At 35.5% G+C, this 63322-nt stretch overlaps 3 protein-coding genes and 2 long non-coding RNA genes across 8 annotated transcripts; 3 read left to right on the top strand and 2 right to left on the bottom strand.

The window, feature by feature from the left end:
• Nucleotides 1-8841: 8841 nt before the first annotated feature.
• Nucleotides 8842-25643, top strand: LOC116164190 (cohesin subunit SA-1-like). The gene is made up of 19 exons (XM_031478331.1): nt 8842-9324; nt 9382-9488; nt 10493-10681; nt 10897-11101; nt 11155-11287; nt 11336-11471; nt 11521-11702; nt 15536-15704; nt 15969-16170; nt 17482-17642; nt 17690-17890; nt 17947-18075; nt 18186-18377; nt 22891-23059; nt 23116-23225; nt 23277-23432; nt 23485-23651; nt 23766-23872; nt 25397-25643. Exons 1-19 carry the CDS (start codon nt 9000-9002, stop codon nt 25522-25524), a joined length of 3168 nt encoding a protein of 1055 aa, XP_031334191.1. The 5' UTR covers nt 8842-8999; the 3' UTR covers nt 25525-25643.
• A 1669-nt stretch (nt 25644-27312) lies between these two features.
• On the bottom strand, nt 27313-27490 carry LOC116165159. The gene is made up of 2 exons (XR_004144091.1): nt 27453-27490; nt 27313-27405 (listed from the first exon to the last, which is right to left on the bottom strand). It is a non-coding gene; the product is annotated as an uncharacterized LOC116165159 (long non-coding RNA).
• A 4343-nt stretch (nt 27491-31833) lies between these two features.
• On the top strand, nt 31834-46036 carry LOC116163731 (angiotensin-converting enzyme-like). 2 transcript variants are annotated; one of them, XM_031477822.1, is made up of 11 exons: nt 31834-32119; nt 36952-37142; nt 37187-37336; nt 37383-37443; nt 37526-37666; nt 37713-37898; nt 44438-44532; nt 44588-44736; nt 44783-45241; nt 45290-45394; nt 45453-46036. In XM_031477822.1, exons 2-11 carry the CDS (start codon nt 36957-36959, stop codon nt 45871-45873), a joined length of 1953 nt encoding a protein of 650 aa, XP_031333682.1. In that variant the 5' UTR covers nt 31834-32119; nt 36952-36956; the 3' UTR covers nt 45874-46036. The 2 variants fall into 2 exon arrangements, with proteins under 2 accessions (XP_031333682.1, XP_031333683.1); XM_031477823.1 differs by lacking the exon at nt 31834-32119 and having other exon boundaries at nt 36934-37142.
• Nucleotides 46037-47627: 1591 nt separating this feature from the next.
• Nucleotides 47628-56953, bottom strand: LOC116163732. Its single transcript, XM_031477824.1, has 4 exons — nt 56524-56953; nt 54343-54471; nt 54174-54285; nt 47628-47825 (listed from the first exon to the last, which is right to left on the bottom strand). The coding sequence occupies exons 1-4, from the start codon at nt 56839-56841 to the stop codon at nt 47656-47658; spliced, it is 729 nt and encodes a 242-aa protein (XP_031333684.1). The 5' UTR covers nt 56842-56953; the 3' UTR covers nt 47628-47655.
• A 3824-nt stretch (nt 56954-60777) lies between these two features.
• Nucleotides 60778-63179, top strand: LOC116162632. 3 transcript variants are annotated; one of them, XR_004143572.1, is made up of 4 exons: nt 60778-60793; nt 61147-61384; nt 61668-61851; nt 62087-63179. It is a non-coding gene; the product is annotated as an uncharacterized LOC116162632 (long non-coding RNA). The 3 variants fall into 3 exon arrangements; XR_004143571.1 differs by lacking the exon at nt 60778-60793 and adding an exon at nt 60803-61094; XR_004143570.1 differs by lacking the exon at nt 60778-60793 and having other exon boundaries at nt 60809-61384.
• Nucleotides 63180-63322: the final 143 nt, after the last annotated feature.

Below are 63322 nucleotides of genomic sequence, written 5' to 3'. Positions count from 1 at the left end.
TTGAAAACTGGCAACACCTTCCTAGTGAAATGAATCCAGCTGATTTACCAAGTCGAGGATGCAATGTTGGACAATTGATTCAATCACAGTGGTGGAAAGGACCAGATTGGTTACGTTGTTCAATTGATCAATGGCCAAAATCCAACATTGAACATGTGCCAGAAGTGGACTCTGAAAGAAATCAACAAACTATCACTAATATTTTTATTGCATTAGAAAACCGAGTACCTTATGAAACCTGCACGAAATATTTTACTTCATTTGTACGAAGCAAAAGAATGATCGCAATGTTTTTTCGATTCACGTATAATGCCAGAAAGAAGAATATAAACAACAGAATTAAAGGCCCATTGAGTATCGCAGAATTGAGGAATGCCGAGAAATTTTATATAGGTACATACAAAAAACAAGTCTCACTACGGATCATATTAAGAACTTGGATATTATTGAAGAGAACGATTTATTGTACGTCGAAACCAGAGTTCTAAACAATCCAAATCTTAACACCGTCAATCGAGTCTTGTTATTACCTGGAGATAATTTTCTTGTTCGTCAATTGATTTGGGATGAGCATGATAAAAATCAACATGTTGGCATTTCCACAATTGTGACATTGTTAAGACAAAAATTTTGGATTCCGAAAGTTTTACAAAATGTCAAAAAGGTCATCAAAAGATGTATTATTTGCCGCAGATATACGGCCAAACCTGCTATACCTCCGATCGCTAATTTACCTGCTGCACGAACGCAACCAGGAGCTCCATTTGCCGTCACAGGAGTTGACAACTTTGGACCTTTATATACAAAAGACAATGGTAAACTGTGGGTTACATTATTTACGTGTGCTGTTTATAGAGCAATACATCTTGAACTTGTTCATGACATATCTACTGAAACTTTCATTAGATGTTTTCGACGTTTTGTTGCACGACGCGGCCGACCATTAAAAATGTATTCAGATAATGGAACAAATTTTATTGGAACTATCAATATACTGAATGCTTTTGAAGATCACTTAGAGAAAATTCCGAAAATTAAATGGATTCGGAACCCACCAGCAGCAAGTTGGTACGGTGGATTCTTCGAGCGAATGGTTCGGTGTTGCAAAGATAATTTAAGAAAAACTCTGGGAAAGGCAAGAGTTACAACAGATGAGTTGTCTACCATTTTATGTGAAGTAGAAGCACTTGTAAACTCTCGTCCTTTAACTTACATCAGCGAAGATCCTTGTTAAAATAAATAATAATGCCCAAAAGACAACGTACATTCTTTATTTGCACAAATGCGTTCAATTCAATTCAATGACGACCTTCATCTTATAACATTTTCAAGCAACTACAAAAAGAACAGAAATTCCGTTTTACAAAATAGTACACACAGCGACATCTCGCTATCAGTTAAAGGAACCATAACACAGAAAACATTAGGAACATAAAAGTATATTTTACTTGATTTACTTAACACGCCTCCTTACTTTTATGCTCCAAACAAAAATATAAATACAGAGAAAAGAAAATATTACTGTAAATTTAACATATTCCTTAAATAAATGAATTTTTCCTTACACAACGCTTTGGTAAGAATATCTGCCAAATTGTCATCAGATTTAATTTTAATTACATCTACTACTTTAGCCAAATAATTCTCATGGACAAAATGATACTGTATTTCAATATGTTTAGCATTCTTGGTATAATTACCACATTTAGTTATTGCTACAGCACCAGAGTTGTCCTCATAAACTCGAACTGGGTTATTTAAAGTAAGTTTAAATGTTTCTAAAATTTTCTTTACAATAAGAATTTCAGAGATAGCTTCAGATAATGCAACATACTCAGCTGCTGTTGATGATTTAGTGACAGAATTTTGTTTACGTGATTTCCAATATATGACATTTTCATACAATCTAATAACATAACCGGTTGTAGATTTTCTATCATTCGTGTCACCTGCCCAGTCTGAATCTACGAAACAATCAATAAGGTTACAGTTTACACCCTTCTTAGTATAAATTAAATTTAAGTTTCTTGTTTGATACAGATACTTAAGAATTCTTAGAGCATATTTAAAATGAGTTTCTTCACAACAGTTCTGAAATCTACTTAAATAATTAACACTGAAAGATATGTCTGGTCTAGTAGCAGTGCTAACATACAGAAGTGCACCTATAATATTTCTATATTTAAGATTAACATTTAAATTATCAGTCTTTTGTAATTTTAAATTTACCTCCATTGGTGTAGAAAAGGTTTTGTTACAGTTTATAATATTATATCTTTCAGCTAATGATTCTATGTATGATTTTTGACTTAACAGCATATTGGACTGTTCATCATATCTAATCTCAATACCAATATAATTATTAATTTTGCCAAGATCTTTCATATTAAAACGTAAAGACAATTTAGCTTTTAAGTTGAAAATACTGGTTTCATCATTACTACAAATCAAAAGATCATCCACAAAAAGTAATACATAAATGGTTTCATTTTCACTTATTTTATAATACAAACAATAGTCACATTTATTTCTAATAAAATTTAGACTGCTCATATACTGGTGGAAGCATTCATACCATAAACGAGGACTTTCTTTTAGGCCATACAAAGCTTTATACAATTTAAAAACTCTATTTGAACCATCATCATATCCTTCTGCTTGTTTGACATACACATCAGTTGAAATACTCCCATTCAAAAAAGCTGTCTCTACATCCATCTGCTCTATAAAGAAATCATTTTGATGACAATAAGCTAACAAAATTTTAAGTGTCTGAGCTTTAAAAACAGGCGAATAAGTATCACCTATATTGTCCTTCTGTTGAAAACCTCTAGCAACCAAGCGCGCTTTAAAAGTTCCATCCATTTTCTTTTTATACACCCATTTAACATCTATAACTGGTCTGTCTTTGGGTCTTTCAATTAATTTCCACGTTTTATTCTTATTTAGATTTTGAAATTCTACGTCCATGGCTTCCTTCCAATTTTTAGCATCTGTTGATGATATAGCTTCTTCAAAATTTAAAGGAGTCATAGCATTACAGTAATTCACATAAACAGTTTGGTAAACATACTGTTCATCTTTGTTTGGTTTTGGCTTTCTTTCCGATTTTCTTAATGGTGTACTAATTTCTGGATCCATGCGCTTTTGATTCAAATCATCAATAACTTGACTATCCTCACCTTCACCTACATCTTCTTGCTCTTCTTTACTATGAGGAATAATCTCATTGAAATTATTAGATTCTTGAGGCTCATTAAAACCAATACAAACTGTATCATCTTCTATTATGTCCACATGTCGAGCTACAATTACCTTATTACCTATTAATACTCTGTATCCAACATCTGAATATCCAACAAGTATACCACACTCAGCCTTTTTATCCCATTTGGAATGTCTTTTTACTTCAGGAACCCTTACAAAAATTTTACTCCCATATATTCTTAGATATTTAGCGTCTGGTTTCTTTCTAAAAAAGATTTCATAAGGTGTTAATCTCTCTATAGTATTTGCTAAGACACGGTTTTTCAAGAACGCAGCTGTTTTAACAGCTTCAGGCCAGTAGCACCTATTAATTTTTGCCTCTGCCATTAAACACCTTGCCATATCCATAATACTTCTATTGAGCCTTTCTGCTGTACCATTTAGTTCATGTACATAAGCTGGACAAGGATCGATACTAATACCTCTTTCTCGTAAAAAAGTCAAACATTTGGAATTAATATATTCTTTACCATTATCACACCTAACCTTTTTAACCTTTTTATTAGATATGTTTTCCACCTGATTAATATATTCTGACAAACACTCAAAAACTTGATCCTTACTCTTAATACAGAAAACCTTAATCAATTTACTATAATCGTCTACGATAGTTAAGAAATATTTTTCACCATTGCTCCCAACAGTACTATGAGGTCCATTTAAATCAGTATGAATTATTTCAAGTATGTCATTTGCTTTTGATCTAGTGTTTTGGAAGGGTAAGTTATGCATCTTATTTTCAATACAAATTGCACATCTCATAAAATTATTTTCAAGATTTTCAGGCAGATTCTCAACCAAATTACTTTTACAAAGCTTACTCAATGAATTAAAGTTGATATGGCCTAATGTTCTATGCCATTTTTCTTTAAGCAACATTTTATTTTCAGTTTCAACTTTGTTCTTAATAATTACATTAGCATTGATTTCCTTTTGAACTAAAAAACACTTTATGTAATACAGATTATTACGTTTTTTGGCTATTCCAATTATCTCGTCTTGTTTATTATAAATTTTGCTAACATCAGCTTCGGATATAATTTTGTTATTTTTAGTAATTTTACTGTAACTTAAGAGATTATTATTCATTTCTTCTACAAAGAAAACATTTTTAATTGTTACAGTTGAGACTTTATCATATACAAAGAAATTACACAAAACAGTAGCTATCTTGGTTGCCTGTAGTGTTCGACCATCTCCAAGTTTAACATTATTAGGAGTTTTTAAGATAATACATTCAGAAAAATATTTGTCATTATTGATTATGTGGTCTGTACACCCACTGTCAAGCACCCAAGTAACTTCATTACCATTATAAACTTCATTACAAATTTCACTACTTACAGTTTCACCGTCATTTACATTTACCATAAAAACACTGCTGTTTGGGTTGTGTTGAGCTGATTGACCCTCGGATTGAAAATGCCCCCTGCCTCGCCTACCTTGAAAACGCCTGCCTCGGAAATTACCACGGTTAATACCTGGCCCATAGGTACCCTGATTGCTTTGGGACTGGTCACGTGACGTATTGTAACTTGATCCTGCTCTGCCTCTGCAATACTTCTGTATATGGCCGAAATTTCCACAAGAATAACATCGTTGTTCCCGATATGTTGGCTTAGAATGACTAGATGCCATAAAAACATTTGACCTTCCTTCGGCAGTGGTAGTCGATCGCTGACCATTCTCCAACGACTTCAGCTTAATTTTTTGCTTTAAGAATTCACATGTTCTATCTGTTTCGGGAAGTACATCTATAAGGTCTCCAATATAACTGTACGAGCTCGGCAACGCCTTCAACATATAATTCAACTTTTCACTTTCTTTCACGATAGCTCCCGCAGCTTTCAAATCATTTATCCCCTTTTCAAAGGAATCGAAAAAGGAATTTACGTCGGAGTAATTGTCCAGTTTAATATTCTCGATTGCACTTCGATGCACAATCTGAAGTGCTGTTGACTGTCGGTTGTACATCTCGTCAAACTTTAGCAATATTTTACGAGCTGAATCCAGATCGGACACATATTCTAACTGCTTGTTAGAAATGGCGCTGTATATATAATTCATAGCCTTAATTTCCATATAATTCCAATCTTCGGCTTTATCTGCATCAGTCTTATCACGAATAACTACTTCTTTACATTTTTTAAATTCCAAAAACTTACATAAACGTATCTTCCAGTTTGCATAATCCACACCATCAAATATGGGTATAACAACGTCGTCGTATTTCATGAGTGGCATCGTAAAAAAGTTTTCCTTTAGAACGTAACAATGAAACGTAAATTTTTCACCAAGATCACTTTACTTTTTCTTAAATCTTCAAACCACGCTCTGCTACCATGTTAAAATAAATAATAATGCCCAAAAGACAACGTACATTCTTTATTTGCACAAATGCGTTCAATTCAATTCAATGACGACCTTCATCTTATAACATTTTCAAGCAACTACAAAAAGAACAGAAATTCCGTTTTACAAAATAGTACACACAGCGACATCTCGCTATCAGTTAAAGGAACCATAACACAGAAAACATTAGGAACATAAAAGTATATTTTACTTGATTTACTTAACAATCCTTATGATTTATGTCCAATTACACCCGATTTATTTTTGCATGAATTACGAAATCAGGAACTTCCCGAATTTCAAAATTTGGCCGGGAGAGCGGCTTATTTGTGTGAATTACGCCAGGAATTTAAGAAGCGTTTCATCGAAGAATATTTAACTTTACTATTAAAGAAGAGTCGCAAAACTACACGACCTTTACAAGTAGGTGAATTAGTTTAGTATTATGTGAAGATTCGAATAAGAAACGCCAGAATTGGCCTATCGCACGTATAGTGGAAGTATTTATAAGTAAAGATGGTGTGATTCGTACAGCAAAGTTAAAATGCCAAAACGGTTTTATAATTAGGGCTGTTCAAAAACTATATCCTCTAGAATTAAATATAGATGTTCCTAAAAATGACCCAAAACCCGAGTTTAATCGTAATACGAACAATGAATCATCAAAAATAGATGGTTTAGTTGTAACCAGTAAAGGTAGAGTTATTCGACCTCCCATTAGATATGCGGAATAAGTTTATTTAGTAACATAATTTTAGTTTTAATTTCATTCTAAAATTGTATTTATAATGTTTGATTATCTTTTCCGGGGAAGAATCTTTTCTGGGGGAGAATGTTACAAATCATTACCTATACCTGATTATAATTTTAGTTGGCATAGTAACAATAATAAAGAAAAAGTATTGTCAATTTAATGTTTTGAAGGAAAATAAAAATATTAATTTAATCCTTCTTATTAACATTCTTATATTCTATCACTATCTTGCTACCATGTTGAAACTATTAGAGCAATAAACTGAAAACGTGTATATTGTATAATTATGACAGATGAACTAAATATTTTATCGTATCATAGTTACAATAAATTGAATAGGTAACTATATTTATTTCAACACTATATACAGTGCTATTTTACGGTCAAAGCCATTCAAACATTTATAGTTTATTTTACTTTGTTATGGACAATAATAGTTATTTGTGTACCAAGGCCGTAAAAGTGATCTTTTTTGTCCGAAGCTGTTGTTTGTGGCCGAGGCGGCAGCCGAGGCCGCAATTCAGATGAGGCCTAACAAATCACTTTTGGCCAAGGTGCACACAACATTTTTTAGGCGATCATCAAAAAAGAATTCAAAAATTTGCTCATAAACATATTTTTCCTGAAAATCATAGTTATCTTAGACAATTAAAAACAAAGTATTTCCTGTCGTATGTAATAAATTATAATTAGCATCTTTGCGTGTGTTTTGTGCGTATCAAAATGGGTGATAGCGACAGTTCAGATACCTCAAATGAAATTTTGGAAGCTGCAAGCGTTGCGACCCTAAGTCATATATGATATAAGAGCAGGCGTTTGAGAGTAAAAGTACAATCGCAACTTCCTTCGTTGCACAAGATTTTAATAATGTCAAATGCAATACGTCCTTCGTAACTGTGGCTTCCAAGACCTTATAGTTAATATGCTGTACAATTATTAGAAACCTGATTACCTACTTTGATGGTATGTATAGGTAGCTACTTGTGTTCTCGGTTAATTGCTGGTGATTCTTCGTATAATACTTAATGTAAGCAATAACATCTTTCTCATGTTTTAGTTCTACACTTCAAAAAGGTCTGCAAGCAGCAAAGATTGAAACGTCAAACTATAATTTTAAATGTGAACATTGTGATTATGCAGAATAGTGTGAAACATTCCTGCAAGTCCGAAAATGAAAAACGCGCACGTGGATGGCCGAATCCTTGATGGGGCTAGACCAGATAGACGCTTTGTATCAAACAGATTACTGTTTCTCACACATCAGTTTCAAATAAGTACCGTTTGACAGATGTGTACAATAAAGTAGTTTGACAGAAGCGTACAATAAAGTGAAACTTTATGGCCGCAAAAGCGACCACAAAATCAAGGTTTTTATGATGATAGCCTAAAATAGTTATTTGTGTACCAAGGCCGTAAAAGTGATCTTTTTTGGCCGAAGCTGCTGTTTGTGGCCGAGGCGATAGCCGATGAGGCCGCAATTCAGATGAGGCCTAACAAATCACTTTTGGCCAAGGTGCACACAACATTTTTTAGGCGATCATCAAAAAAGAATTCAAAAATTTGCCTATAAACATATTTTTTCTGAAAATCATAGTTATCTTAGACAATTAAAAACAAAGCATTTCCTGTCATATGTAATAAATTATAATTAGCATCTTTGCGTGTGTTTTGTGCGTATCAAAATGGGTGATAGCGACAGTTCAGATACGTACCCAAAATGAAATTTTGGAAGCTGCAAGCGTTGCGACCCTATGTCATATATGATATAAGAGCAGGCGTTTGAGAGTAAAAGTACAATCGCAACTTCCTCCGTTGCACAAGATTTTAATAATGTCAATAGGTCCTTCGTAACTGTGGCTTCCAAGACCTTATAGTTAACATGCTGTACAATTATTAGAAACCTGATTACCTACTTTGATGGTAGGTATAGGTAGCTACTTGTGTTTTCGGTTAATTGCTGGTGATTCTTCGTATAATAATGTAAGCAATAACATCTTCCTCATGTTTTGGTTCTACACTTCAAAAAGGTCTGCAAGCAGCAAAGATTGAAACGTCAAACTATAATTTTAAATGTGAACATTGTGATTATGTAAAATGGTGTGAAACATTCCTACAAGTCCGAAAATGAAAAAAACGCACGTGGATGGCCCAATCCTTGATGGGGCGAGGATAGACGCTTTGTATCAAACAGATTACTGTTTCTCAAACATCAGTTTCAAATAAGTACAGTTTGACAGATATGTACAATAAAGTAAAGTTTGACAGAAGCGTACAATAAAGTGAAACTTTATGGCCGCAAAAGCGACCATAAAATCAACGTTTTTGTGATGATAGCCTAAAAAAGTATTGAATTAAATCAGTCATCTTTTTTGTTTAAAGAATTAACTAGTAGGATAAATGGTTGCGCTGTATAATATTTGAACTGTATATCTATAGTTTCACGTAAATTATCAACCTATGGCATTCGTTCCCTCCAAACTGTAAATTCCTGAGATCGGGTACGGATTTCGAACAAACTCAAATCTGCTGAATGTGCGTTTCTGCAGTATAGAAGTCGTGTTTAAATCATAATTTTTGTGAAATCGCGGAATTGAAGTAGTATAGTGTGTAGAAAAAATAAAGTAGCATGTCTGAACGGGCCAACTTAAGCCCTGTCGCGTCCCAATCATTGCATTCCTTTCAAAAAACTTGCAGCACCCCTAAGAAAAATGGAGTAGACGTCAGTAAATACCTGGATTTTGAAGATTTATCAGAGGTAGAAAGGGCGAGTGATGATGGTGTTACTGTTAGAGAAAGGAAACGCAAAATCACCACGACACAATTGGCTTTACCAACAGTTAATGAAAGCGTACGATTGTCAACTCGTTTAATGCCTTTTGTCCGAAATGAAAGTGCAAATACCAGCAGTACTTCAAATGTATTAGGGCTCTCTGAATCAGAAAGTGAACGTAGTAAGTACCTCAAGCAATAATTACCTATTGATTTATCTCGTTTCCATTTTCATACAGATATTAAAACACGGAAGGTGATTCGTAAGGGTGAGGATTGGGTGCTATTTAAGCCACGTAATCATCAATCACTTTTTGGCTCTATTATCACAAATTCTAACGGAGAGGTATGTAAATTAGTACTTTTTTTTTCATTTGGTTTTATACTGCAATGAAAGGTAATCAAGTTTATTTTTAAACAAAAATAGTGGGCCATAAAACAATAACTGTCTTGAAACTGAAATCCAAGTTAGTTGTAGAGTAAAACCGAGGCTTGACATTGTACTGCTAAACATTTGCAACTGGGATTTACTGGGAGGCTGTGGGGTCGTATCCTGCTGCTGATTTTTCTGTCTGGGATGTACTAGGGAGTTTTCCTCAGATATACATAGCTTCACATAATGCTAAGCATTATATGCAGGAATCTAGGAGGAAAATTTTGGAGTAGCATCGTTTCTTGTCTCCATTCCTTCCAATCGTAGCCCTGACCTGATTAAATTTTGTTCCATCTACAATTCTTGTCTTTTGCTTTGTCCTTAATTCCAATTCTTGAGAAAATTCTTTATCTTTTAGGTCAACTGTCTCCATGGGATTCTTGGTCTGCCCTGCTTCATTTTTTAGATTGCCTCTTTCAATGCTACAATTTTACTGTCCTGCATTCTCTCTGAGACCTAACCATTGCAATCTTCTTTTTTTTAATTACCTCCAGGGTCGTTTAATTGTTCAAACCTTGCTTTCCCTCTTTATGCTATATTTCCATTGCTTCCCTTCTTATTATTTTTCCTACCCTTAATATAAAAAATTATAAATTTTTTGCTGGTTTACTCGCAGTATCATGTCTAAGGCAGATAATCATCTTCTTGGTTATGCTTTTGAGAATATCTTGGGTTTCTAAGCACGATGGTATCAGAGTATATGCCACTATTTTGTAACTTTTGTATCAGGTGTTCCCTATTTACTGAACTGACTCAATAATTTTTTCCAGAACAACATGAGCGTTGATATAAAGGGTCGCCTTGGCAGAGTTCATTTTTTACCCTAAATATTAAAAATTAAACAACTGAAATTCTGAATTAACTATCAACAGGAGGTACCTATAATTATGGTCAAGAATGATTTGTATATTTTTTAGGAGGAGGCGATAAAATGGGTGCAACTTTACCATAAACAACCAGATAAAGCAATTGTTACCATTATCCAATTTATACTGGATGCCTGTGGATATGAAGAATTTAGCCTTACTGAAAAATTTCAGATGGACCATGCAAATTATGTCGAACTATTGAACCATTTACAGCACCACCCACCACAGTTACAGTTGGTTAGTTTTGTGAATTTCATTACTATCATATCATATACCGCAATATACCTGTTCTTGTTTAACTGTCTTGTTAGTTTATTGAATGGAACAGATTGGATGCTGCAGTATTTGACTGATCACTATTAGGTACTGCTTGACCTGTTAGGAGGGTCGTCCCGCAAAAATGCTACTACCTATGTCATTTTATTAGAATTAATGTAACTGTATGATTTCAGAAAACTGGAAAGTATCTGTTTAACACCCGCAGTGGGTGGGGTAAGTTTGCGCAAGAGTCCATATTTCAATTTGTGCAAACGTTAATAGGAATGATACACCAACACGATATCTTATATGGCAAGGATTTTGCTCATGTCTTTGCCGTTATTTTATCCATCAGCAAAAGCGTTAATAGAGCGTTGCGTCATGTTGGCGTTGTTTTAAGTAAGAAGGTGTTCAGGATGTGGCACGAATTAAAGTTGGTATATTATTTACAGCGATTAAAATTTATACTACCATACTAACACTCTGTACACAACTGGAAAAAAAGAATATTAACCATCGGAGGAAAGATAAAAACATCTTGCTTCAGTTGTTATTGCTTCTTCAAGATTGTATCGAGGCTAACTGGTAATTTTTTCAAGCACAGTTTTGCTTTAGTCTTAAATTTATTTTTAGCCATTTAAACGATGTACAGTTAAATGCCATGAAAATTACCTTCCTTCATGAGATGTGCTCTTGGTTTCAAATAGATCCAACACTATTTGACTCGACAAAGTATTTTAATCGTTTAATGTGGCTTGTCCAGGATACTGTAAGCGGGATTGGTGTGAGAGAGAACTGTATTTACATTTTTGTTTCAGGCAAAACAGGTCCGTATTGCCGCTCTAAAAATTTGCCGTGAATTGATTACAAACGACTGTTTCTCTGAACATATGGCTAATTTATACCACACAATGTGTGGGGTTGTAGCAAATAGAGTTTACGACATCGACTATTCAGTTGCAGTCTCAGCTGTACAGATATTAACTACTATATTAGATAGGTAAGTAAGGAATTTTTCCAATGTCATCTATCGATGAATGTGGTTCGGTGGTATCGGTCAGATCTCCTATTGTCTTTGTTGGTGGGTGAGTGGGAAAGGGAGCGGTTTTAAATAATCCAAAAAACGGATGTGTTGCGTGCCAGTTTTTAATGGTACAGAACATCATCTGATTTATCATGCTTTGGAGGGCATGTAAAGCTGACGATCCCGACAGTCATACCACTAACGTTGTTAGGTCACGCAGATGGCTGTTGATGCGATCCGAAACGTTGGTAACCAAGGAGTGCCACCCATATTATAAAACATTGTGTGGTAATAAAAACGACATTTTTATTGCTCCTATAAGCTTTGTGGTTGTCAGTTTGATTCTCAAATTTGACATATAATTCCTTTCCGGTACTGTGTCAGTTAGTGGTATTCCTAGTCATCTTATACATTTTGTTTGTCCATATACTTAGAGCAGGGGTCGGCAACCTGCTGCTCGCGAGCCGCATGCGGCTCTTTTGATATAAAGTTGCGGCTCTCCGTATTTATCTAAAGAAATTAATTCATTTTTTCGAAATTCGCCTTTTTAATTAATCTACACTTGCAGCAAATAATTATCTAATTTGTGACACTTGTTTACTTTCTGGTATTCTTTTGTTTTTTTATAATAGCAGCCTAATCCGATGTATAAACACGTAATTAATTAATGAGTAGGTACTTTTGTGAAAATATTGACTTAACATAAAAACTGTGGGGTTTTAGCACAGGGCACCCCTTATAAACATTGAAGAGAACACAAAAAACAATCGAATAGCGAAATAAAATAGTGGTAGTTCCATTTGAAAAAGAATAGTTATTGCACTTTGAACAAATGACATTGAAACAAGTAAAAATATGCATATGTTCTGTTTAAAAAGATCAGTTATTTATTGAAATCGTAAAAATGGGATACCCTGTACATTCAAAAATAATTTCTGTAGATCCGCAACCACCAATATTTTTTACCAGGTATCAGCTATGTAGGAAAAACCGACACACTGTTGCAGGACCCTGTATATAGCCAAATATTATAATATTGAATCAAAAATTTTTTGTGACTTTAAAAACTGGGAAATTTTGTAAATTGTAATTTTTGGCTCTTCCGTTTTAATAGGTTACCAACCCCTGACTTAGAGCAATAATAAATACACATTTTTATTCATTGAATTACGATATTGATCATGTGCCATGTCCAGTTGGAGAAAACGAAAAGAAGTATATTTTAGTTCGCCTGTTTTCAAACTTTGTTGAAGATCTCTGTAAAGGTGAATAAAAATTATTGAGTAGTGTTTATGGTTATGCAATTATAAGGAGATGTGGTTACCTATATCTACTGAATGACAGATGGAGGTACAAAAAATACTGGAGCAAGCGGACAAACTTTCAGATGAAGAGTAGAAAGAACTTCTGCTTTTTAAACAGGACAGGCTACTGGATTTAAGGAAATCTTTACAGATAAAAATTCAAAAGGAAGGAAAGAAGGGACAAAAAGAAAGGGATCTGGCTCAGAACTTCAGAATGTGACACTGCAGTAGGTCCTGAGTCGGGTGCCAAGGCATGAGACGATAACATTTTTTGGTACGTCCGCCTGTTTGGTTTTATTAGAGGAACATACAACAAAAATTTCGATCAAATTGCTCTACAAATAAGAAATGTTCCTATTGCGCATACCTGGTTTTAAGAATCATTCTACTCGGCAGCAGCCTCTCATCCACATAGAATGTGTTCAGCCGTTTCATCTGCCAGTCCACAAAGACTGCATGTTCCCTCATCCACTGCGCCGATCTTATGTAGATGGTATTTGAGCAGTATACAGCCTGTGAACAGCCCTATAATGGACCATAGGTTTTTCCCGATGAGGGTTGAAGCTTCGTCCTGGGTCCTTGTTTGGCCAGTGTGCATAGACCTCCGCTTGAAGGACGGTGGCTTTTTGTCCCAGTGATTCCGAGATTCAACAGTTTGAGATGCCGACCCCTATCTCTGTTTTACCATCTTTTTGTTTTGAACCGTCTGTGTACAGGGTGTCCCATTAATAATGGCCACAGGCCATATTTATGCAACCGTTAATTGCATCGCTTCGGGAAAAAAATTTGGTTAACAAAAAGGGCCAAGATCGCTGGAAATTATGTTCAAGTTTCTAGCTTCGCCGCTAGAGGGCGTACGATGCATGGTTAAATAGAAAAATGACTTTTTTTCTAAAATATAGCCAACAAACATGCATAGCAATCTTGTACCAATTTTGCATCATTTTGATGCAGCACATATTGCTCTAGCTCATAAAATATGAGGGGTGAGAGAAGGGAATTGAATGTAACTTCGGATTAGGTTAACAGATTTTCACATAATACGTCTTGTTGGAAGGAGCCCTACTCGTGGAATCCGATTTTACATCAATAGAGTCTTTTTAGTAAATGTGATGAGTGGTAGAGGGCGCGATGTGACATTAACATAAACTTTGCAGGTTTTTTTGAAAATTTCAAATGGAACGATATAATTATTCGCACGAATACATTTAATGAAAGGATGCTACAGACTGTAATAAACTTTGACAGTTTTTTACGTGGTATTGTGTTTCTTTTGTTTCAAAATCAACTTGGATGAATATAAATGTTGCAATTAAAATTTGTGAATGTTCGTATTTTCCCCATATCGCTCTGCTTAGAAAACAGATACCAAAATGCTGTTTTCACTGATATTCTCATTTTTTCATCTTATTTGATATCATATAATAATTGTATCGTTCCATTTCAAATTTAAAAAAAAAAACTGCAAAGTTTATGTTAATGTCACATCGCGCCCTTTACCACTCATCACATTTACTGAAAGGACTATTCATGTAAAATCGGATTCCACGAGGAGGGCTCCTTCCAACAACACCTATTATGTGAAAATCTGTTAACCACATCCGAACTTACATTTCCTTAAAGCGAGTTCCCCTTCCCCCACCTATCATATTTTATGAGCTAGAGCAATATGTGCTGCATCAAATTGATGCAAAATTCATACGAGATTGCTATGCATGTATTTTTTATGCATGTTTGTTGGCTATATTTTAGAAAAAAAACATGAATCGTACGCCCTCTAGCGGCGAATCTAGAAACTTGAAAATAATTTCCAGCGATTTCTCTTGGCCCCTTTCGTTAACAAAATTTTTTTCCTGAAGCGGTGCAATTAACGGTTCCATAGATATGACATGTGACATTTATTAATGGGTCACCCTGTACATGTCTGCATAGCCATGCATGCTAGCAACCAACCTAGTTTGAAGATAGAATCTGAATTGAGGACGCATCCTTCCTCCTTCCAGGTCTCTAATGGCTTCAAGGATTCCCTCCTGAAGTGCTTTAAGCTCTTCTGCGGCGAGATTCACCTCCAGGTATCTGCCATGCGGTATCCCTACTTTTAACTTTCTATAGTCTGTTTATAGGTGGCAGAGGGATTGACCAGGTCCTGTGTACTTACCTGTAATCCTACTTTGTCACAAACATATGTGCAGAAAAAGAATTTGAAATATAAAAATAACCAATAGGTACCAAAAATGATTAGCAAAGTTGTCATCAGGTTGATGCACCTTGATTGATACAGTTTATTGAATTTTGCGCTTACAATTTTATTTTTTAACACATGAACCATTATCACGACTTGTTATTGCACGAAGCATTCTTTTCCCTTACTAGATTTCTGATCCCTTCCCTTTATCTATCAAAATTTCTTTTTAGTTTTATTACGTATAGGTATTTGAATGATGCTTGATGTGGTATTTTAGAGAAATCTTGAAATGTATGTTAGTTGATTCATTACTTTCATAGGTATGGTGAAATTTTACCTGAACAAATTCGTAATAAAGTAATATTACTGGTGTATGGGAAACATGGTTTATTAGCCAAAGCTGCAGGAGAATTTCTTATTAAAACTCTACTAGCAAAAGATACCGATATGGAATTCCTTAGAAAATTTACCCTGTTTGCATCTGTGAACGTAAGTATTTTACCAAATTATTGATAATGCATTAACTCGGATGTTTTGTATTTACATTAACGCTATTGTAATTATATAATATTGTGATACTATTGCTTGGTAAGTATATTCCTGTTTATTATCTACTGTTTTTTAATTGATATGTTCTGCAATATTTATAAAGGCTATTTTATTAAAAGGTAAAATTGTATAAGAAGAACATTGAATACTGCTTTTTATAAACGAACTTTTCCTAATAAAGATTGTACTATTATTATTTGTTAGAAACCACAATTGGTGCCTCTGCTTATCGATGCCACATTAGATTTTTGGCCAGTTATTTCTTATTGGCCTAAGATGATAGACTGGTTGTTATCTGACAAAAGTACAACTGAAATGGCTCCTATAGTAATCGAGATTATGTCAGACTCTGTACAGCAATGTGTTACTGGAAAATGTTCAATTAATCGTATGAAGCCTTGCACCAGTAAGTATACATTTCAAAGCGTCAATGAAGTCCCAAGTATCCGTATATAGAATTGTGGAATATAAGATATAACAGGTGTACGTACTGCGACAGCATTTTGGTTGAGTATCCACTGTATCTCGGCTGTTTTTAATGATAGAGACTTGCGGTTTTCGCGACCTTGTGCCACTTTTTTGTGAAACTTAATACCATAATCAATCTAGCTACATTTATTTCTTAGATACAGGGTGAATACGAAAAGTTTGACTTTTTGGGATATTATCATATCTTACTACCCATGTAAGCTACAAAATGGTAAAAATTGTTTATTTTAAATATTTTTACGTAGAATCCAGTGACGTAGGTAAAAAAATGTATGGAGATCCATTTCTGAGATTTGGTCCAATGTTCGTATTTTTTAAATGCAACACCCAATATTTTTTATATACATAATTGTATATTACACCATATTTTTCAGTTTTGATATGGCATGTTTCTACCGTCAGCCATTTTTATTGAGTGGTATCAGCTGCCATGGATACAACAAACAAAACAAAATCTCGTTAAACCTATGGCCTATTATTTAAAAACCGTAAAAAATAAGGTTCTTATTTTTGGTTCATGGCTTAAATTTAAAAAATATAGGTTGTGATATATCAACTTAATCAGGAAAAATAATGCAAAAATTTACGCTAATATATACAAAAATAACACCTTTGGGTCAAATCTCAGAAACGGTGGGCAAAAATTTTTTTTACTACGCCACTGGATTTTACATAAAAATATCTAAAACAAACAGTTTTTACCTTTTTTCTATCTACATGGGTATTAAGGTATGATAACATCCCAAAAAGTCTAACTTTGTACTGATTCTTAAAAGTTTCACAAAAAAGTGGCACAGGGTCGCGAAAACCGCAAGTCTCTATCTTTAAAAATGGCTGTGATACATTGGGACTCTCAATCAAAATGCGACACATGGTATAAAGTTTCACACCCTAAGTATCATTGACTAAACCTGGTTCATATAGTTGTCTGTTTGTCGGTTTCCGTTAGTCAATCAACAAATTTCAAACTCGTCAAATTTACTATTTATTGATTGGCTAACAGAGAGGGTTATACTGATAGCTATGAACCTTTCCATATTTCCCAACATTTAAATTTACTTTTCGATTTACTGTAGGTACTCTCATTTTGGACCGACACCATATTCTTAATCTCAATGTTATTCTCGCTCACTATTTTTTTTACTGCACTGTTTAGATACACTTATGTTCCACAGATCGGCCACTCTTAGGTCATCGATTTGAATTTGCTAATAGAGTATTGTTACAGATGAAACGAAAACAAACTCGCTGGTCATAACTAAAGTATTTATTACGAACATGTCATCACTATTAAGAAAATATAAGGAAGATTCAAAATGTGTCGAGCTGTTAGTAAACATTATACTGCTTATGCACTTTCAAGAAGTAGTATTAACGAACAGTTCTCATGTGAGTCTCGAAAAAACTTTTTCATCTCTGATATTTGATAATTTTAGGAGCTTGATGCCATACTCTTTGTGTTACGACCTGTTTTTGTCAAGGAAACCAATCGGGACACATTGGATGTAATAAGTAGATTTTTTTGTAAGCTGTGTGAAACAACTTTCAGTCAGAGACATCAATATATAAGTAAAATTAAAACTCTACAATTTGCTACTAAAGATGCATTAAGTAACTCTGTGAAGCAATTAAATAAGGTAGAATTTGCAACAATTATTGCAGTAGACAAGTTAAACGTTATAAAATGTTTTAGGACGAAGCAGAACCTTGGATGATCAGAATGTTGAGTTTAATCAAGCACTGCGATATGCAGGACGTTCTGGATTTTAAGTTCTTGTTCGATTCTGCCAAAACCATTGTAGAAAACCAGTTTCCTACCAAGGTATGTGAAAATATTTCAATCCCACTCCCATTTGATGAAAAATTGCCCTTCAATACATACTTAATTGAATTGGAAATATTAACTAAACGAGTATTAATTGTGAATCGTAGGTTATAGAAGATGCGTTAAAAGCTTGCCATCACTCCTTATGTTGGCAATTGACCAGTATAATTGAAATTGTATTCGAAGAGGATTCCGTTCTTATCGAAGAAAATATTCATAAAGTAAAAAACGATTTTAACGCTTATATTGATTATTGCGTAAAGATTTTGCAACATTTGTCGGATAATACGTACTCTGCTGTAAGTATTTTTGCGTACAGGGTGGTTCAAATTGGTGACTTATCATCTCCATAGCGGTGAGATATAAGGTTAAATGGGAGCAAAGTTGTCCCTTTGCCTTACTTAAAAAAAACCCTTTTGAAATATGAGATATATCCGGAAAACTGAAAATGTCAAATTTCGTTTTCATTTTTTCTTAGAAATTAGAATTACATTGGAATCTGAATCTGGTATCAGAATTTCCATAAACGCTAGATGTAGAAGCTACACGCTAAGGTAAATGACCCTGGGATCGTCACAGGCCTAGTTATCGTCAAAGCAATTAATTATCTTTAACTAGTATAGACGTGGTCACTCGCGACCGACGAAAGCGCATTTTCCCCCCACCGAATCAGTAACTTGGGAAGGAAGTGACTAATCCAAAAAATCTTGTGTTGTTCTGGTCTCCAGGCTGTGCTACACAGTAAAAGAAAGAAACCGCAAAGAAAAAGCTTAAACTGGAGGACTAGTAGTTGTACAGACAGATAAAATGCGGACAATAACTAGAGTGTCTTATTGGCAAGGAATAACTTTTACCACAGCCGTCTATACTTACAGGCCATGCTGAGAAGTTTGGCAACGTCCGAAAGGGCCGATAAAAATCTCAAAATGGCGTCTTGTTGCTCTTGAAAAATGGCATTTTTCCTCTTCTGTATTTCACCTTGGTGGTTTTAATACCGAAGAAAGATACTTAGGCAGCTTCCAATTGTACTGGGTGACCCAATAAGACTGTTCCTCGGCCATATCTCGGGAACCGTTCGTTGTATGACTTAGGGGTAAAAAAATTATTGGGTAACTCGGTCATGAAGAATCGCTGGAAAATATTTTCAAGTTCCAAAAACAGAGGGCGTAACTGCCATCTTATATTTTATAATTGCATTTTCTCTAAATTTCGCATAATAAACTAAAATTTTGTTTTCGCATTTTTAAAGAGAACCAGTTAATCTATCATTTTTGTAAAAACAAAAACTCAGTTATTTCAAAAACAAAGATGGTGTGGGGAGTTCAATTGTTTTTGCAATAACCTGCTTTAACTTTTTAACCGTTTGACCGATTTTAACAAATTTGGTATGGGCAATGAGAATCAACCAAAATATAGTTAATTTACTTGAATCCTTCTCCGCCAGGGAGCTAGTTTTGACACTATGATCCAAAATCCTAAAAAATCAAATGGGATGATGTCTTTTTCTTTATGAAAAATGATCAAAGTCCTCGTGTGAGATCGAAGGGACTTCAGCGCATTTTTGTGTGGCAGATCAGTGTTTTATTAGCCAATATTGACTCCACGTGAATGATAAGATCTTGCCGAAAGCTACCACGTTCACTTTGTCGGTACCATTTTCTCACTTACCGTGCACTCGCAATTCGCGTTTGAAGTTTTGACTCCACCATTATTAAAATCCTTTGGGGGTTACCATATTCCCTTTGTCGAGACCCACTTCTGATCACCCGCAACAATTCGGATTTGAAGTTTCGACTCCACCATCAGTAAGATCTCGTCGGGGTTTACCACATTCCCTTTGTCGATACACAGTTCCGACGTCCCGTTCATTCGTAATTCACATTTTGGTAGATTTCGCTAAAATCCCGGCATAAAATCGTATTCAACTTTTGGGTACTTCACATAGCTCGACCTTCTATTAGTGACACGAGAAAGAGAGACCGTGATTCGCGCTGTAAGAAACTTTTGGGCGCCCAAAGTCGACTACCCCTCGAAGCGCGCCGCGCAAAAGGTGGTTTATTTCGCCCCTAGGAAAAAAAACAAAATTCCGCCACGCAGGAGTTGTGCGCGTTGACAAGATCTTCCCGACGACACCAATTTGAAAACAATCGGAGAAAAACTGTAGAAGAAGATAGATAAAAACTGAAAAATCTCCAGGTTAGTATAATACGCTCGGGGATGGCGTCCAGATGTCGTCGACTCCAAATCTTGTAGCCCCATCCCTAACGTTCTTAATTACACGGCCCCGATAGTTACATGTACACTCCTTGTCTTTTTACAAGCGTTTTTCTACGGGCGCGCATTTACTGCCAGCCAGCCAGCCGACCAGCCAGCCAGCCAGCCAAAGTGAGATTAAAAGCTACTTTTTACAAAAAAATTTTTTTGCAAAAATGCGCTAAAAAGTAGCCAAATAACACCCAAAGAGGCCAGTGAAAAACGTTTTTCAAAATCTCGTTCTTAACCTCAAATATTGGGAAAATGAGATTAATTAATTGATAAAAATGCTTAAATTGTATCTTATATGACGTATTTCCGGTATTTGTCGATGACGCGAAAGATTGTTTGGAAAAGAACCCTACACTTTTAGGTAGGCCTTGGAAAATTAAACAAATGAAACATGATGCATTATAAAATAATAACAGCCGTAATTTGTAAATTAGTCTGCTGTGTTTACATTCAGACAGTGCAGTTTTTCGAATTCGTAATATTTTCTAAAATGCCGATTTCTAACCAAGAAACATTTAATATGGTTCGTGGCCGATTCGCATAACACAAATAGAAGACGTGGGCAGCGATGATCGCATTTTGAAAATACTCAAAATATATCGCCAGCATATTAAATGCTTCTTGGTTAGAAATCGGCATTTTAGAAAAGATTACAAATTCAAAAAACTGCACTTTCTGAATGCGTAAACACAGCAGAATAATTTACAAATTACGGCTGTTATTATTTTATAATGCATCGTGTTTCATTTGTTTAATTTTCCAAGGCCTACCTAAAAGTGTAGGGTGCTTTTCTTTCGCGCCATCGACAAATACCGGAAATACGTAAAAAGTAAATTTAAGATACAATTTAAGCATTTTTATTAATTAAGTAATCTCATTTTCCCAATATTTGAGGTTAAGAACGAGATTTTAAAAAACGTTTTTCACTGGCCTCTGGGTGTTATTTGGCTACTTTTTCATAAAGAAAAAGTCATCATTCCATTTGATTTTTTTAGGATTTTGGATCATAGTGTAAAAACTAGCCCCCTGGCGGAGAAGGATTCAAGTAAATTAACTATATTGATTCTCATTGCCCAAGGAATGCTCTTTTCAACCATACCAAATTTGTTAAAATCGGTCAAACGGTTAAAAAGTTAAAGCAGGTTATTGCAAAAACAATTGAACTCCCCACACCATCTTTGTTTTTGAAATAACTGAGTTTTTGTTTTTACAAAAATGATAGATTAACTGGTTCTCTTTAAAAATGCGAAAACAAAATTTTAGTTTATTATGCGAAATTTAGAGAAAATGCAATTATAAAATATAAGATGGCAGTTACGCCCTCTGTTTTTGGAACTTGAAAATATTTTCCAGCGATTCTTCATGACCGAGTTACCCAATAATTTTTTTACCCTTAAGGCATATGGCGCACGGTTCTCGAGATATGGCCGAGGAACAGTCTTATTGGTACATGTACTTGAACAAATACAAGTACAAGACAGTGTCCAGTAATGAGTAACCTGCTTTAGAGGTTATGACAACAAATCGATATATTTCGTTTGGCAACTTACCTGAATAATTATTTCTGTTGATTCAATACGGAGTAATGCAAATTGTCGCAATCTCACTATGCTTTTATTTCAATGAGACCAGACTACTTTTCCTGCCGCCTGTCACTTTACCGGCCGCACCTGTCACTTTTCCCGCCGCACCAGTCACATTGCTAAATGTCTAATGATTCGTGTCGTCACTGACAGATTGACATCAATCAAAAGTTCAATATGAAAATTGTAAAAAAAATTCCGAATCTGCCAACTCATTCCGCCAAAAAGTAAATAAATAATCATAAATGTAAATGCGCCACGTCCTGATTTAAATTGGCGTGCTATTTTCTTCTGTTGATGACGTGTAACACTTTTTATTTGTTTTGACCAGATACACCAGAAATCCTTCAGTAGCAACTGGAAAGAGTACTTTAAAAAGAAAGAGAACAAAAAACAACAAGAAATTCAAGAAAGAAAAAGAAAACGATTAGAATGCAAGGAAAATAAAAAAAATTGCAGAAGATTGTGAACAAAAATAAAAGAGAACCTACGCAAAAAAAAACCAGGCGAATGAACTTTGTGCAACTGAGAAAACAAAGAAAGGAAGCTGGTTTTGCAAAATATATCCCAGTAAGACTGTGAAGAAGATATAATAAAATGTCAAAAGTTGTTAGCGGTGATATCTCAGTTATTTTCTAAGATTTTTCAAACATTTCAAATGGTTTTTTTAGTTAGAAAAAGGGGCAGGTTTGCCCCCATTTAACCTATACAGTGTTTCTCACCGTTACAGAGATCCAAATAGTAAGCCACGAATTTGAACCAACCTATGCAAACACTGATTTTCATAAGTAGGTACTTATGGGTAAAGCTAGGCCCATAACCTGTCACAGAAATACTTGATTGTTATTTCTTCAGTGATTTGACAATTACAATAATCTTGTGATGGATCCTTGAAAGGCCTAGATTGTATGTTATTATATAAATATCTGTTATTTCATGTATAAAAGGCTATAATATATTGCAGGCATTTGAGTGTATTTGTGAGACTTACTCAAAGTTTCATCATGGCTTAAAAGACCCTTCAAAAATAAAAGAAATACTGTGCGAACTAATTCCACCTGCCTTCAAACCCACAGATTCCCAATATATAATGGATTATTGTCAAAAATCGTTATTTAATGATTATTTAACAGGTAATTGTCAAGTACAACTATTTCATTGAACGATTGAACCTTTTGTTTATTTGCAGAAGAAACTATACGTATGCGACGAACTTCTTTGGCGAACGTAATGCGTTTAGTATTGATTCATTCAATTAACACAACTGAAATTGTAAAACTGTATACATATTACAATTCGGTAAGTGCGCTCATATACACTTTGGCTTTATCTTACTAAACATTTTTTCAGCATAATAAAGATTATGGTGACATATTTGATTCTGGTTTGAAAACAATTCATGAAAAGAGCCCTGTTACTAATATTGGGATAGTACTGCAATGTTTAATTTATAAATTTACACAGTTGGTGGTTAATGACACGGAAGAAACCCGCATGGAACTTCAGGCTAGTATAAAAACGCGTTAAAGATTAAGTTTATTTTGAATTTCATTTTTAGGCTCTTAGTAAACGATTTCAGCTTATAATGAATCGATGGACTGAGCAGTCTTATCAGCTAGTTAGTATGGGTATTAAGTACTCTGTTAAGTCACAAACGCATTATCAATTTCTTAATTATGTGAAGTATTTTACAGTTTCACTATCTACCAAAGAAAAAATAGAACTGTAAGTGTACATATGATTGATTTATACTACTCAACAACTCGGAAACTGATTCATGTTTAATTGTTCCTACTTCATAGCGTTAATTAATTCTAATATTTTGTTTGTTTATTTTAGAGTAAACAAACTGATTTCTAATATACCAGAAAAGAACCGTGAAGACGCAGCAGTTCAAGTTTTTATATGCTACACAAAAAATAAGAAAGATCCTCAACAAAGCGCAGGTTTGTTATTTTATTTTATGGCAATTTTAAATAAGTAATACAGAGAGAAACTATTCTTTAAAAAGGGTGTTTCATTAACTACATTACTACAATTTACAAATTAATATTAGCGTTTCTTACGTAAATTGCATTGAAAAGTAAAGTAAAAAAAATTGGTAACGGAGAGCACCAAAACAACTATTTTTTTTTTCATATAAACTGAAGGCCCAACGCTATGCCGAAATTTGCATTTGCAATTATAATAGTTCAAGGCCATATTTTCCAAACTAAAGAAGATATTGAAAATCGCGAAAAACCGTTTCGGGGGTATCGAGGGGGAACCAGAATGACGTTATGAGTGACAACGTCCCACCCACCTTAACCCCCCAGCACCCCCTCTTCAAAAATCCTAAATGGCAACCCCATACTTGTGATACATCGTTGGAAAGCTACTGAAAAATGCTTTCCAGTGGTACCAATAAAGTCAATATTCATTAAGACAATTTAACAAACATTTAATAATTAACCAAAAAAAATAAAAATTAAGCCATGCCTATGTTCAAGATTTGGTCGCTAAATTCGAAGAAACGGGACCTATTATCAATAAAAACAGAAAGCAACCAAGATTGCTTAATGAAGCAGCTCAGGTTGAAGTTCTTAGCCAATTTGCCATAAATCCCTCAATGTCAACATTTAAATTTTTTTGGTTAATTGTTAAATGTTTGTAAAATTGCCTTTAATCAATATTGACTTTATTGGTACCACTGGAAAGCATTTTTCAGTAGCTTTCCAACGATGTGTCACAAGTATGGAGTTGTCATTTAGGATTTTTGAAGAGGGGGGGGGGGTTGTCACTCATAACGTCATTCTAATTCCCCCTCGATACCCCCGAAATGGTTTTTCGCGATTTTCAATATCTTCTTTAGTTTGGAAAATATGGCCGACTGCAAGTTTCAAAATTGTCACCCTGTATAAGCTATCGAAGGCAAAAAGAGCGAAGTAAATGTTGAATATATGAGGGCATTCAAACATTTAAACAGTTTAGTATGCCAAACTTAGATTCGGAAAGAGTATTCCTTGTCTAAGATGCCGAATGTTTGGTTTTGTTTGTGCGTTACTATAGTGTTTTAATTTTGACTAATAATTAATTTTGTATTATATCAATCAATTTTTCATAGTTAATGAATTTTGTTAAAAATAAAGTTTATTTATGACAAACCACTGACTTTTTATAGTATCTTGAAAACTGTAGGAGTAGTTAATGCCTTGGACGGACGGAGAAAGTGGCCATAATAGTGCCTTCCAATATGAGTTGGAAAATGTGCTAAAAAGAAATGCGAATTTCATCTTTTTTTAAAGTAGCTCCCAAATGCAAAACGTTGGGCTCTCGATTTATTGGGAAAACATATTTGTTTCGTTATTCAACATATTTTAGAGTAAGAAATAATATAAACTAAAAAGTTAGCTACTGGATATCGCTCACATAATAGTTACTGAAAGACCCTGTGCATATAGTATCGTTAAGAATTTTTGTTTTTAAATTAGCGAGGAAGCTATCAAGTACAACCACTACATCAGACACATTGGAAATTGAAGACGACAAGTCTCAAGATATGTCACCCAACTCTTCTATTGAAAATAATGAAATACATAATAGCAGTGATGATGTCTAATTAGTAAAGTCAAAACCAGATATTATAGATATGTACATTGTTTATTTAATACTTTAATATTAAGTTTTATTCTCGTTACATAGGTATGTAAAACGAAGATTTCTTAAATAAACACCAAAAACTGGAAATTCACTCATTTCATTTCAATCTGAAAGGAAAGAACGAAAGTTTATCCGTCTCTGTTGATACTTATGAATCGAACAACAGTAAATTTCAATTTCATCAAATTCGCTGTTGCACTAATGGCCGTTTGCACCGACAAATTTAAGTGGAGCTTAGGTTAAGCGTAGCTTAAAATTCATGGCAACGATTGTTGAGACAATGGTTGCCATGAATTTTAAGCTACGCTTAAGCTAAGCTCCGCTTAAATTTTTCGGTGCAAATGGGCATAAAAGGTATTCAAAATGGGAGATACTGATGTAATGTTAAAAAATACTCATATTGAAAAACAAGTGATTCATCGTCAGATGGGACTACATTGTGATGTACCCAGGCCAGCCCCGAGAGACTGCGCACCTCAAGATTCAAATTCAAAACTTTCCCTCCCAAACTAACTGAACCCCATGGCACGTGATCGTCTAGACAAAGCTATCTAACTTGAATAACCGAATAATAGGACCACTACTACGTTGTGTTTTAAAGAGTCGCTACGAGATATGTGTTGCCTGTCGGGGTGAGGATCAAGTTAGTAAGGAATACAAATAAAACAAGTACATGCTTTAAAAACGGAGATTTAATCCAAATAATTCGCATTGGAAGATTAAATTTAGAAAATGATAGTTCACCGAGTACAAATAGAAGAATAGGCTAGGAGAAAAAGAACTGACCAAGAAAAAGCCCAGTCAACAAATTAATATTGAACTTTATAGCAAAATTAGGTGTCTGTAATGGCAGGAATGCATATTATGATGGTTGTCAAGTAAATTAAGATAATGTTGAATCACAGGCTCCGCTGGAATTCCTAAAGAATCAATATTTCACAAACATAACAAAAAACAATCATTAAAACAGTACAATAAATTCATATAATAGGTTTGGATATTGGATATGGCCAGTCCAAATCCCACACCAAGTAGTCTTTAGTTGCTCTGGTCATGACATGTCAACACTGCATGAAATCGCTAGGAGTTGGCCTCTCAGACGAGCCTTTCACATAGGAAGGATACCCCAAATTGATAACAAAAACAAAAGGTCACAACGAGAACACGCCGCACGCTTTTAGCGAATTCCTGCGCAGGTGGGGCCGGGCCTAGCCAGCACCCTCATGTACGACTAAGCGGGACCCCAACTCTTTCATTCACACATCTCTAGCGCCAGTCCAACCCACTAGTTATAAAGTGCCGGGTTATAAATTACCGAACTCCAGGCTCTTTACCATGAGTACTGACTGATCAAAAGACAAATCATAACATGACAAAAATAGAGCAACCATCGGCAAACTCGTACGCATACATTATATACATAGAACAACAAACTTAGAATGGAAACTCTAATGTAATGTAAAAATGACGCGCCATCTCGTGTATGTTCTCAGCAGCTTTTGCATGAATGGCGCCAAATTTAAATATTAAAATGTAAGCTACGTCCGCATTATACTGCATTTCTCCGGATCTGTAACAATAACATTGGATTTGACTAGCTGAAACCTAAAAGGTAAATGAATCCAGCCAGTGAAGTCCAATTTTGTTTGATAGGGATCCAGATAAATTCAGTTTAATGCCGATGCACAGCAGTCAGGGGCTTCAAAGGGTACAGACCACTTGTTTTATAAGTAACAACTCCAATTAATCCAACCAAGGAGTTATATTTAATTTAATATGGATATACAAGATACAAGATCAACTTCATGGAACTCTGCTTTATGATACTCTCAAGATTGTTCTAAAAACAAAATATGTAGCAATTTATTACAATTCAATTAGTGTTACCTGCTAAAGATAATAATGTGCGAACTGCCACACGCTTTAAACCTCTTCGTGTTCCAGGTTCTAAAGCGCAACCAGAAAAATGATGTTCACAAACCAAAAACTTTTGTGTAAATTTCTTCCACATTATATTCTAAACCAATTCTATAAAAACATCGGGCTCCATTTTTGGGAAACGTCTTCACAATTTGTCACACAACATTTACGTTTTCGATTTGTATATGCATAATTCATTGTAAATAATGAATAGTAATTATACTTAAAGCACAATAAGCCGTCAATCAAAATTCAAAATTCAACTGTCATAATGGCGACACGTACTAAAGTCACTAGATTGAAGTAACTTTAACACGCACGCTAACTATGCGCCATCTATTGAATGTTCTCCAAACTAATTCCATTTGTACTCAGTTGTTCCCGTTTACGTTTCCCTTCTAAGTTTTTTGTTCTGGGATTATATACAGAATTTATGTAGGCGTTGACAGTTGACATATTTGCACTGGCATAACAAGACTGACACAAAACCCAGGGTTGTTTCGTTTTATTAGAAAGGCTGTCTGATAACTCTAAACCAATAGAATGCTTGCATTTTGAAGGCGGGAAAATGTCATCCAGAATACACATTTAAAATTGCTCATAGGTTTACAATGCTAATAAAAGGGCTAAAAAATGTAGTTTTTTCAGTAAATTTTTGGGATTATATGGGTATATGTATATAAGGGTGGATATTATATTGGAAATCTTGGAAGTTTATCGAATTCCACCTCTGAAAGCAATCGAAGTATTGAAAAAATTGTGGTTCGTAAGCTATTTTACATTGCACGAGGACTTGTGAAAATGTAATCAAATTAATTTTAGAGGTGGAAATGGATAAAATTCCGCGATCTACAAAAAAAGAACCACCCCTATGTATTAATACACAAGGCTCTGGGAATTAAAACATTCTTTAGCAGACGACGCTAAAGAAAATGCTGTTGCGTTTTTTGGAGTGTGTATATTTATAGTATGTACAAAATGGTAACCGAGGTGGAGTGTAGCGCGAGGTCCAACTGGCAAGGCGACCTGGTACTGCAGGTGGAGAGCTTTTTGTTTCTTGAAGTGCAGTCGAGCTTTCATCGGTTGGCCGTTTTGACCAATGAGGGCGCAGCACGTGTTAGTTTGCTGTCGGATGTGAAACATTTTCTTACCCATTCTTTAAGAACGGTATGGTCTTTGGGAAACGAAAAAACCGAGATTTTATTTACATCAGGATGAGGAATTTTAGTGTTACCGCCACTCATCTAAAAAAAATACTTAATTATAACATACAAAAGTGCATATAATTGAACTAACCTTTCAATCACGGCTATGAAAACCCACAAAATTCACAAACTAAATGCCTTTATATTGCACCAAACAGGTATCTACAGCTAATATATGTCCTTATGCACTTCAAAATTCAACAAATTCTAAACAAATAAACTATAACCTTGCACAAAACCTATATTCGGTCACTACATGTCAGGGTTCGACTAATCGGATTGATTAGCAATATCGGCAAGATGGCTCTTTTCAAAGACACAAAAAACAGTACATAAAACATAAACTCTGTGTATGTCAGTTCTGAACTTTAGCCAGCCTTTGCTACGTCAAATCGAGATTAAATATCGGTGTCAAATATCAATATCAAATATAGCACAGTACATATTCGAAACAAGTCACCCTGCCAAATATTAATAATCATAATTACCCGGTTCAAATAAATAGTAGGAGCATAACGTTATGTATCACATTACAACAAAACAAAGAAACATGTCGTGGCAAACATTAGTATAAAGTAATTAATTCTCAATATCAAGTGCAATATGTAACAATCAACCACCTAACGTACGTCACTCGCCCCCAAATGAAGCACCCTGTAAATAAACAGTAACATATTCATGCAAACAAAAGTGAAGTGTGCTGCAATAAGTTCAATTATAAATTCAAAATGTAGTTCTGCATACTTGTATTGAATATCACCCCTAAGGGAACATGCTGTATCTAAATATAATTAAAATCACGTAAATCGGTCAGTAACTCATGTTGCCAGCGCTTGGAAGGGCCTATGGCCCGAGAGCTTTTTAGTCGCCCGAGAGTATAAACATCAGTTTATGCCCGTGGTACATACACAATTTTATGTTTTACAAATAGTTTTCTTCGTCAAAATTCGTTTACAAAATAATTCATTATGTTTGATTGAGTATGCGTGGTTTGAATTTGTGAATGTGACTGAAACCATCCAAACGTCAAACGTAATTTTAAATAATTCAATTCATCGTGAATGAGCAAGAAGTTCCAGAAACTATACGAAACAAGGCCAATCTTGTGATTTAGTAGGTATTGGCAATTAATAATTGACGTTTCTAATTTTCAATGACCTGCAAAAATTTGTTTGTTTTCTCATTAAGTATAAATGAGTTACTATGGTGATACTTAATGCCCTAGGGCATAAAGTGGTACTTTATGCCCGCGTATCACAGATATAAAATGTGCTATGATAGGTTAGTAAGACATAAAAAGACATTTTGTACTTTTTAATATCGTCCGTTTATTTTATTAGTTAATCCTCGATATTACCACACAACACTTTAAAATTAGCCCCAATACTTTTTATGGACGCAGTTTTCTATGCTAAGAAGTACACTTATTGTTCATCAGAATGTCAATGTAGGTACTTATCCTAAACTGAAAGCTTTTCTGAAACGAAAGGCGCATGGTTATAAACCAATAAACAAATGCATAACTGAAGCTCCAGACGACAAATATTTGTTACAAAAAGTAAGTATTTGTGATCAAACTCTCCATTTTAATTAAATTGGCTCTTATTGTATAAGGTAATTTTGGCGTTTGGAATTAGCGGCGCTGTGAGACGACACGAACTGGTTCAACTTACAGTTGATTATATCAAGGATGCAGGATCAGCACTTATTGTAAAACTACCGGTCACAAAAACCAAAAAGAGCGTGTTTTTACAATAATTGACGAATTTTACAAAATATATCGAAAATACGCAGTTCTTCGGCCACCCACGACGGAAACGTCGGCTGTTTTTAAACTATCAGAACTCCAAATGCACAAACCAACCTGTGGGGATTAACAAAATTGGTGGTATACCAAAACCTATTTGGGTTTGGAAGATCCTGCTGCATTCACAGGTCACTGCTTGAGACGATCATCGTCTACAATTTTTATGGATGCAGGTGGCAGTATGGAAGATCTTAAACGTCACTTCAGTTGCAGAGGGATACATACAAGAGTCTATTGGGCACAAAATGAAGGTGGCTGGTAAAATAATTACAGCTATATGAAACTCGTCTGAAAATCTTCCTGGAGATGACTCTTATAATCAAATGTTGCCGCCTAGCTCAACTTTTACATCAGAGACAACTGTGGCTGAGTTTCCAGAATCCAAATTCATCAGTTTCAATAACTAATCCTTTACTAATGTGTCCTTCAATTTGATGCATAATGAACCGAAATAAATTTATATGAAACTGATTATTATTTGACAACCCAGTAAAGCTTCCATCAAACTGAATTTCTACCTGACTTTTAAAAACAACCTCACTAACTCTTATCACGCGACACGCACCGTGCATGATAAATTTCATATCCACATCAGTATGTTCAATTGTTAACTTTCTAAGGTAGGCTACAATATTGATATGTGTCATTTTCGAATCAAGTCGTCTAAAAAATAAATATCGCAATATTCTTTACGTAAGTAAGTATCACGAACTTATAAATTAAGATTGACTGCTGATCAAACAGTTGCATAGAGGTAGAAATGGCGTGCGCCTTGAAAAAGGTCGTTAATTTCGCCCCTATGACAAAAAACAAAATCCGCAGGAGTTGTGCGCGTTTACATCTTTCCGACGACACCAATTTGAAAAGAATCGGACCAAAACTGTAGTAGAAGATAGGAAAAAACTGAAAAACCTTAACGTTAGTAAACTACGCTCCAGGATGACGCCCAGATGCCGCCAACCCCACATCATGTAGCCCTGTCCCTAAGGTTGACAAATTACACGGCCTTGTAGATACATGTACACCCGTTGCCTTTCTACAAGAGTTCTTCTACGCGCCCACATTTGCTGCCAGCCAGCCAGCCAAAGTGAGATTAAAAGCTACTTTATACAAATAAATTTGCAAAAATGCGCTAAAAACCGGCATGCTATCATACGAAATGAGAGCATTGTTATTTTGTAGTGTACTGACTACTCCAGTTTACGGACAATATATATAATATGAACATGCTGTGTATATAGTATCCACTTTAAATAATTATTATTGGTCGGGAAATGGTAATAATCATTCAGTGATTCAGTTTTAGGTAGTAAATGGTCAAGGTCTTGAAGTAGTTTAATTTGGTGCAATGTCCTATACCTACTAAGAACGTTATGTAATTTAGCGTTAAATACTGACAAAATAGATTCGTATTTGCGCTATTTTAGTATGTACATATACATGCTCTTTTAAAGGTAATGACGTGAGAGGCAAATATAGGTACACCGATAAGACTAAGCCGGCGTGTTGTTTTTATTTAATATCTTCCACGATTTATGTCATTCAATTGAAACAGCGGGTACGCGTTAATATCTACCCGTACCTTGTCGCAGTGCTCAAGTTTCGTGTGTGGCGGTTGTAATGTAAGTATTTATGCTATTTGAAGTGTAATTAATAGAAAAGTAATCAGGTAATAAACTACCTATAGTGATAATTTCCTATGTGGATCACCGGCAGTAACTTTATTCTGTTTACCCACCTTCATTCATTATAATCGGCAACGTATTTACCTCTCTGATATCCGGTTTACGTTTCGCATCACCAGACTTTATTGTATTTCAAATAATTCTAAAATCTTGTAATTAAAGGGGATGGGAAATTCCTTCTATAATTAATCAGTACTATAGCAGTATGAAGGTGTCAAAAGCCACAAAATATGATACTCATTAAAAAATGTTTAAAATGTTTAATGAATTATGGGGCTTTTCCCCAAATTATTTTAAATTTTTTCCTTTTTAATTGCAACACGAGTATAACTTCAATGTTTTACAAATTAACCTTCTTTCACAAAAACATGTACCTATATGATGTAATGTTATTTCTTTTAAGTGATAAAGATTATATAATTCTAAAAATTATACGTTTACATTTTTTTGTCATTGTCCAGACACTTTTTTTGTATAATTGTTTCATAATTCATTGTCATTATTTTTATAGAAAAAACTTTAATTATACTTACCTACATACAACAATTTAAGTAGATTTACCGCAGGTAACGAGTAATTTAACAATTTGTGAATAAGCGAATAAGCTGTACGTATACGATACAGTAAGTGTATCGTGGTTGTACTTGTATAGGTATAATAATCGCTGTATATTTTAAATTGGCATTTTTACAGTTCTAAAAGCCCAAATATCTAATAAATCATTTTGCAAAATCCTTGAATATACATTTAGTTAGTAGGTGTATGATCATAGCTAAGGAATTTTCAGAGCAAGAGGAATTTGTTTTATAAAAGAAACTTTATTACAAGACGGTACCTTTCACTTTCACAGAGGGGGGCAAGAGCTAAACAAGTAAAAAGGTTTTCGCCCTAAGGCGCATTTTCCATAAATTGATCAATACTTCCCCAAAGGCCATACCTATGTGCGCTATGTTTTTCATTACTAGAGGTATATATGGTTAAAATTTTAAACAAATATCTTCATAAATAAGGAAGTTGACACTTACTGCGCAGTTGATATTGCGCGTCCTGCGCAGTTGATATTGCGCGTCCTGCGCAAGCGCTTATTAATCTGATATTTACAATATGCAATATGTTTGCTGTTACTACAAGCATCTTTGGTTAAAATTTCAAAGAAATATCTCCATAAATAAGAAAGTTGGCATTGCGCAGTCTGCACATGCGCACAACTGATTTTTACTATATGCGATATATTTGCCTTTACTACAAGTATCTGTGATTAAAATTTCAACAAAATATATTAATAAATAAAAAAGTTAACATTGCGCAGCCTGCGCATGCGCAGCTCAATCGTCAAGATTTTCCTTGACTCAGGTGCCAGAGCGATACGCTACCGAATGCAAAAGGAACGAACTAAATATCTTGAAAACTGTAGGAGTATTTAAGGCCTCGGACAGACGGACGGACAGAGAAAGTGGCTGCAATAGCGCACCCAACTTCGTTGGAAAATGCGCAAAAATTAACAAAAGTAGAGATAGAAATCTTCAACCACTTTAAGTGGTGAAAATGTTGTAGGAGGAAAGGTGGATTTAATAATAGGTTATTTTTAGCGCATTTTTGCAAATTTATTTGTAAAAAGGTTGCTTTTAATGTTACTTTGGCTGGCTGGCTGGCAGTAAATGCGCGCCCGTAGAAGAACGCTTGTAAAAACACTAGGAGTGTGTACAGGTGCCTATCGGGGCCGTGTAGTCAGGGGCGGACCGAGGCCTTAGAGGGCCCTCTACTAATGAATTTCGGGTTATCGAAAAACATCTTCATTTCTATTTCTATTACTTCTTCAGAAAATTATTATTAAAATTACAGGTCTAAGGCAAACGCACCAAGTATAAATACAATGAAAAATATTGTCGGGTTCCGCCAAAATGCGAATTGCGAGTAAACCGGACGTCGGAACTGTGTACCGACAAAGAGAATATGGTAACCCCCGATAAGATCTCACTCTAGATCTTACTGCTAGATCTTACTGATGGTGGAGTCAAAACATCAAACGTGAATTGCGAGTGAACGGGACGTCGGTAGTTGGTATCGACAAAGGGAATATGCCAATATGGTAACCCCTGACGAGTTCTAGGGACTGAGCTATAACCCGGAACGATTTACATACGGACGGAAATGTGAAGACAGTAACTTTTGTGGGTTGCGTTACTCTATGGTTGCGATAAAAAAATTTCTTCGGCGGGTGGTATCTGCGCGGGACACTGCAAATTATTAATATTTTATCCGCCCGCTCTAGAATGAGCCGGCGCTCCGTCAAATTGAAACTAGTAGCTTTCCCCAGGTAATGTTTTCGCGGATGCTACAATGGCATCTACTAACGCGTTTATTTCAAGGCCTCCTAAGAAAATTATGCATATAACGGCCACAATAAGAGAAAATTTTAAATAAAACGAAAACAATAACCTCGACCATAACAGATAGGTATAGGGAATTTAATAATTGATCTACGTAGAATTTTTTCCAAATTTGAAAGTGCAAAAAAATAAAGCAGGTTTCATTTGAAAAAACCAAATTTTTAAGGTTTGAAATATTAAAATTGACCATTAATGTTAAAACACTGTAGAAGGGCGATCAAAATTTAAATCATTCGCATGTAGAATCACGTCAGTATTGTTGATTTTAAAAAACTTTTTAAATTCAAGTCAACGGAGCCATAGGTACAGGGCACTAAAGAAAAGCAGTCAAACGTCAAACATTTTGAAAAATCTTGAATAACTTGAAAGCCTTTGATGTTAGGTATAGGCATAGAGTAATTACTCTATGACTGAAGAGAATGTCAAGAATGTCCAAGTTAATAAAATTATAATAAGCCTCAATAACCTGTGCCTATTTATTAGATAAAAGTATCCTGAAGCCGGATCAATATATAAAACAGCCTGTATACCTAGCTGTCCATTTACTGCTTTCCATTTGAGTGAAAGAGGAGCTGTAAAAGCTTGTCCGTACACGATGCCTATGACGCGCCCGAAATTGGATTTCCCTTGTCCCCTCACGCATCATCCTATTTGCTTGGGGCTTGAAACACTTTTGTGGTTATTTACGTACTGCGAATATCAATTCAAATGTGTGCAAAATGAACAATTTGCAAAATGAGCTGCTCCGAACGAACTGCACCAGAGCTTCACGCACTTAATAAATAGAAAGCAGTAATACAGGCATCTAATGCCGGGGCATTGCAAATTGAAATAAAATAATTTCAAGATGCGCTTCAGTAAATACCGGAAGTTGGCACCATCTTATTTTTTTTTATAGAAACATACCATTTTCTATTTTTATAATAAACACGCCATTTTATTCTGAATTCAACACAATCCAGATTTTGACATATATGTCAATTTTAATTCTCTAAAAGTCTGGAGATGCAAGGGTCCTTTCGAAAATTCAATTCGTACCTATCTCTTAAACTTAAGAGAGTGCTTTTTTCTATAATCGAATCCTTAACATCTATGGAATTTTTCAGTGGCCGATGAAAGTCTTGAAAAAGTTTCCAGGACTGCTGCGATTATTCAAAATTAGCAAACAAAAATAATGTCAAAATCTTTAGTTTTAAAATTGTTAGCATTTTTGATGCCAGAAATGAATGTAGATTTGAATTTTAAAATCGTCTAAAAGTGGACACTCTAAAAAATAGCGATAATAATTACTTACTGCCCCGTTTGTTAACATAATTCACAATTTCAAAAAATATGGATATTCCGAACCCAATATGTAACACCAAAGAGTAAATTATGGTTACTCTTTGGCAACACTTATTCTTGTTAAGTAAATCCATTATTTGTATTCAAGCGCCGATACTGACTTACCGACGTTTCATTGAGCGGAATTATTCGACACCTTTGAATAGGTATAAGTGTATTTTGTAATCAAAGGTCGACACGATTGCTTTTATCGTCGAATTTGCCATTTAATTACTTGCGTTGAGAATTTCTTGTTTTCATGACGCACTATCAAATATAATGATATAGGGTGTTATATACCTACCGGGAATTTTTATTAAAGGTATACATATGGGCTATATATACTTAAAAAAACAAATCAAACGCCAGAACTGGGTCGAGCGTTCTAAAAAACCGCTCGAGCAACGAGCGCTCTAATTGTCTCAAAAATGCTCGCGAGCATCGAGCTGTTTTGCAAAGTTCCGAAAGTTCCTAAAAGTGCTCGAACCTAGGCTCGAACGGTTTATCACGAGCGCTCGGGAAACGTGCTCGTGAGCGGAAAAAGCGCTCGGGGGCAGAAAAAACGCTCGGGAACGGAAAAAACGCTCAAGAGCGGAAAATTATTTTGTGAAATCTTCGAAAATAAATGAACGCCAGCGCGTTCTCGAAAATGACATTTTTTGTTTTTTTTTTTAAAGGGAAGGTTGTAATTAGCTTTAAGCTTGGATTTAAGTATAAAATTCTGCATAAGTTTGCATTGTATCTCTAAACGCTTTACGACATTCCGGCCATAGTGAAAATGAAAAAAAAGTTCACCATGAATAATACATAGTACCATTATTTATTCAATGATATTGTAATGTTTGTTTTTTATTTCTGTAAGACAATTTTTAAGCCAAATTTGCCACCCTAGGCTTCAGGTTCTAGTTAGCCTGCTGGTAAATCTGCATTATAAATGTATTCTCATAAACACTATCTAACAGATCAGTTTACCTAAAACATGAAAGGAGGGTTTCAAAAAAGCTTTAAATCTTCTAGATTAAACGATTTCTCAGTAACTGGACACGTAATTTACAGCTCAAATGAATATACACCAGTTATGCTTATTACTTATGATTTGTATATGCTATGGATTTGATGAGCAAAATGAAGAAGAAAGCGTTGTTGTTGAGCTCGAGTTGGCCGATTATGATTTAATGGATGCATACGATGAAATAGCACAGACCTCTAAGGATTTCCTTCTAAACCCAATGTCACAAAACACAAAGGTGGGTAATTATATACGTACGTACAATTATAAATTGTATCATAGATTCAAGTGGAAAAACGTCGCGGCAAACTTTTAAAATTGCAATCGAGCACGAATCGCGAAATGAAAAACATCCCATTAGATTCTATGCGGAACTGGACGCTCTTAACAAGATCTGGAGATTTTCTCTTGCCGGAAGCAGACTTTAATACGGTAAAAGGGTGATCTGAAATTGTTGATTTAATAATTTTTCCTACAGCTAATTGACTTTGCGAATTCAATTCAAAATTTGTCCATAAGTGCTGGTGTTCACAAGGAAGGTATATGAGAATGCCATAAGTATTGTGCATTTGTATAACGCATTTCTTTACGTTGCATAGCATTTACTGAAGCATGTTTAAGGATATATTCAAGGCTTGAAATCACGAAGAAACGTCGCCGCATTATCCAATTTGTGGTCAGGGCATCAAAATATGTATAGTTCCCATAGTAGTGCATATTTACCCGTTGTTAGCTTGCTGCACAAAGCGTATCCGCCAAATGGTAAGAAATTAGGTGTTATTTTTTGTTAACTGTTTTCTGTTAAAAGATGAAGGTTCTGTGGAGAGCTATTGGGAGATGCTATGCGAGTATAAAGATGGCTATCGACACGCCGCGCGACTATGGAAAGAAGTGGAGCCTTTGTACAATATGTTGCACGAATTTGTGAGGATTCGTATTCAAAAGTATTATAAGATAGCTGATAATTACACCTCAATTCCAGTATATTTACTAGGTAAGATTTTTACTGTCTTCGAAGTCAGCGGTCGATTTGGGGGGTAACACCTCCCATCATCAGCCTTAGCTGAAAATGTTGATGTGGGTGTTCCTCCGAATCGATCGCTGAAGGAAAATGAAATATACCTATACCTATGACAAATATGAAATGCTTAATAAATGTTTGGTTTCGGAACTAGGCCCCAAGATGGCGCACGGGGGTGCGAAACAACTTCCGATGTCGATTATTAAAGATACAAATAACGAATCCAAATTTATCTGTGGAATATTTAAAAAAAAATTTTTAATGCGAATATTTTTCCACGTTTTCTGTTTATTCCGATGCTGCTCGACCGTTTACATAAAGAGTGTATCCAGAAAATTTCATGCAAATTTGGACTATTTCCAAGAATTGCGATTGGATTTTATTCGAATCTTCAAAAAGTCTTTCTAGATTTTGGGATGGTAATTTTGGGAAATTGTTCAGAAAATAAAAAAGGGCACCATCAATACAAGAAACTTTTGGAAAATTAGAGGTAATTTTTGGAGATTGTACAAGACCACCTTGTCAGAATAATCAAACTACGGCCCTTTGTGTAGGGGTGATACCTTCCAAATTAATCAATGATGCCGGAACTTGGATATACCTAAGGCCTCTAACGTTTTCAGGATTCTCTTGGAGATTGACGCATCTGCTGCATTTTCGCGGCAATTGGACTGTCTGTATTTACTGTCTGCCGTCACAATATAAACTTATTCCAAATTCAAACAGCCACCGATTGAAATTGTTCCAGGCCACTTTAATAGGGAGATTTTTACAGGATTCAAAACTGTCACTCTAGCTTTTAATCTATCCATCGGAAAACGTCCGCGAGCATCAATTTTCCCCTAACTGTCACAATAATCCTTTTTGGAGAGGTTCAAGCAAAACGCACGATGAATTTACCTATTGAACGTTACTGAATTTTCACGCACGTTTTATCGCAGCGTTTTGGTTTACACACATCATTTCTTTTTAACAATTTTATGGCAATGAGTAACTCGATTAGCGAAATGATTACATTGCACCGCAATTAATTTCGGTTTCTGGTTCTACACTGATATTCCATCAGGAACTTAGCGGAATACGCGAGCCACACGAAATAATTAGTTTTCAGCTAACTGCTTAACGCTTAATTCCCGAAATACAATTTATTCTCTTGGACCACGCATGTAACGTTCTCGCGGTCTAAAATCCAATGCCCTTAACGCTTAGTGCCCGAAAAAAACTATTATCTTCGACTTGAGGACCTGGTGGCCCGACACCGAATGCTTATCCCTTGGTTACCCGCAATGAACTCTACGACGGCTCAAAATGAATGCCCTAATTCTCTTCCTCCTCGACGAATCCCTAGGTTATTAGTAGGCCCCCAAAAATGGCAACCATCTTTAATCGTGAACGAATCGGATTTGTTCATCTCCACGAATCATGTGCGCTCAACAACCATCAACTATAAACTCACGGCCGTTTAATACTGTCAATTTAGTGTTTCCCATCGACTTGCACGATATCATTCTGTCCCATCCTGGCCTATCTGTTTTGGGCACGTAAAACCATTAAGATTGTATTATCGTTCGCTAACGCCCGCCCGACTAGCGCCAGTAATTTTCTCAAGCCATTATAACCGTCATGACGCACAGAGAAACCCATGGCCCTTTAATTTATAGATCTCCATATTCATTCGGAACTATTGCGATGCGAACTCCATGCCATCCCCTGCTGTATGTGCTTCTGTCTCTGCTCCAGTGGCCACTTCTGCTTCCATTCAAATCTCTGTTGAAGGTTACTTAGATCATCTGACGACGATACCTACAGTTTCAGCATAGTGTAAGAATAGAATCTTACACCATGGTTTCAATTTTCAGTTACCATATCATTCACGTAGTAATCCTCCAATGTTACTGGGTGGTTGCTTCTCTATCTTGGGCTAGTTGCTATAAAGTTCTTACTGCGAGATAATGGTAATTTGTTCTCTTGACGTAGATCTCCATAGTATAGTGTGATACCGATAGTCCTCCTTGTTCCATTTGATCTGACATCTTATTTACATATGTATTCGAAAATAATGAAATGATTGAGACTCGCGACAGTTTTTTTTAATTTTTTCAAGTTTATTTAAATAATAATTTATTAATTTATTTATCTAAATAATAAGAACTGTTTGAGTCTCAATCATTTCATTATTTTCCAATAAGCAATCACTCAAACATTTATGGAGTCCTTCATCAACAAAGTTTCAAAAAATAAAAATTAAAAATAAAAAAGAAAAAAAGAAAAAATAAAAAAAAATAAAAAAATAATAAAAACTGTTTGGGTCTCAATCATTTCATTATTTTCCAATAAGCAATCACTCAAACATTTATGCAGCCCTTCAACAAGGTTTCAAAAAATAAAAATTAAAAAATTAAAAAATTAAAAATTAAAAAATAAAAAATAAATTAAAAAAAAATAATAATAACTGTTCAATCATTTCATTATTTTCCAATAAGTAATCACTCAATCGTTTATGCAGTCCTTCATCAACAATCTTATTTACACTTTTTCCATTAGCGCTTTTAGCCGATATGTCAAATACTACTCTCACCTTATGTACTGGACTCCTAGCTTCATGACTGCCTGGTGCGGAATGTATATCCTGTTTCTCGGATTGGTGGCTAGTTTCATGTGTCCCAGCTGTAGATCTATAAACTTCTTGTAACCTTCCTCCAGTTTGTTGTCCTTTACAAATTTCTTTTTCAGTTGTAGTAGCCTTGCGTATGCCAATTGTCTGGAATCCTACTCCTCTTCAGGTCTTGATACCATCAGTTCTTCTCACGCCATCTAATATCAGCTTCACGTAATCGGGTAATCCTCAGCGCCCAACTTTGTGTTCTGGCTTGTTTAGTGTGGGATCCGATAATGATTGGTTTCTCAATTAATCGATGTCGAAACGATCTCATGGGAAGATCTTCTTTAGTACTATCACAGATTTTGGTACTATGACTTAGCGAAAACGTGCTGAATGGTTATTTTCGTGGTTGCTTTGGTTGGCGCTCACCGCTAACTTCCGCTTGTACGTTCTGCCTTGGTGGTTTTAACAATTTTCGGTCGAGTAAGAAAAATCATTATTGCGTGGTCCTACGCTCTCATACGTACCTACCAAGTACCAGTACGTGTCAGTCAGACCATTAGTGGTCACGTTTGAAGGGTATGTGGGTAATGGTACCTACCATTGTAAATAGCGTGTCGGTGTCTTTGCATTTTTCTTCTTTTATAGAAATTACAGAAAACGTTCACACGCTGGCGCTGGCCCGAGTGGCAGACACTCAATAATGACCTTAAAAACAAATGAGAAATTATATGTTCTGATGATCTGAATAACTATAGTCATTGATCAAATGCACAATAAGCAGTTCAAAGCGAGCAGCGGACCACACGTTAAATATGAGTGATGGTGTATGTAAGTAAGGACCCTTTACCTTTCGTATAAACGCAAAGTGAATGCCGTTCATGGCCAATGTAATGCAAAACCACACATTATTAAGGATCCTCAGATCCTTTATAGTTTTGTATTGTCGTCCGTCCGTCCGTCCGTCCGTCCGTGTGCGCTCTAACTCTTTTTAAAAGTGGCCGATTGTGTTGAAATTTGGTATACGGGTACTTTGTACATTAAGGACGGTCGCTATTGATTTTCGGGAAGCTGGTTCAACAGGAACAAAAGTTAGAGGGCTTCAAGTGAATCGGGAACAGGAAAAACTGCAGACTCAATATAATAGAAATCAAAATATTTCATTCCCTAGCTCATGTATCGAGTTCGGACTTTCGCTAGATTATTCCCTATGACTCTTAGATGTGTAACAATTCAATATAACTCGTCTCTGTGGTCTAGGTCAAAAGTTTTAGAGCATAATGTACTCAAGATTATTTTTTACACATGAATTTGGAGTTTTAAAGGTTTTCAAACGCATTATCTTGATGCTGAAAGAGTATATCACGTGCACATTTGATAACCGCATGTGTGTGATTAAAAAATGTTAAATTATTTTTCTGAGGTCACATGGTTTTTTGATCAAAATATGTCAAAATCGTTATTTGTGCACCAAGATCATTGGGAAAAAGACTAGGGGCTTTATCTCAATACCCAAGATATGAATTTGATCCATTTTTGGCGACCACGTGGATTTTGATCAAAACATGTCAAAATCGTTATTTATGGACCAAGATCGTTGAGAAAAAGACTTGACGCATTATCTCAATGCTCAAGACACAAATTTGATGCATTTCTGGTCACCACATGGATTTTGATCAAAACATGTCAAAATCGTTATTTATGCACCAAGATCGTTGGGAAAAAGATCAAGAGCATTATCTCAATGACCTAAACATGAATTTGATCTATTTTTATCGACCACATGGATTTTGATCAAAACATGTCAAAATCGTTATTTATGCACCAAGATCGTTGAGAAAAAGACCAAGAGCATTATCTCAATGACCAAAACATGCAATTGATCTATTTCTGGCGACCACATAGATTTTGATCAAAATATGTCAAAATCGTTATTTATGCACCTAGATCGTTGGAAAAAAGACCAACAGCATTATCTCAATGATCATGAATTTGATCAATTTTTGTCGACCATGTGGCATTTGATCAAAATATGTCAAAATCGTTATTTATGCACCTAGATCGTTGGAAAAAAGACCAAGAGCATTATCTCAATGATCAAAACATGAATTTGATCATTTTTGTCCACCATGTGGCATTTGATCAAAACATGTCAAAATCGTTATTTATTCACCAAGATGGTTGGAAAAATGACCAAGAGCCATTATCTTAATGCCCAAGGCATGAATGTTATGCATTTTTAGGGACCACATGGATTTTGATCAAAACATGTCGAAATCGTTATTCATTTATTTATTAAGGATCCTCAGATCCTTTATAGTTTTGTATTGTCGTCCGTCCGTCCGTCCGTCCGTGTGCGCTCTAACTCTTTTTAAAAGTGGCCGATTGAGTTGAAATTTGGTGTACGGGTTCTTTGGACATTAAGGACGGACGCTATTGATTTTCAGGAAGCTGGTTCAATAGGAACAAAAGTTATAGGAGTTCGAGTGAATCGGGAACAGGAAAAACTACGGGCTCAATATAATAGAAATCAACATATTTCATTCCCTAGGTCATGTATCGGGTTGGGACTTCCGCTAGAATATTCCCTATGACTCTTAGATGTGTAATACTTTAATATAACTCTTCTCTGTGGTATAGGTCGAAAGTTTTAGAGCAAAATGTAGCAAAAATTACACTTTATACATGAATTTAGAGTTTCAAACGCATTATCTTGATGCAGCAAGAGTACATCACGTGCACATTTGATAACCGCATGTGTGTGATTCAAAAATGTTAAATTATTGCCATATTATGGGTTTTGATCAAAATAATCAAAATCGTTATTTATGCACCAAGATCGTCGAGAAAAAGACTAGGGGCATTATCTCAATGCTCAAGACATAAATTTGATGCATTTCTGGCGACCACATGGATTTTGATCAAAACATGTCAAAATCGTTATTTATGCACCAACATCGTTGGGCAAAAGACTAAGAGCATCATCTCAATGACCAAAACATGAATTTGATCTATTTTTGGCGACCACATGAATTTTGATCAAAACATGTCAAAATCGTTATTTATGCACTAAGAACGTTGGGAAAAAGACCAAGAGCATTATCTCAATGATCAAAACATGAATTTGATCTATTTTTGGCGACCACATGGATTTTGATCAAAACAAGATTAAGAGCATTATCTCAATAGCCAAGACATGAATTTGATGTATTTTGTAACATTAAAATAAATTATCGTTAAAAGTTATTGTAATACTGAGGATCCTTCGATATTTCGTTGTATCGGTTTATTTTTAAACTTTTTAAAAATGACACGAGCCAAAGACATTTTTTTGGGAAAATGATAGACCCTGTAATTTTCCACAAAATACTCCGTGATCGGTATATTCTTATCTTAAACCGTTTACGGTTGAAGATGTCGGAGTTTTTTTTTAAATATAGTCTACAAATTATGTTCTATAACTTTTTTCTTCTCTATTTCGGTTTCCCTGCTCTGAAATAGGTAAATGCACATACTCGTGGTTTCCGTAAGAAATCGCCATAAGTCTCCGTCTCTTTTCCTACATTAAGAAATTGCTTCGCAGTTTAACGATTAGTTCACACTATTTTATTTTAGACTACTGAGCGTACTGTAATCGAGTTTATCTCTACGACTTCAAAGTGAAGAATAATTTCCAAAAACCTGACTTGCGCACAGCGCTTGTCTAGTTACCTTAACAATTCGAGTTAATTTTTGATCTAATTTGCTGCTTAAGAATTTTTACAATAATGGATTAATTGAATAGCTAATTTAACCCTATCTGCCTTTTGCAAAAAAAAACTCATAACGTCGTATTTTTGGTATGCCATTACGAAAAGTAACTTTTACTTTTTTCTGTTTGAGAATTTTTCATAACCCACAAAACTTTTAGGGTCAAATTTTGGAACAGACTGGAGTGCTATTGCTAACATAATTTTGCCTCATCCTCAGTTATATAAAGAAATTGAGGAAGCGCTAAAGGGGCAAGTATGTCGAGTGTTTATTATTTATATTAAATGAATATAATAAAATTCTTCCCCAGTCTGTAGAGCAAATATTTCGTTTAGCCGAAACGAGCACAAGGGAATTAAGATTGGGATCCTTGGGTAAACAGTTTTGGAAGAAAAGCATCTTTAATCACTCTAACTGTGAATTACATCTATTTAGTAATTGCGCAGAAAAGTATACGGAGTAAGTGAAGTGTTTATTGTTAACTTGTTTGAAATGGAATTTTTAGAGCTGTAACTTGCGCCAAAGTGGATTTATCGTCATATATGGATATTCACGACGCCGCCATAAACATCGCGTTAAGAAATCAAGACTATTCGTCGTTGGCTCGGCGCGATTTAAGATTCTCGGCTGTCGACGAAGCTTTGCAAGGATTGGGATCAATGATAGCACTCGATAACCTTCCCGCAAATGGCTTTGTACCTAAAGACGCCTGGACTAGCTTTGGTGACGAGACTGAGCGTAAAAATGCTGCTTTATTACTTACAGCTATAAGGACGTTACCTAAATTACCATATTATTTACTTAGCGACGTTACGAGATTACACCACTTAGACAATCAACAAGATAATTTTATACAAGGTTGGTGGAGTAATAGGAAAAAGTGGCAGGGCGTGCAAGGAAATTCAAACACTGAAGCCGATTTTCTAGGCGATCACTTCATATCACTTAATAAACCTTATCTGAGGTAAATAATCGAGTGGATAAATCGCAATTTCATAAACACACTTTATAGCAAATTCCTTGGAATTTTTCTGCAGTTTCAGCTACTGGAACGGTTTAGCTATTATGAAGACCATGAGAACATTGTAAATCGCATTAAAAGTGCAAAAAATTTTCGGTAAGGCTAACACCGTAATTGCACGTTCTTCAGGTCGATAGGTATTTGCTTCTTTTAGCACATTTATAAAAGACAGGCCCAATAGAGATTGGGCGGAGTTGGTTGATTTTCACTATGGCATTAGCGAAATCTCATCAGACTCACTCTTGAACTATTTCAACCCACTAAAAACATACTTGAAAGAAGCGCCTTTCGATTTCATACCCAGCGACATCTCTTTGACCACAGAGTCTGAGACGTTAGCTACGGATACAACTAACACAGTTAGTAATTTGGAGGCGCAAAATATTTCACAACCTGCAACGGCACCTTCTGGTTTAGTAGATGCGAATAGTAAACATGCCGGCATTTCAAACTCGACTATTTGGGTGATTGTGGGAGTTGTATTTGTAGCCATTCTTGGTGTCGTAACCTTTTTAATTGTCCGAAAAGTCAAAAAAAGGAAAAGAAGAACGAACAACAGAAGATTTGAAACGTAGGTAAATGAAACGAAGTAGGTATTACTGTTAGTCATTTTGTGTTCCAAAAGTTTGTATTGTGTCATGGTTTTTGATACTGAAACTATGCGTAGGGGTTTAGTGACCCATATTACTGATGTTAATGTGTACATAATTTTTAAATAAAATACATTTGTTAAGATTATGAATTAGTCCCAATTCACACTTTCACTTTGTTTCATTATTTTCCTTCTAGCAGTTTTTGTTAGGATGTTAGGTAGGTATATTATTATATTTGTAATGGTGCAAAATAATGATACAAAACTATTGTGCATGATGCATCTGAAAGTGATTTTTAATTTCAGGACTATATTAATTGTAGTGTAAATAGTTATTTGTTTCATTAGTACAAAAAATGTCAGTTTTCGGGACGAGGAAGATAGTTGCTGGACGACGCGTTAGCGGAGTCCAGCAACCTTCCGAGTCCCGAAAACGCATTTTTTGTACGAATAAAACATAAAATTTTTTCTCCAACCCCCTTTACTTCAAATTATATTCCAATTTAGATTCAGTTACAGTTTCACTACTATAGTATAAGAACTTCTGCTTTCTTTTCCTCACGTGTCATGCCACTCTAGTTTTTAGGTTAACTTATAACCTATTCGTTTTTACCTCTTACTTCTCACCTCTCGCGACTTTGTAGGGAGCAAATCTTGAGGTAGCATGTTCTGCCGTTTCTATAATCTCTGACGGAGTGCAATCCATGTCGCTATCAGTTTCAGTCATTTTATTGTATACACAATTAATATTGTTATATTTTGTATTGAAATAAAAAACTTACCATACAGTTTTTTAATTAAAATTAAATGCAATTAACTTTTTCAAATTTTGAATTCAAAATGACAGATAATAGTGCAATGGGTCTGAAGTAGATGGCGTTACGCGCGACGGCGGGTTGTCTACGTATTAAAATTACGTTCACGGAATATGTAAATTACGTTACACATGTTTTAAATAAAAATAGCGAGCGTAAATCATTTTCAATACATGTACATACGACCATACGTATAGGTAACATCATTATTTGCATTGAATCTGCAAAAATATTTGATTTGTATGTATAGAAATATCTTACAACCTGCAATGTAAAACGATGTCAATGTGACATATCTCCGTGATTGTAATTTTTTAATTGGCCAACTTTCAAGGTCAATTTCTTTTTGGTACTAGGACCAAAAGTATCCACTTTTTGTACAGTTGCCATGGTGAAAGCGATTAATCCGCAAAACGTCAATTTTAGGTACCGAACACTGTCACAAAATAGCGTCTTATTCAGGTGGTTGGAGAAAAAATATATTTCTGATTTTCTATGACGAGAATAAAGGGCACCGCTTACTAGAGCGCACGGTAGCGCATTTCCGTACCTATCGCGCTGCACCGAAGCGACGCGGAGCGGCACTCTGTCATCCATGATCCTAATCTTCATTTAACAATTCTCCTCTGACGGGGAAGATGTGTTTATAATTTCCGCTTTATGCGAAGAAACAGAAAAAGGTCGCTTCGTTGCGCTGGCGATCGCTGGTCTTCCGACAAGTTTGCGCATCTCTCATTTAAAACTAAATACGGATCGTTCCGCTACGCTTTGCGACGCGTCGCCGCGCTACGCTCTAGTGAGCGGTACCCTAGGATTTGTAGCGTATTATACTAATTTAGTGGCCTATTTACAATATATACAATGGTCTATCTATTACCTACATATGTGGGTAAATATACACTATAGGTATATAACAACCTCAAAAACGATAACATTATAATTGAAAGCAACTATTTTGATGCATTCTGTAAAATGTCCTCAAAATCTATACTAATTTTTGGAAGTTCAATTGCATCATCTTCTAATTCATCGATTCGCTTAAATTCAATGTTATCGAACTGCCTCGAAGTGCGTGGCGGTGTTTCATATCTCCCATAGTAACTCTCATCGTCGACGGATTCTAAAAATACACATCGCATTGTTAATATAAGTTATTATGAACAGATTATGAATATTATATTTCGACGAATGACCAAAACCACAGATCTACACATACATATACAAGGTGATTCCTATAGTACCTGCCACCGTTTGGGAGCGTATAGGGGGTGCCTAGGGGAGTATTTTGATATAGGACACTTGGGGTCGGAAATCTAAAATAAGGGCGCCAGAACCAAATTTATCTTCTGGAATTTCACGCCTGTATGTAGGCAACCCAACCGACCGACGTTTCGCGCGGAGCGATGCAGAGCGAGTTAGCGCGAGGAAGCGACATGGGAGGGAAGGAGGGAAAACGACAGTCAAAAGCAATAACGTTTACAAGTGTTCAACGTGGCCACCGTTGTTCTCAATGCACTTCCTACATCTAGCCAACTATTATTATACTATTGCCATAGTGTTTATTCACTTGATACGCGTCGTTGCAGACGGGATTTCGTGGGTTTAAACAAAATTCTGATCAAGTGTCAGCCACACATCGCCGCCTGAGATCGCTCCGTGTGCACCGCCGGCCGGTTGGGTTGCCTACCTACAGGCGCGAAATTCCAGAAGGTAAATTTGGCTCTGGCACCCTTATTTTAGATTTCCGACCCCAAGTGTCCTATATCAAAATACTCCCCTACGCACCACCTACACGCTCCCAAACGGTGGCAGGTACTATAGGAATCACCCTGTATGTGCAGATCTGTGCCAAAACTAATACGATTGTAAATATAGTAATACAATAATTATTGTTATGGTCGGAACACCCTCCAATTTCTGTGCCTTTTTTACAATTTAAAATTAGTTTTTTTCAAAACTTTAAGCGATATCATTGTGTTTTGGGAAACGCCGTTTTTCCCGTTCCCATGGGAATTTATAGAAGTGTTTTACTAAATCAGTAACCTTGGTATCCAACCATTCCGCAAAGTTTGATCGCAACCGGATGAACGGTTTAGCCAGGCATAAGAGAGAGACAGACAGACAAACATTCATTTTTGTTTATATAGATTGGGATGGTTATTAGGGGATTTTCATTTTTTTGTCGCCGAAAAAAATAGAGACCAACATCATTTTCCCTCCCATGTGGCGCGTTGGAGTAAAAGCTGGACTGCAGAACTGAGGGTCTCTGGTTCAAATCCGAGTTCGGGCATGGATATTTGTAAATGTATAGTGAGTTGGCTTAGTAGAACATCCTTGCCTGAAACTCCGCCCAATTAAAAATAAACGCCAAAAATTAAAAAAATAAAATAAATATTTCCTCATAACTCGCTTAGTTTTGAAAGGGACTTCTATAAAAACAAGCAAAAAGGTTTTCGCCATAAGACGAGTAACTTCAGCGCATTTTCCATAAATGATCAGTACTTCCCAAAAGGCCATACCTATGTGCGGTGTGGATTTCTTTACTAGAGGCATATATGGTTAAAATTTCACAGAAATATCTTGATAAGATAAATAAAGAAGTTAGCACTGGCTGCGCATGCGCACATCTAATTTTTGCAATATCAGTTATGTTAGCCTTTAACAGCAACATCTGAGATTAAAATTTCAAAAAGATATCTCGATAAATAACAGTTAATTTTTCGCGCCTTAACCTGATGTTTACAATATGTGATACCTTGCTTACATTAAAATCATCTTTGGTTAAAATTTCAAAGAAATACCTTCATAAATAAGAAAGTTGCCATTGCGCAGTCTGCGCATGCGCACAACTGATTTTTACTATCTCTATATATAAAAATGAACCCCTCTTTCTTCTGGTCACGCAATAACTTCAGAACCACTTGACCGATTCCATTCATCTTTTTTTTTTAAGTTTTCTAATATTGTGTAGAAGGTTCTTACGGGAAGAAAAACTAAGAAAACGCAGAAAATTCGAAAATTGGAGAAAACTTATCGACTATTACACATCGCGCGTTTGACGGTGCGACGGCAATTGCTTTAACAGCTACATCGATCGGCATAATATATCCGTCAAAAAATTAAATTATATCATAGTGTGCTGTCAATTCGATCGGATCATTGAGTTAGAAAAGTAATGGAGGGAATCAAATGCTTGGCCAGACGTAGACCACGGGAACCAAACGTGGCCTCTAACTGTGATTAAAGTACCACACCCGAGACCACACCACTTCCGTTATCATTAGCGTCTCACTTCAGTGGCGTAGAGATATAATTTTCTTTCCACTAATAGGAATAATAACAAAAAAAAACGTATAGAAGGAGTAAAATATGTGCTCGTGGTAAAGTAAACAAAATAGACAAGGATGGGAAAGTATGCAGATTTAATATAATCATTGATTACAAATCTAAATATACATCGATGTGTTCCATTAGTATAATTAAGGCCAGTTTACTATAGCCACTACAACTTGACAACTCCCATTAAATTCACTGTGTTGATCAATAGCTACAATTGATTGGTTGGTCTCAGGTTCATTACAAGTTTTGATAGTACTTACTGCATATTTGACGAGATCTTTGATGAACATTTTCCGGTGCAACCTTTGGTCGAAATCACAGTCAATGAAGCGTTGTGAGCACAAAAGTAAATTTCGAGAGCTGTTCTTGAGATATATTTACAAATGTTAGGTAATCATTTTGCTCGAAGTACTGGTTCGTTTGGAAAACTAAGAAACATAAACTATGAAAGGAAATGCCCTGTTTCTTCCCTTTATGAGAAATTTTGCATGATACGCAGCTAATCATTCTCAATTCACAAAATTGCGTGTGATAAAAACACTATGCGGCAGCATAGAGTAAATAATTATTTACTCTATGGCGGCAGTTAGTTATAAACGAGAGCACAAACCGATCCGAAATTATTAGGTACTTTAAAATGGCAAATTTAATAAAATTTGAATTTGGTGGAAAACTGACAGTGACAGGACCCGCGTTTTCATGTCAAATAATGTCGGCCAAAATGTACCTTCACGGGAACCTATCCACGCGAGTGGCCTCTATCTGTGGCAACTTCCGTCTACAAAAATTCTTACCCCCTCTACCATTATATTCCCTCCATTAGTTTTCTAACTCAATGGATCGGATAGTTTATCCAGATTTCAGTAAGTTTTTTGAGAAGTTTCGAAGTTATTTCACGGCAATCACGCATTTTATATTAAAAGTTTGGTATACCTAATTTCCATTTTTGGTAAATGTTGACAGACTAAACATGTGGTATACATAGTTATACAGAAACACTAAGGGAGTCAATTTCTATTTTCAGTTGAATTTTATACATACAAAACTGTTTTTACATGTTTCATTATGCTTTTGGTATACCCGCAAATTTTAAAATAACCATGACTTTTGTTGTTTTATGAATTGGTACTAATAACAGAAATGTTGAAATTTATTTTTAAATTTGCGGGTATACCAAAAGCTTAATAAAACATGTAAAGTTTTGTATGCACCTTTGAATTCTGAACAACTTTACACTCTACAGTTTTTTCTGTAAAATGTACAGGAAGGCAGGATATTGCATAAAACTAATTTCCCCCATGTTAAATCCCCATGTTACTACTTACCGTGCTCCACCCGGTATATGAGTAAATCATATTGCCGAGCAAAGCGAAGCGCGAAACAAAGTTAACGAAATCGATATGAACAACGCAGAAATATCCCCTTTAATCCCTATCGAGCAATCGATTACAGTTTACATTAAATCGTTGCTATTAGACCAAAGAACTTTGTGTGTCCACATTGCAAGGCTACTGAAGCCCGTGGATTATGTTGCGCCAGTGGCCAAGTGAAATTGATGCCATGGGTACCACGACATTCCTTGGTTTCCGGAAATGGGCCAGATTCTATACATTTTTTTATTCATATCCTGAAATACAATAATTGCTTTCAAATTACGGCATTTGGCGCAAAAAAAAGGAACATTGCTCGCTCTGAATCACCAAAAGCAACTATAGAAGTGAGAGCGTTTATTTTTTATTATTTTGGGGAGAGATGGGGAGATTTTGTGGCAAGTGTGTCAAAATCTCTTTTCTGGCTAAACAGTTGAACCGATTTAAAACAAAGCCACAGCAATTTTTTTGTTATTATTTATTTCAGTCCGAATTGAATAGGTATTCATAGCTAAGAAAGAGGACTATGTCTGTCGGGTCAGCTAGTATGCGATATATTTGCCTTCACCAGAAGCACAGATAATATTTTATCTGTGCCAGAAGTATCAGTGGTTAAAATTTCAACAAAATATATTAATAGGTAAATAAGGAAGTTGATATTGCGCAATCTGCGCATGCGCAGTTTAATTTTAAAGATTTTCTTTGGCTCAGGTGCTAGAGCTATACGCTACCGAATGCAAAAAGAACGAACTTAATATCTTGAAAACTGTAGGAGTAGTTAAGGCCTCGGACAGACGGGCGAACAGAGAAAGTGGCTGCAATAGCGCAACCCAACTTCGTTGGAAAATGCGCTAAAAATAAAGGTTTATCTATGATGTTCTATGAGTTTTCCGTGTAAAATGCATCGTTTTGGTCATTTTAATTGTGAAAACTGTCAATTTTGGCGATAAACCCATGCCATTCTTTATTAATTTTGTTTTATAAGTTACATTTTAACTAAAAATGATTTGTTCAATCCTTTTTGAATGATTCGAGTAAAATAGTTTGAAAACGTGCATTTTTTGGTTGAAAAAGTGAGACGTGAGAATTTAACAAGTAAGGTTTCGCCCTAAGACGAGTAACTTTAGCGCATTTTCCATGTATTTAGTACATCCCCAAAGACCATAATTATAGCTTTGCGCGTTATGGTTTTCTTTACTAGAAGCGGCTATGGTTAAAATGTCAAAGAAATATCTTCATACATAAGAAAGTTAGCATTTATGCGATATGTTTGCCTTTACTACAAATTAAAATTTCAAAAAAATATCTCAGTAGGTAAATAAAAAAGTTGACATTCCGCATATTCATCAGCATGACCAAGGTGTTTCTTAAGGTTCAGGTGGCAGAGCTATAAAAGCTACCGAATTCAAAAAGGACTCGGACGACGTTCCAGGACACGGAAGCCGTGTGGAATAAAAAAAAGTTACACAGCCGAGAATTTTGGATGAAGTCTGCGCAATTGAAGTGTTCGGCCAATTTGCTGCAAATCCTACGTCATCAATTTCAACGGTTACAAAATTGAGTACCTAATGTGTATTTACACCAGCCAGTTCACAAAATTCTGAAAACGATCTTTTTCCATACAAAGTTTTAGACGAACTGGGCGAAGACGGCTAATGTCTCAAAGAATTAATGAAGATCCTAATTTTTTACAAAACATCGGCTACTTTCTTCTTGAATGGATTTGTATACAAACATATAGGTACTGGGATAACAAAAATCCACACTTGTTTCGAGAATAATATCGCACCCAATTTCCGCAGAAAGTACGTGTTTGGGCAGGCATTCTTGGGAATCAAATCATTGCAATTTAGCAGGGAAATTATATCAGAATCTAATGGAAGAAGTAGTTGACTTTCTGATCACCCAATCTTTGAAGAGATAAGTAGACGACAATAGAAACTTGGGAACATACTGCTAGAGCTAGATGAAGAAAATTTGCACTTCAGCACATTACGCTCTGTCTGTTAGGCAGTGACTTAGTCGACGGTATCCTTTGTAAATCCTAAAACTGAGGCAAATTTTCGGTTAAACTTCCCCCTCGCTATTCTAGATAGATGTTTTTCAATTTTTGATTTACAAATTACAATCGGTGGTTAGTTCAGACCTATGACCACAGAGAAGAGTTATATTGAATTGTTACACATCATATAAGGGTAGAAATAGGGAATAATCTAGCGAAAGTCTGAACTCGATAGATGACAGGGAATCAAATTAGTTGGATTCTATTATATTGAGCGCGCAGTTTTTCCTGATCTCGATTCATGCAAAGTCCTATAACTTTTGTTCCTGTTGAACCAGCTTCCTGAAAATCGATAGCGTCCGTCCTTAATGTCGAAAATACCCGTACATCAAATTTCAACATACAATCGGCCACTTTTAAAAAGAGTTCGAGCGCACACGGACAGACGGACGGACGACAATACAAAACTATAAAGGATCTGAGGATCCTTAATAAACAAACCAAAAAATGTGGTCTGGTCTGGTAGGAGAATACAGGTCTTGTAACTGAAGACTGGGTTTGGTTACCAGAGCAGTCCTGGTCGAAGTGTGCCGAAAACTGAAAAGTGTGTAACCAAGTTCTATGGGGTTTGAAATGGGGTTCCTTCAGAAGTAAGACAGTTTTAACATACTGGGAAACTTAAGGTTTTTAAACTGGTAAGTAACTGCCTAGGTAACTCCCAGTAAGTAGGTACATATTGTGTCAAATGTCTACCTACCTAAAAGCGTTTCCTTTTTGTGTCTCCTTTTAATAAGCCTGTAAACGATGTATACCAACCCTGATAAAACCAAAAGAGTGCAGAGAACCACAACGACTCGGAAGTAAGTGAGCTATCAATAATAAAGTATCGTTAATAAAGGCATTGTACTTCTAAAATGATTACTTACCTCTCCGGTTTTACCAGAAGCACCAGAATCTGTTTTTATTTTCACCAGAATAGGTTGAACATTTATGTCGTTACTTACTACTCCTTTTGAAACGCAATGATAAATTCCTTCTTCTTCAAAGGATATTCGCTGAAAATAAACAATTTTGAGTAAGTAGATTAAAGATACCTATTCTATTTATTGTGAGTTTATATAAATTCGGAATTAGCTAGTCTTTTGACGCATAGGATCATCGTGTAATACTCGTAGTATTTTACATTATTAGACAGGTAAGTGAGTTTTGACTGGCGATAGGAGAAGTTGACTAGCGAGCCGTTAGGCGAGCCTGTCATCTCCTAGAGCCAGTAAAAACTATTACCTGGCGTATAATGTACAATATTTTATTTGTTACTCATTTGCAAACAATAGTAAACGTAAATAATTAGTTCTTAAATTGATCTCGAAGAAATGTCTAAAATATCATGTTATCCATGTAACAGAGACTTCGCATTAATTCTGGCCAATGAAATGACTAGATTACTAACTTGTAAAATTTTTACAGGTCAGCTGTCAGTTTTACAAGTCAGTAGCGTTTAAACATGACGTTTACCCGTTTGCGTTTTGTCTTGTTAATCAACGTTTACAACTGAGTAACAAATAAATTCCTTTTTCTTTAAAAAAAAATGCATGGATATATGGAACGTCGTTTTAACATTTAATGTGCAACAATACTATGCGATCAAAAATGAGTTGCTGTCGAATCGCCTTTCAAATTTTTGTTTACATGGAAAAACCTGAACTTCCAAAGGCGACTCGACAGCAACTCATTTTTGATCGCCCGTTACTATAATCTTAAAGTAAAGTTTTGCCCGAATTTCTATTATCTTAATGATAAAATTAAATAATTATTTTAATCTTAATGATAATTTCAAATCATTTTTTTTATCTTGTCGATAATGAAAAAATAATTATTTTTATCTTGATAATTTTACTTCCATTCCGCCATTTAAAATTATCAGAGATAATTGTAAATGGCTATTTCAGCCATTTAATATTATCTGAGATAAAATTAAATGGTGCCGTGCGCTGCCTTTCTCTCTTTTTCCCTATAAAGCAGCGTATTTCCATCTCGCTATGACTTGCAAAGGTGGCCATTTAAAATTATCTAAGATAATCGAAATGGCGGAAGAATTAAATTTATCTTGTTGATAATTTAAATTTTGCTATTTAAAATTATCAACAAGATAAAAAAATGAATGATTTAAAAGTATCATTAATATAAAAATAAATATTTTATTTTATCAAATATGAATTATTTTTATCAACAAGATAATAAAAATGAATATTTTTTATCTTGTAGATAATTTTATTTTGCCTATTTAAAATTATCTTAATGATAAACTATTTAAATTTATCTTGTAGATAAGTATAAATAGAAGAATTAAAATTATCTACAGGATAAAAAAATATTCATTTTTATTATCTTGTTGATAAAAATAATTCATGTTTGATAAAATAAATAAAATAAAATAAATAGCCATATGTATTAGGGAGTTTCGATTTTATGCTTTTGTAAAAATGTTATTTGCTGGTATATAGCACTTATGTTAGTTTACGTCGAAACATGTGTTTTGTTTAATGGCGGCAAAGTGGGTGTCTTACCAAGGTGCAGGTGGGAACGCCAAATGAATATTCAACCATACAAGTGTTTAAGAGTAAATTACATATGTGTCGCGGTAGATTTAATTTAGGCGATCTTGGGGGAAACATTTAAGGTTTTTGCAATTTATTGTTTTAAAAAAATGTGCCGCAGGTGTTTATGAATCCAGTAAATTTTGAAGTTCATGTACGTTTGGGCGAGCTGAGTAATTACTTGTAAAATAAAAAGTGATTTTGAAATTAAAGCAATTAGGTACATAATGTTGTATTAAAATATAGGTATTGTAGCCTTAGCCATTTTCAATTACAAATAACGGAGTTTCATTTTTTATTTGTTTCAATGAGTAGTAGCCCTGAGAAATTCTTGCGTATCATCTAAATCATATTTAAATTAAAAATAAAATAAAAAGTTGGAAAAGTGTAATCTAGATAAGTGATCTAGATGATTTTAGCTATAGATATATATTGTTTAAAAGTATAGTTAATATTTTAGTTATCATTTCAATTCATAAAAGTAGGCCCCGTTCTATATTCGATACTCACTCGAATTGTTAAATTTCCAGACAAAATCTCGTAATCATATTTATATGTGTCGAAGTTGTTTGACGGTCCAACGATCAAATCGTCCTTTGGTAGCTGCCAAAACATAAACAAGTGTTCTTTACCGTTACTGCGACATAATAAAATAACCGTCTTAGAATGTTCAAATTCTTCTTCCGGTATTACATTTGTAATATTAATAGCATCCGCTAAAGATGTCATTATATCATTCACAGTTTCACATCCACAACATTTCAAATTCAGCAACACTAACGTTAACAATGTAATTATGGTAACATGCACAATAGCACAAGGTTTCATTTTTTTATTACTTAATATAGAGTCGCATATAGAGCAATAAACAATTCGAAATTAATTCTTGACTCGATTATTCAAAGTGATCTTAAAATTTCATCTATGCGTTACGTTGTGCGCGAGCGTCATCTTTGTTTATATTTTTAGTAACGGCGAATATGCACACAATCGTGCTTATGCCAAAAAAAAATTAAATAAGTAAATAGATTTTTCATTACATAAGTCGGTAAGTAAGTAAGTATTATAGATTAGAGGACAGATAGATCAGGATGGATGTAGAAATTTCATATTTTACCTAAACTGGTTTATGTACGTACCTACCTACTTTTTTCAAAATTTATTATTAAATTTGATGTAAGTACCTAGAGAAAACGTAGGTATTTTTGTTAGGTCAATAAAAGCTAAAAATATTTATTATATTTATGCCTAAAAATAAACATAAATAAACCCCGCAGTAGGCACGTCTATATTGGAATGGAGTGGACTTTTGGCCACAAGGGGATATCTTCGCAATACCACAATTAATCGCATTTAGCTCTAACCGAACTCCGGCCAGTGGCGTATTAACCTATATAAGCCGACAAAGCCCGGGGTTAGGGCGCTGGAATTTTAGAGGTGCTAAAAAAAGGAGCGAACAAAACACTATTTGAAAAATCATTAATACTCATAAAGGATCAACGTATCGCAAGGCAGGGGCGCGAGACAAGATACGTAGCAATCTAGCACGCTCATAGATGGAAAGCCCCCATCCGACCGGCCCGGTTTTTCACCAGTACCACTCCGATAATTGCTGAGACCTCTGAACCGCAATATACCTAGGTACATAATAACATACCTACACTTTTTGTAGGGAGTCGCGTTTCACCTTATTTTGAAGAAACATATTCCCAAAACATAATTGGAATTTCGAACCCTTTGAAGACGATTTGAGACAACCCCTATAGTGATATTGGTGGTTTTTTCTAGTCATCTATTGTTTCTAGATTTGTTTCATACAGTCTATTTTTTGCAAGCCCACATCACAAGAAAAAATCTAGTGGTGTAAAATCGGAAATGTGTTTCTGGTGAAACTGGACACCCCCCAACAAAACTACCCAGTGTATGAAAGTTCTAAACCACCGAAATTTTCAGATTTTTTCTTTGAAACTTTATATACTTACCTACCTTCATCCCGGAAACCCTGTATAACTACGTACTTATATACTGTCTGAACTGTGAGTAGGTACAGTAATTTCTCTCTATCCCGATAGACAGAGATTAGTCATCGGCAATAAGAAACGAAAGCGGGTATGACCATTTGCATTTATGGTGGTAACGATGTGACGCATTCTTTCCGGGAAATATGACGTGTTTTGTTCGAGAACATTCTAGAATAGGTACTGATTGGAAGCGTTTGAAAACTTTCGAGAAACAGGGCTGTATGGTATATAAGCAAATCTTATTGTGTTTCAGTCAGTTCTAATTTCAACGCCGAAGTCGTAAATAGTTCGCGCTGTTGTAAGTTGTGTATATTTAAGTGATAAATAATATTTTAACTAAATTCATTTCAAGACTGTCATAAATGTATTATTAATTAATATTAAATTTACGTTACAGTACGCATTGCTTTCTATGTAAATGTACTTATTTTATTTTGTCTTGATAATTTCGTAAAAGTTGGTTTATTATAGACTATTAAAAAATCTGATATGGGGCACAAGATCCGTTAGGGCTTAGGGCGTTGTTGACCTTTAATACGCCACTGGTTCCGGCCAAATAAAGTGACCATATTTAAAATGATTCAATGTGGGACACTCTTAGCCCCCCCCCCCCCCTATACTAATGTTTTATAGGAAAACAAAATTGCAAATAAAATACTAAGATATTAAAAAAAAAATTTATTTTAAAAAATACAAGAAAGGCAAAAAAAAATTTATTAACCCTTTTAACGTTTACTAAAACTAAATTATGATTAGTTGGCAACAGAAAGTACAAACTTAACGAAATTTGTCGCGGGATTTATTTTTCCATGTAATACTGACTCGTGTTTTAACCAATCACAGCTTCAATAATTTCTACCGCTACCTTCTTAAAATGAATATAGTTTAGGCACATCACATGATGCTGATTAGCGTTTTCGCTCTGGGCGCTACGATTAAAGTAGTTAGAGTGCCTGGGTAAAAGTAGCAAGAAGTTGGTGAAAATTTGGTCACTTATTCTCTAAGAGACGCATATTCTAATGGTCAAAAGAAAAAATTATCAAAGTCCTCGTGTGAGATCGAAGGGGCTTCAGCGCATTTTTGTGTGGCAGATCAGTATTCTATTAGCCACTTTTTACTCAACAATGAATAAAAGATCTTGTCGGAGGCTACCACATTTCCTTTTTCGGTGCATACTTATATTACCTACACCCACATTTTGGTGAATCTCGCTAAAAACCTTCCACAAGATAGTACTTAATTTTTGGGGGGCACTTCTCATTGCTCGAGCTTCTATTGGCGACACGAGAAAGAGAGACAGCCATTCGAGATTTACGAAACGTTAAAACGCGTGACAGAATTCGCAACGGAAGGTAAAACGTGCCCGAAGTTGACTACCTCTCGAAGACGCGCGCGCGCGCCTTGCAAAAGGTCGTTAATTTCGCCCCTAGGCCAAAAAACAAAATTTCGCCACGCAGGAGTTGTGCGCGTTTACAACATCTTTCCGACGACACCAATTTGAAAAGAATCGGACCAAAACTGTAGTAGAAGATAGGAAAAGACTGAAAAACCTTCACGTTAGTATACTACGCTCGAGGATGACGCCCAGATGTCACCAACCCCACATCCATGTAGTCCTGTCCCCAAGGTTTACAAATTACATGACCTTGTAGATACACGTACACCCGTTGCCTTTCTACAAGAGTTCTTCTACGCGCCCACATTTGCTGCCAGCCAGCCGACCAGCCAGCCAGCCAAAGTGAGATTAAAAGCTACCTTTTACAAATAAATTTGCAAAAATGCGCTAAAAAGTGTTCCTATGTGTTGTTTCTGAGATATTTGACAGTAAAAACAGGGTATTTTAACATGGGCACTTATGGACAGACTCGGTTTTTCTGAGCTAGCGAAGGGTTTTGTATCAAGACTTAAATGAGATGGGTCTCATTAGAAGCGAAATTTTGTGACGAATCTAAATATGCACGGAAAAGTGCATGTTCATGATGAAATAAGGAAGATATTTACCGCCCAAGCGGCGTCTGCTCTGGCGCGGCGGCGCGTTATGCAGCACGCGTTCAAATCTGATGACTTTTCCACTAGGTCTAGTATATAACTGAGCTAGGACAATCTTTTCCTTCTTCTGCTAAGAACTTTTCTTCACAAAAGGCATGGTGTCTTTCAGAAAGAATACCAAAACCAGCGATATTTATAAAGGCCTGCATACGTCCTGTTGACACAGTGATCGGATCGAGATCAAGATAGCGGCCGGGGATCTCTGGCACCAACATCGAAAAACCAAATCCACTACACCGACTTCAAATTATTTAGTTTCCCGCCTTTACATACTCTCGCATACGATTTGATTAAAAATAAATATATTCGTTTAGGATTTACCGCTTACACTGTGAATATTTAGAGTAGTCTCAAAATGAGAAGTACATCGTGACGTCATCACTTTCTGCGCGTATTGTTGCCACCAGTGGCGTATCATACGGTATTTAAATTGAGGTTTGAAAGTACATTTGCTGTGTGAGGCAATGCACAAATGTCAACGCGCGCGCTCCCCTTAGGAGCTATCATGGACTCTCCCGGACACATTTTCATGGTTTGCGCAAATGACGTCACGATGTACTTCTCATTTTGAGATTACTCTAGTCACGGTGTGTCGTCTACAGTTTAGTGTGCAAAGGTTTGAAACAGGGACGAAAAGTAGGGAGACTAGTCAAGATGACTACTGTATATACCTTTTTAAAAATCATGTATGACGTTTGCATTGTGCTGAGGTACAAAATACCACTCATACCGTATTTCTAATTATGTTTCCTTCATAAAAAATTTTTTTTGGGGACGTTTACCGTAATAGTAATGGGTAGGCCGAGTACATCGCTTGATTTCAGCCGAACGCGCTTTAATGCAAGGTTTCGTTATTAGCAAAAAAAATTGCATCGGTGGCAAGTACTATATCCGCCATACATGAGGCGAATACTAATTTTTGAAAAAGATCATTTGTTTTTAAACAAATAGTGAAAACAATTACTGGGAATCCCTTTAAATATGACGTCAGCCGCAAACGCCCTGCCATTAGTGTGACGTCACAACTGTGGTCGCCATATTTGTTTACATTCTGTGTTCGTAGATCCAGGCTTGTAGAGGTCCGTTCGGCAAGGCCAGGTTTGCTCTCTTGTGCGCAAAAACGATAAACAATGTGTAGTCAAACTAATAGTAGATAATGCTGATAATGGCCGATCCTGGCTTTGTCAAAGCTCAATCGGACAATCTTCCGCACGTCGACGCCTTAATGGTAGCCGAATTTTTCGCATCCAGCGACAAATACACCGCGGTAGAAATTAGAGGACTCAACTGAAAGCTATGCGGTAAGTTTTGAGATATGGCCATTTCAGCCAAACTGGACATTTTCTTGTTCGACCTTTCGCAGCATTTGTGGGATTTTAGTCCAAACGACACCTCCTAACATAAACCTTAACTTTTCACTTTATTATTCTGCAAAAGCTAAATGTACCGCTATGAAAACGTACCTAATTTTCGAGGTATGTCCATGAGTTGACTACTCTCAGTTGTTGCGAATGTATAGTGAACTAGCAAAAGCCACTGAGCCTGTTAAATTCATAAATATGTAAAATGATAACTTTATTACAGTGCTGGTCGTGAAAATTACGGTAATGCCTGTTGGTTACGTGCAGATACAACGCAGTCAAAATGTTTGTACGATAAAGTGTCGGCTTTGCCCTGAACACAGAGTAAGGCAGCGTTGTTGTTGTCATCGATGAAGTGGAGGAGAAGATCCAGTCTGCGGATTGTCAAGATTGTGCAGCTGGAGCAGGTATGAGAAAAGTGATTAAAAGTGGTTGTGAAGTCAATTAAATTGAAGTCTAGATTGAAGTGCTAACTATTGAAGCTATACTGGTATTTTCATCTCGATCAAATTTCTAGATTAACCGATATTTTCATTCCATGTTTTTGGACTTCTTCTGCATGCGAATAATGCGATACTATTAATTAGCCTTGACAGAGTACAGCTTTATGAATTTTTAATGTAAAATTTAATTTTTTTGCAGGGGGTTGCAAGCATGCAGTGGCCTTTGTCATGTGGTTGCATAGGCGTGGCGAAGAACCTTCTCCAACTGATGTTGAGAGCTACTGGAGAAAATCAAAGTTGGCAGGAGTTGGTATCTCACTGAAATATATAACGGTGAAAAACTTTGGAGCTGCAGAGGATACTCCTGCAGGGTCTTCAGTTGCCCCTGCTAGCACGCTTGATAGAAGGGAGTAAGTAAAAATCAGTTGCAAGTCAACTGCTAAAGTATTTCTCCGATGGTGCAAGTACAAATAATTTAAACAACATGGGGGTGCATACGCTTGCAGTCAACTTTATCGTAGGTGAAGGGCAAGGAGTAGATAATTTCTTTACTTTTTGTGAAGAAAGAATGACTCCAGAAATGTGCAACATATGTTTTATTGCTACAAAAGAGCAAAGCAGTAGTGTCTTATGGCATGAATTGCGCTATGCAAGAATTACAGCATCAAAAGTGTACGAAGCTGCAAGATGTAAAACACTATCTGGCTCATTAGTGGAGTTCATATTTGGGGCAAAACTAAAAGAAACTGCAGCTATAAATCGAGGTAAGCTACTTGAAGATGAAGTTCTGTCAGTTTTACAGAAACAGCTGAATATGAAATTCAGCAAAGTTGGTTTGATGTTGTCAGGAAAGTATCCGGTATTTGGTGCTTCACCGAATGCTGTTAATGAGGAATTCGTAGTGGAAGTTAAATGTCCCTCTAGTGAAAAGACTGTCAATGCTTATGTGACAAAAGACAATAAAATAGTAAACAAGGGCACAGATTCACTTACAAATGCTAGTAAATAATAAGAGAAGTGGTATATTTTGTGTCGCAGATCCAAATTTTGAAAGCAACAAAGTTATTACTGTGTTAAGAGATGAATATGATCACGATTTTATTCAACCGGTAATAGAAATGGCAGTTGATTTTTGGAAAGCAGCAATTTTTCCTAAAGTTTTAAATAGCCTTCCACCCGAGCTTCCATCATTGTAAATATGTATACCTTTATATAAGTGTAAACCATTATTTTTTGTAAATATGTAACGTTATTGTTTTCTTTTTATGACATGGAATAAATTGTTTTAAATATTTGTTTTATTATCTAATTATGTAACACAATACATTCATTACTAGCTTTTTTATTTAGAAGACACAAGAAACTCACAAGATATACTACCTATACATATATGTAATGTACTGCTTACATAATGTATCATTTATCTCCAACTATT

The sequence above is a fragment of the Photinus pyralis genome, unplaced genomic scaffold (assembly GCF_008802855.1).
Source record: "Photinus pyralis isolate 1611_PpyrPB1 unplaced genomic scaffold, Ppyr1.3 Ppyr1.4_LG2, whole genome shotgun sequence".
Taxonomy (NCBI): Eukaryota; Metazoa; Arthropoda; class Insecta; order Coleoptera; family Lampyridae; genus Photinus; species Photinus pyralis.
Note: the sequence above shows the minus strand (reverse complement) of the source record. Positions and strands in the feature narration are given on the sequence as shown.

What these genes read in the sequence shown, in the direction of transcription:
- LOC116164190 (XM_031478331.1), top strand. Translation starts at nt 9,000, where the DNA reads ATGTCTGAACGGGCCAACTTAAGCCCTGTCGCGTCCCAATCATTGCAT. An exon ending in TCACAAATTCTAACGGAGAG is followed by an intron (nt 9,489 to 10,492) that starts GTATGTAAATTA and finishes TATATTTTTTAG; the next exon opens with GAGGAGGCGATAAAATGGGT. An exon ending in TATTAACGAACAGTTCTCAT is followed by an intron (nt 17,643 to 17,689) that starts GTGAGTCTCGAA and finishes TGATAATTTTAG; the next exon opens with GAGCTTGATGCCATACTCTT.
- LOC116163732 (XM_031477824.1), bottom strand. Translation starts at nt 56,841, where the DNA reads ATGAAACCTTGTGCTATTGTGCATGTTACCATAATTACATTGTTAACG. An exon ending in CTTCTGGTAAAACCGGAGAG is followed by an intron (nt 54,286 to 54,342) that starts GTAAGTAATCAT and finishes TATTATTGATAG; the next exon opens with CTCACTTACTTCCGAGTCGT. An exon ending in CAAAAAGGAAACGCTTTTAG is followed by an intron (nt 47,826 to 54,173) that starts GTAGGTAGACAT and finishes GTGTATTTTTAG; the next exon opens with AATCCGTCGACGATGAGAGT.
- LOC116163731 (XM_031477822.1), top strand. Translation starts at nt 36,957, where the DNA reads ATGAATATACACCAGTTATGCTTATTACTTATGATTTGTATATGCTAT. An exon ending in CGGAAGCAGACTTTAATACG is followed by an intron (nt 37,337 to 37,382) that starts GTAAAAGGGTGA and finishes TTTTTCCTACAG; the next exon opens with CTAATTGACTTTGCGAATTC. An exon ending in TGCGCAGAAAAGTATACGGA is followed by an intron (nt 44,737 to 44,782) that starts GTAAGTGAAGTG and finishes TGGAATTTTTAG; the next exon opens with AGCTGTAACTTGCGCCAAAG.